This window comes from Salvia miltiorrhiza, chromosome 2 (assembly GCF_028751815.1).
Source record: "Salvia miltiorrhiza cultivar Shanhuang (shh) chromosome 2, IMPLAD_Smil_shh, whole genome shotgun sequence".
NCBI classification, from domain to species: Eukaryota; Viridiplantae; Streptophyta; class Magnoliopsida; order Lamiales; family Lamiaceae; genus Salvia; species Salvia miltiorrhiza.
This window is the reverse complement of record NC_080388.1, coordinates 67,434,087-67,506,175: the sequence shown is the minus strand read 5'-3', so window position 1 is coordinate 67,506,175 and position 72,089 is coordinate 67,434,087. Positions and strand designations below refer to the sequence as shown.

The following is a 72,089-nucleotide window of genomic DNA, read 5'->3' as shown; positions in this document are numbered from 1 at the left end:
TATCCAACCGGACTATTGAGACAAGTTGGACTTGAAGTTTGTCGGGCTGGATTGACCGGGCTGTTTAGCTCATTGGTCCAACTTGAAAGATTAATTGGGTTGGATTGACCAGGTTGCTTGGCTTGCTGAGCCAGCCTGGAGTGCTGATTGGATACGGGTCATGTTGACGAATTTTGCCCACTACATAGGCTATCAAGTAAGCCCATTGCGAATGCTCTTATGAAGTATGCATGATCTATTTGTCTTTCTTTTTTAACTGGTAATTTTAAAAGATTATGTGACCGTAAATTCAAACTTGAAATCAAACATTAACCATATTATTATTAATTAATCAACACGCGCGAGAATGTGTACAATATGATATATATAACTCCAATTAATGTTCCAAATAATCACCTACAATCCAATTGTGATTTGTGATGCCCCGGCCCATATATACAAATATACAAGACAACACCTACGCTAATACGATTTCAGTGCATATGGAGTATAAAAGATTAGGGGAATGGATCCCCTGCTGTGCACAGCATGGTGCTGTGCACAAAAACAAGAAGAAAATAAATACATAACTTAAAAAAAATACAAAAAAGAAAAATACTAATTACCCATACATAACTTAAAAAAAATACAAAAAAGAAAAATACTAATTACCCATTTACCTTGTTTTTGTGCACAGCACCATGCAGGGGATCCGTTCCCAAAAGATTAGATGGTCCGGTTTCAAATTCCATGTCCTCCCTAATAATAATAATAATAATAATAAACATCACATCACATCATCTGAAAATTGCTCATATTATTTCTTGTAGAAATTGTTTGACATTGCTCATATTATTTCTTGTAGAAATTGTTTGACGTGAAGTGGTGAGGATATCATATGAAGGCTTAATTAATGAAAATACTTACTTGATAGTGGATATATATATTCGAATTCCAATTAATTGATTGAAATTTGAAATTGATCTACTTGCATACGAACATCAGCAGAAATGAAATAGGCATAGCGTAGTACAGTGTTATGAAGAGATATGGAATCTTAAGTCGAGGTTGATACACTAGAGCTCTCCCGCCTGAAATGCAGCAAAACGTACAAGGCCCCCACGCTCTCTCCTCCAATACAATTCCTCTCTCCACATCATTAAATTTCAGACACACAAAATCTTCAGCTTATTTGTAATAATCATCAGAAAACACACATTCATCATAATTTCACATAACGATGCAAATGCAAATTAAGTTTTTATACATATAGATAGTGGTGGCAAATAACAAAACCCTAAATAACCAAAACCAACTAAAAACACAACACATCGATTTTATTAATTACTAATACTCCACCAAACCACCGTCGTCGATCTTCAAATCAAGCTCCAAGCTAACCGCCCTTCCGCCACCGTCATCCGCCGGATCCCGGCCAAACAGGTTCGCGGCGGATGTCACAACCGAACACTTTCGCGCCGTTCCTCCACCTGAGACCCTCTTCCTTTTCCTCCTTTCGGACGACGATGAATTCGACGAACTCGAAGACGGCGGCGGCAAGACGGAAGGAATGTGGAAATTGGTCCTCGCTTTGGAGCCTCTCAGCCTCCTGGCCGCCGCGTCGTAGGCCCGAGCCGCGTCCTCCGCCGTGTCGAATGTGCCGAGCCAGTGGCGGCACCGCCCTATGCGGTCGCGTATCTCAGCCGACCACCGCCCCCACGGCCGCTTCCTGACGCCCCTGTAGCTCTTCTGCACCGCGCTATCAACAACCGGTTTTTCTCCGGTTTCATCTGCGGCGCCGAAGAGGACGCGTTCGCCGACAACGGCGGCGATCCCTTCGAGAGCGGGAGGGTTTTGGCGGAAATACAAGTGAAGCATCTCAGCCTTTTCTTTCTCTACTTTAGGAAACAAAGAGTCGTTTCTCAACATTTCCCCAAGACTGCTGCTGTGCTGCGGGTTTTATCCACTATTTAAATACTTACTACTACTATTTTTTTTGGGCATTCGAAAACTTCTTTTCGGAAATCTACAATTTTTATACTCCTAGTTTTACTATTATCATTAAATAAATGCACTGAAAGATCTCCGCTACGGTACTCCAAATGGGGTAACAACTGTATTCTATCGTACCCTACATATTTACTCATCCAAACAACTATTCTTACCTATTGTCATAAAAACAGATTAAATAAAATTTTGTTTCATTTTCGTTACTCTAAAACTATTTTTTCTTGAAATCCTATTCTAAATCTGGGGTAACACAGATTTTGAATTGTATTTTAGAATTTATTAGTGAAACCTAGGACTTTTGAAGTATACACGAGAGAGTGTGAGAAAAGACAAAATATACATAAGAAGTCATGAGATTCTTGAAATTCCCACAATTAAATGCCAGTGGAAGACCCCCCTCAAACCAAAAAAAAAAAAGTCAATGGGAGACGCTTGTTTATAATGTTAGCTAGTTTATATTTTTAAACAAAAATGTGTAAAACACAAATATATTCGCGTTTTGATCTTACAGCTAACAATTTTTATAATTGACCCTAAAAAAAACAATGTTTATAATTGTAAGATGCAAAAAAATTATATACTCCCTTCCTACATAAATAATTATTCTTAGAGACGGCCTCATGCGCATGCGAGCGTCACTGTGAGAACCACCACAAATTATTATTAATTAATTCATTAATAATTAATAAAATATTATTTAATTAAGTTAAATTAAAACATAATTAATTTAAAATAAAAAATTAAGTGGTGTTGAGTTCATCAAAATAAAAAATTAAGGGGTGAGTTTTTTTATTAAGTGTACCATTTTCGTGGACGATAAAATTACAATCTTCGTGGACGAACATAGTATATAATCATACATAATTCATTGTATGATATACGATTGTGAAAAAAAATAGATTACTTTATTATATATCTTTTGATAATAATCTTACATCAAAAATTTATGATCCAAATTGAATTTTTCATACTATAGTAGATAAAATTATAACAAAAGGTCCAAACTATTAACACTGTAATAAAAATATTCGAACGACCAAATTATTGAGGTTGTAACAAAAGTGTCATTGGTTACTATATATTTTCATCGACAGAACACTAACGTGTATCTCCAGTATTTTATGATAAATAATTGCTTGAAAAAAAGCACTAGAATTTAAAAAATGATGCAATTCCATAATCTTACAAACCTTGCTCGTTGTTGATTTCATTTTAAGAAGTTGTTGTTAATTCGTCTAGGATAGCAGCTATAAATTGTAAATTTATGATGATTTTATCATTTTTGATTGGGTATTCGTTTATTTTTTATTAGGGTTCTCCATCAATTTCTTGCAATTGTTATTTATTAGATCTTTCTTAAATTTTCATTTGTTTAAATACAACGTTAACATTTAAGGAGAAGTTGTTATCTATGTTATTTTTGCTACAAAATCAATAATCTGAACTTTTTATTGATATTATCAATAAATTATACTACTTTCGTTTCAAAAAATTTGTCCTAATTTCTTTTTCGGGGCATCCCAAAAAAATTGCCCCAATTGATCTACTTACTTTTTATTTTTATACATGATTTCACCATCAACTTTTTAATACAATCCTTATCAAACACTATTTTTTTGTACATAAATTTACCATTAAATAACTTTTTATCAAATTTTATTGAAATTTGTGGCATTTTCGCGGGGGAAAATTTTTGAGGAATTGGGGAATTAATATTTTTGTTACAATTTAAAAATTAATATTATCATAACTGAAGGTGTTTTAAAACTGCACATATAATTTGAGTGTTTGATTGGTATTTATACTTATAAAAAGCACACAAGGATGTATTTGCCTCTTTTTTATCATTGCCGACAAAACTAGATCCCATTGATTTGAGGGGAATTTAGATTTAGTGGACATCCTATGTATTGTAAAGAAAATGATTATTTATTTTATGTATACATATAAAGATATATGATGCTTTCATTTCAAATATATAATATTAATTCTTTTTATATATATAACGTGTGTTAGTAAATAAAATATATTTAATATCAAATCAAAATATTTATTAGATTTAGAATAGAGAATGAGAGATATTCGGCCATCAAATTGGACAAGACCAAAATCCGTGATACGCATTTACTTACACAAAATTCCAATCCGTGCTTTGCTTGACAGACAGGGATATATTTATCACCCTTTTACAATCAATATCTCACTCCACCCGCTAAATTTCATTATTTTCACCATTTAAACCTCGCAATATTTTATATAATAAATTTATTTTTAATTAGACTTTTTATAAAATCAAATAAGATTTTTTAAGAATAAGAGTAAGTGAGACTTTGTTTAATAGTAACATATAAAACTTTATATGAAAAGATTTTTTGTATAATCAAATAAGACTTTATGAATAAAATTTATACTATAAATTAATAAAGCCTCCGTGGCACAATGGATTAAACCTTAGTCTTAAAGTTAGAGATTATGGCTATGGCATTGATCTCAATAGAGGCATTCATTAAATTTAGTTTTCTAAATAACATGTTCTTGCAACCCGACTCGGCGACCTGCAACGGCCCCAGCTTGAGTCTGTGCTGGTCTCATGCAAAATTAACATTGTTAAAATTAATGCATTAAAAGAAAAAAAGAATTTCACATTCTTTACTATTTGAATTTAGGTGATATATCATTTAATTTTTTAAATAACATGGGTTGCAACCCGACTCGGCTATCCGCAACGGCCCCAGCTTGCTCCTGTGTTGGTCTCATGCAAAATTAATGCACTCAACCAAACTAAAATTTTCACTCATTTCAAGATTCGAACTCAGGTGATGCATTCATCGTAGATTTTGATGATCGAATGATTGAAAATAATTATTTATAATGCACGAATAGCCGTAATTCAGTTAATATTGTAAAATGTTTATAGATTTATATTGACTTATTCTTTATTCCCATTTCACATAATTAATTAATTTGAATATATATATATATATATATATATATATATATATATATATAGGGTGTGGTTCTAGAGAGAACTACATTATTTGTGAAAACGGGAGAACCATCAAATCTAATGCATCCACTGTAAAAATTAATGCATTCGCTGTTAAAATTAATGCACTAAAAAAATTATAAAAAAATGCTCCCTTCAGGATTCGAACCCAGGATCTACATTCATCCAACAAGATGATGCATCCACCGTAGATCTTGATGATCGAATGGCTGAAAATGGTTCTCCGGTCTTCTTTTATTTATGGTTCTTTCTTGAACCTCTCACTATATATATATATATATATATATATATATATATAGGGTGTGGTTCTAGAGAGAACTACATTATTTGTGAGAACGGGAGAATCATCAAATCTAATGCATTCACTGTAAAAATTAATGCATCCGCTGTTAAAATTAATGCACTCAAAAAAAAAAATGCTCCCTTCAGGATTCGAACCCAGGATCTGCATTCATCCAACAAGATGATGCATCCACCGTAGATCTTGATGATCGAATGGCTGAAAATGGTTCTCCGGTCTTCTTTTATTTATGGTTCTTTCCTGAACCTCTCCCTATATATATATATATATATATATATATATATATATATATAATATGTAGTACCCAAGTCTTAGGTATTATGTTTAATATTCGATATTTTTATTTCGATTTTATCCTTGAGTTTATTTTGTCTTGGAAGGTTTTGGAAATCATCCGCCACGTGTCGCATTTTTAGCGTGCCACATGTACAAAAAATATGTGGTCCAAATTTGGTATTACATACTACCTACGAAAACCCAATCGTGTATATATATATATATATATATATATATATATAGTGGAAGGATCAAGTGTAAACTCTATCTTACGGTGAAAACTAGATCCTATGAACAAATACATAAAATACGTGAACAAGAGATAATCAAGTTATGAACAATTGTAATACATAAAATACATGAACAAAGATGGTTGAATCTTGTATTTACGTGAACATTTAATTGTTCACGATTTGACTATCTCTTGTTCACGTATTTTATGTGTTTGTTCATAGGATCTAGTTTTCACCGTAAGATAGAATTTACACTTGAACCAAACCATATATATATATATATATATATATATATATATATATATATATATATATATAGGGAAGAGTTCAATGGAGACCACTCCCCTATATAGAGAATGAAGACCAAATCAGAGCCATTGATCTCACCAAAATCAATGAATCAGATTCATCCGAATTCTTCAAGTTTAGGAAATCCCGTAAATTCCTCATTTTCCAATTCTGGGAACCAACGAACATTATTATGAACTTACGAACATAAGTATGTTTATTTGTATGCTCATTTGTTTTTATACGAACATATCGACGAACATTAGCATGTTCATTTGTTTTTTATACGAACACATCGACGAACATTAATATGTTCGTAAGTTCATAATAATGTTCGTTGGCTCCCAGAATTGGAAAATGAGGAATTTACGGGATTTTCTAAACTTGAAGAATTCGAATTAATCTGATTCATTGATTTTGGTGAGATCAATGGCTCTGATTTGGTCTCTATTCTCTATATATATAGTGGTCTCCATTGAAGCTGGAAGGCTAAAATAAGAACGTTTCTTAATATATAAATTAGGAACCATTTTCAGCCCTTAGATCATCAAGATCTACGGTTGATTCATCACCTTGTTGGATAAATTCATGGTCCTGAGTTTGAATCCCAAATGTAGCAAAAAAATATTTTTCGCAATTCATGCCTTTATACAGTTTATTCATGCGTGTTATACATAAAATTCATGCATTTTTGCTGGTTCGTAATTCTTAAAATAAGGGTGGTTTATTGAATATATATAGGGAGCGGTTATTCAATAAACCACTCTTATTTTAAGAATTGTGAACCAGAAAAAATGCATGAATTTTATGCATAACATACATGAATAAACTGTATAAAGGTACGAATTGCGAAAAATAATTTTTTACTACCTTTGGGATTCGAACTCAGGACCATGAATTTATCCAACAAGGTGATGAATCAACCGTAGATCTTGATGATCTAAGGGCTGAAAATAGTTCCTAATTTATATTTTAAGAAGCGTTCTTATTTTAGCCTTCCCCTATATATATATATATATATATAGAAGGTTAGTTTCTATGGAGAAGCAAAAAAAGTAGAGAATAGAGAAGTATTAAACATGTCATGAACATATTAGTAGAAAAATAGAGAAGCAGTTGAACATGTCATGAACTTTTGGGGGTTGGGGGGGGTTCGATGACTATTCATGTTCAACACAAATTCCCGTTGAACATGGCGCGAATCAATCTCAGCCCGAATGGCCCGAACCGAAAATAGCCCGAACCCGAGTGGGTTGGCCTGATCAATCGAACACTTTCTTAATAATTGATTTTTAAACTTTAATACTTTACTTTTTAATTCGATAATAACATTTTGATGCTTGTAGAATATGTTTTGATTTTTTCCAGCAGTTAATAACAAACATCTATGATATAAAAGTCAAAGAAAGATAGTCATTTATGTTAAATCTATATATAATTTTATCGGAAACAAAGTTAAAAGTTAGATATTATGTAAACTTACATTAAACTAACACTAATTTTTGTAGCTAAAATGAGGTGAAATGTCTTGATTTAAAAAATACGACATATTTTTATTACAAAAATATGATTATCTATAAGAAAAATTAAACATATAAAAAAAATAGTAAACTTGTGGATTCGAACGGGCTAGCCCGAATCGAGTGGGTTAGGGTTATGGTCGAAAAATTTTAATTCGAAATATAAAAAATTCGATTAGCCCGAATCGAAAATAACTCGAAATTAAATGGGCTGATCCAAAATCGAGTGGGCTGATCAGATTGATATTAGGCATCCCTAATGAAGAGTAACCATAGGCTCATAGCATTTACATTTTGTGAGTGGATTATCATTTAGTTTACTTTTTTCACAATAAAATATGGAGTATTTGAAAAGTAGAGCGTGGAAGATGGACAAGCACGTGTCGCTCTATCAACTCTAATCGGAATTTGATACGAAGTTAATTAAAAGCTTAGTAGGTCTGCAGCCGTTGGATTACGTGAGTTGTTCGACGCTAAACGTCACCGTTACGTCAATGAATATGATCACTCCGTTTAACCAGAGCCATGTTTGGGTGGTGTCGGGTGCACGGATGTAACCGCATGCTCCCACTCAAAATCCACCGTGTAACAACACGATGTTTCTGACAATCAAGATCATCAGTTTTTTGCATGCCAAAATCAAGGGTTGTGATCATCTATCAACCACCGTAGGAGTAGGCTTCAAATTCTCGTCAAATTGCGATCGTAGACTAATACAAAAGATTGATAGTAATTTTTTGGGGTGAAGTGAAAGGGACCTTTGATGGCAACCTTTGCTTGCAATTTTAGTTGTTTGGGAACACAAATTTACTAATCTTATTATTATTATTTTTTTTTATTGTAAATCGATTAATTTCTACATTGGTTTTGTTTCAGTACATGCATCCTTAAATATTTTTGTATTGTATTGTAGATAATCTCCACGTAAAAGTTATATCGTCAAGTACTTCCTCCGTCCCACGAATCTTGACACATTTGATTTCGGCATGAGAATTAAGAAGTTGTAGATGAAAGAGTTACACCCGGCGCACCAATTAGATTGGTCATTTTTATTTATATGTAAATTCAATCTCATTGGAATTTATATTAATAAAGGCATTTACTTATCTAATGTATTTGTTTTTAATAACTTATGCGATTTAGATGAAGTCCTTAGACCATAAAGAGTTACTCCCTCCGTCCCAATAAAAGTGGCCACATTTCCTTTTTTGGTGTCCCATTAAAAGTGGCTACTTTCTAAAAATGGCAAAAGTTTACTTTAATTAAGTCAACAATTACTCACTAATTTGGTCAACAATTGTAGGCCACTTTCTAAAAATGTCAAAATTACTCACTAATTTGGTCAACAATTGTAGGCCACTTTCTAAAAATTACTCACTAATTTTGGTGGGTCACACTCAATTAAAACATAACAATCATCTTCTTAATCTCCGTGCCCAAAAAAAAGTGGCCACTTTTATTGGGACGGAGGGAGTATAAGATATGATCACGCATATGATGGTGATTATGAAATATGTCTTTAAAGCTTTGGTCTTAAAATAGTTCCGAGTGAAATAACTATTCAAGAAAAGGATATTGAATTGTTGGAATTAGCTCGCACATATGATACACACTCATAAGATGAGAATGTTGCGTTTCATCAACATTAACGTAGTTGACGTAAGTGTATATATGTGGGTGCTTGTTGGAGAACAAGTACACCGAACTGACCCGATAGAAATTCTTATATGGAATTTGTTTTATCGAAATAAGAATTACTATATTATGATAGTATACGATTAGTCCTTTGACTTGAGACACCATAGTAATCTTGTATTAGTTCTATTTCATTTTGATATATTTTCTGATTGCTAGTCAATCACTAAAGATTTTATGTTGGATGAAATATGAACTTATATGGAGATTAATGAGTGGTCAATAAAGAATCTATTACTTGTGAGACAAGAGAATTTCCTATAGTTTTCATTGTTCATAACTTGAAGACCTTGGCCAGGGCATAATGAATTATGATTCATTAAATAGTTATTGAATTCAATTGAAAATATGATTATTGGATTATATTGAGTTTTCGATTTAATTCCATACTCAATATCCAATTGGGAAATTAGATGATAGAAGGACTGTACGTGTATGACGATTCATAATCAAAATAGGTTTACTCGCTATTTCACACAGTGCTAGATGACCATGCTACTTGCTAGATGTTCCCATAGTTTATAGGTTCTTGAAATTAAATAGTTAATTTCAAGTGAATTAATTTATCAGATAAATTAACTAAGTTGTAATGTGTTACAAACCTATTACTGGTGCTGGTTGTGAACCTAAGAGGGTCACACACAAATTAGTGTAACGTGTCAGATTGAATTGATTTAAATAGTTAAATCCAATTAATTAATTCGATTAATTAAATTGAGACTTGTTCTAAATTAATGAGTTAATTTAGATATTCAATTAAATTAGTTTTATTGAATATAATCAGATTAACAAGTCTGATTCTATATTAAATTAATTGGATTAGTTTAGTTAGAGATAAAGTTAATTAGATTAATTTCAAATCTAATAAAAATCAGATTATATATATATATATGGATATATATAGCTGTATCCGGATATAAGATATCCGGGTATTCTCCAGATTGGAGAAAAAGGAACGCCGCGTCTATTGAGTAGACGTAACTGTAGAAATATATTAATTCTGTAATTAAGGCAGTTAATTATAGGGTTAATTGGATCGTTTCTCTACAGAGTTAAAAAAACGATTCTACAGATTTCTTTTTCTCTCGTTTTTTTGGCTGCTCGCTCTCTCTCTGATTTTCTCTACAACACAAGTGCTTAGTTCTGCTAGCGAAGAACTAATCGCTCGACACGAACACTAAGTGTGGACTTGATAGAGGGGATACGCTTGGATCCCTGCGAGCAACCGATTGCTTCCATTCCCGACATCAACCGGAGAGCGAAAAGGTATGAGATTCTATTCTCGCTCGTTCATCATATTAACGTGAAGTCGTTAATGCCGTTGGAATGAAATAATAGTTATTTCATTTGTAATTTCGAAAAAAAATTATTTCCGCTGCGTTTTTCGACCCGATCCCAACAGTAGATTAATGTTTTAAGTGTGTAGTTAATAAAGTATAAAAGTGATAAAATATGAGAGATAAAGTAATAAAAGTGATAAAGTATGAGAGAGAATGTAATAATTATTACCTTATTTGGAAATGTGTCAAGATTCGTGGGACGACCTAAAAAGAATACTTGTCAAGATTCGTGGGACGAAGGGAGTAGTATTATTTAAGACAAGAATTTGGTCAAAAATTAATGTATGCATATGTATAAAAGAAGCATGATTCTTAATTTTATAGGAAGAAAAGGTTTTATCAATTCCCCTCGTATCTCTAGTCTAATCCAACAGGAAAATTATATTTCAATCAAATTTATCAACATTAAGAAATATACATTTGGTCTACGTAATATTTCTTATAAAAAGAAACACAATATTGAGTTTTAGAGTATACCTGAGCCTAGCTCAAAAGCTCTAGAAGCTCAAATTTTTAAAAGTTTGCTGAAAATGAGATTGTGTATTCATGCACAAGCTAGCTAGTGTAATACCCCGTTCCTTTTTGCTAAGTTTAGAATAATTTTTTTTAAAACTTAGATATTAAGTTGATTCACGCCGGATATAAAGAAAAAGAATTTATTTTTAATTCCAACAAAAATGATTTACAAAAATATTTGTAAATTTAATTATTGAATTTATATGCATTCCATATTTATTTAATTTAGCATTCAAGTATTTTTCACGAGATAATTTTTTTTTACGAGATATTTATTTAGCGAATACTGAGCGATTATTACAGTTTTCATAATACAACCCGGAAGATATTTTTTTTATCTACACCTACCCACCATTTCCACCCACTCTCCCCACTCACACTTTCCACTCTCCCCACTCACACTTCACACCATACTTTGCCCCCCACCAAAATAAACTTTAGCCATAATACTCATTCCCTTCCACCCACCATTTCAGACTTGTCTGCAAAGCCATTTCCTCTTGGCAATTCCCACCATTTCAGACTCTCTCTTTGGCGTACAGAATCCAGCACACAAGTAAGATTTCTAAATCAGTTTCTTTACATTCTTCCCTATGAATAAGAGCCTTCATTTAAATGGTATTCATATCTATGAACCTTCTTTTCCAGCAAACAAACAGGATCAACACTCACTGAAATTTCTTACAAGGTAGCCATTTGATTTCTTTTACCTCTGCTCATAAATCGAACTTCAAGCTGCAAGCTTGTTCAAAGCTATATACAATTTGATATATACTCAGCAACGCATTTCAAGCATTTCATTAAAATGACATTCATAATCATAAGCATACAATCTATATATATATATATATATATATATATATTCATACATGAGAGCATGATTTATAAAAGAAGAAGTAGATGAGGACGACTTTTTGAAGCTTGGTTTCTCCATGTCTCAGTTCTTGCTTCTAGCTTGTTGAGTGAGTGTTGTGTTTCTTGCTGAGTCGAGTCAAGGAGAGGGTTGTGTAGAGTCGAGAGGTAGAGGGAGGCTAGGGCTCGGCGGCGGCTTCGCCGTTGTTGTCCGGCCGAGGATGGAGCATGAGAGATGAGGGCGGTAGCTGGTCGGGGTAGAGGTTAGGGCTCCGGCGGGCGGCTCCGGCTGCTGCTCGTCGGCGGGAGTCACAGAGAGAGTTCCGAGGGTGATAAGAGGGCGGCGATGGTGGCGGCATGAAGCTGCTGCCGTCGGCCAAAGTTCAGCGGAGGGAGGTAGAGTCGGCGGACGGCGGCTGCGTGCTACCTCCGTCCATGTGCTTGGGCGTGTGTAGAAAGTCGAGGGTGGCGCGGCCTACTGCTGCTGCACCTCCGGCGAGTTCAGTGGTGGCGGTTTTCGCCCAAGAAAGAAGAGTGGGGTGGGCGGATCTTTCAACCGAGATGTAGTGGTTACCGCCGCTTGCTCCGGCAGCTCCAGCAACCGTGAGTTCAAGCAGTCGAGAGAGAGAAGCCGAGGGAGGTGGCGGCGTTGTCGTTGTCACCCAGGAGAGAGAGAGAGGTCAGAGAGAAAGCTGGTGGCGGCAGCTCGTCGCTGCTGCGTCTCCGGCGAGCGTCCGGCGCGAGGTGGCAGGGAGCCGAGAGAGGGAGAGGAGAGGTTGATGTTGTGTGTGTGAGTGTGTTTCTGTGTTATGCGTGTGTGTGTGTGAGAGCCGAGGATGGCGCGGCATCTCGCCGCTGCTCCTCCGGCGAGCGTCCGCGGCGGACAAGATCGTCCGAGAGAGAGAGAGAGAGAATAGAGAGGGAGAGAGTGAATTGGGATGGGGGCGCAGCGTGAAGATTAGGAAGGTGGAGAAATGGGATGTTGGGCTTTAGGTTTGGGTTAGGGGTTGGGCCGATTTATTTTGAGTGTTGGGCCAAGTGTTGGGCCGAATTTTGTTTTATTTTATTTATCAGTTGGGCTGGTTTTTATTAAATCTGTTGGGCCTTTATTAATCTATTTAATTGGGCTGTGCAGTTTTCTTTATTTAAAATGGACTACACTATTTAATTAATTAGACTTATTAAGTTTGATTAATTATTTTAATTTGCATAATAATATTATATTATTATTATGTGCATATTTAAGAAAATTTCTTATTATATGCTAAGCATGATAAGATTTGCATTATATTTTGCAATAAGAATATTTATGATTTAATTGGTTTTATTTATAATTCCAATTATTAAAAAAGATGAGTAAGAATATTGTTGGTGTTCTTAACTCAAGAGAAATATTTTCAATTATTTATTCATTAAATTTTGAAAACCCGGATAAGTGAATCATAGAATATTAAGCACTACACCATGACTTAAGATTAGAATTCAAGGAGACCTATTGAGAATAGATTTCTTGTAGGCTTTGAGCATCAGGAGGATTAGCACTGCTATTCCGATTCAGAAATAAAGTTAAACGACAGGCTTTGCCTAGACAGGTGGGCTTATTTTTCAAATGTATGATTTAGCTATTGAGCTTAAATATTCGTGTAATATAAACTGTTTATCCAATAAAATATTTTTGTGCACTCTACCATGTTTAAGGCTCGTACAGTTAATCAATTGAGGTTCTCTTATGACCTAACACGTTGTTTGAGAATTGTGTACACTTGTTAGCTGACTCGGTGGGTTGATCTCCATCGGGCACTAACCAGAGGCGTTATAAGGGTGCTCGACGGGATGTGTTCCGGAGCATAGAAATGATAGGCCTGTCTGGATTAATTTCCGAGGTTTATTATACTTGGCTGGGTTACGCCCTCAGTTCAAGTCAGCGGGAGACAGAGATCCGTCGGTGGCTAGAGGTCCGGGATCACAGCGAGTAACAGAATGGAGTGTGCAAACGCGCGCAAAATAATTAAGTATATATATATGAAAATGTTTTAACATGCATAGAAGTTATTTCTCTTTAAAACCTTCTATGTCATGTCAGTAAGATTGGATAAACTGTTCTTCAGATTATGAAATGCTTTAAAAGTTGCAGCCCACTAAGTACATTAGTACTTAGCCCAAAATTACTTTCAAATGTTTTCAGGTTAATGGCTGGTGATGACGGGGCAGAGCTGAGGCTAGGGTTCAACTCCGTATTTTGTCTTCCGCTATTGCACTAGCTTTTATTTGTCTTTTGTTTCTCCAACTTAAGACTTTTATGTTAAATTCTGAATTATGTTTTTATCGAGCTTAAACTCTCAACTTCTAGCTCTATGTTATTTAACGTTGGTTATCGGAAGCATGAAACCGAACTTGTGATCCTAAGGCTTGAATGTTGTTGATTGATTAGTATCATTTGATTTCTATCTTTCTTCATTCAAAGGGCATTGCCCAACATTTTTATTCTATTATCTGAATTTCACAAGGTTCTTCCCTTGTTCATTTATATGATTTTAGTCGTACCCCAGTTATAGTTTATTCCTTCAAGAATTGGGGTGTGACAGAATGGTATCAGAGCATGAGTTTTCTTTCATGTTTCTGATAACCATAAGTTTTTAAATATCGAGTCTAGAATAGTACCTCTAGACTTCTAAGAAAATTTTTGAACCTCAGCTCGCCGTCACACTGCCGCAAGAAAAAGGTACGATTTAAAAGTTTCAAAGTTATTAAATGTTTTAGAATTTTCAAGAAGTGCGCGCTTCAGTAAATGATGCTATGTGAATTGCTTAATGCTTTCCATATGCTATAAGTTATGAATTGCTAATTGCTTTCATATTGTTATTTTGAGTCTCCGACTCATATAACCAGCTAAGTATCGTGTTTGGGACAACCCGAGCCCTTAACGATAAGATAAGTCAGTATCGTGTTTGGGACAACCCGAGCCCTTAACGATAAAATGAAGTAAAGTCGTGTTTAGGACTATCGAGCTTTTCACGAATACCAGATGTATGGTCGAGTTAGATTCTTTGAATCTTTCCGGCAATAGAAAAGTTTCATGTGACATTAAATGTCCACATGTTTCAGGTTTCAAAGAGAATGAACGAATAAGAAAGTTATGTTATTGTTTTAGGTTCACTGCCTATACGATCAGAATAATAAGAACTCTTACAACTGTTTGAGTACCACCCAAGAATGTCTTGGGAATGTTAGTCGTGATAGCCCCGCTTGATCGATTTAAGTAAGGACTGGTAAGATAGAAACGTTTAACATAGATATGTTATAACGTAGAAGCAATGAGATAAGATTAAGGATTCACTTGAGTATTCCACCCAGATAGATCAGTTTCCCCATAGAGTTAGCCTTTCATAGGGTTACACTATAGAAGTAATATACCTTAAGTATATCTATGTATGTATATATGTATGCATGCATGCAGAATAAGTCTCACTTTTGTGTTATTTTCGTTCGTAAATCAGAATGGAAGACGCACCAAGAAGACGCGGTAGGGGACGAGGACGTGGTCGTGGTCGTGGACGCGGCAGGGGATTCATCCCTGAAGAGCCAATCCAACAAGTAGCACCAAATCGTACTGCTGAAGAGAAGTTTCGCAAGGAAAAACCTCCAACATTTGACGGGCTGGGCGATCCAACAGACGCCGAAAAGTGGGTTAGGGCCATAGAGCGTATCTTTAACTACATCCGTTGCGATGACGAAGACAAAGTAACTTGTGCAACCTACCAACTGGTGGACGAAGCCGACTTCTGGTGGGAATCGGTGAGGCGCACAATGACTGAGGAACAGTGGGAAAATTTCACTTGGGAAGATTTCAAGACTGAATTATATGAGAAATACATACCGGGATGCTATAGACAGAAGAAGCAGAATGAGTTCTGGAATCTGAAGCAGAGGGCTGGGACAGTTACTGAGTACGATAGAGCCTTCAATCAGCTATCAAGATATGCTCCGACGCTGGTGGACACTGATGAGAAGCGTGCAGAAAAATTCAGGAATGGACTGCGCCACGAGATATCAATCTCCCTAGCAAGCCAGGGAGGTCTCACCTACGCACAAACTTTGAGCAGGGCTCTCACCATTGAGTCATTGCTACCAAAGGAAAAAGGGAAAGCTCCGGGACAGTCTGGATTCGTACCACCTCAAGATGGTGGTAAAGGAAAAAGAAAGTGGAACGAAGGAACTGGAGGAAACCTCGGGAATGGAAATGGAAAGAAGCCGTGGGTTGCTAACCAAAATCAGAATCAACGTCAGAATCAACAGCCGCAAGCAATGGGACGACCACTCTGCCCAAAGTGTCAGCGACCTCATTCAGGGGAATGCCTGAAAGGAATGAATATATGCTATAGATGTGGGGAAACTGGGCACTATGCTTCAGTATGTCCGAAGAAGAACGGAGGAGCACCTCAACAGCAAAACCCCAGAAATCAACAGCGACAAAATCAGGGCCCTGGAGGACAACGGGGACAGCCACAGAATGCTAGGGCCTATGCCCTTAACCAAAAACAAGCAGCGGGAAACCAAGGAAACTTGGCAGGTATGATTAATGTTTTTGAAGTGCCGATTATAGCTTTGTTTGATACTGGAGCGTCCCACTCTTTCATTTCACATGCTGCTTGTAAGAGATTAGAATTGACTCCACAATTGGCTGAGACAACTTTAGAAGTTAGCACCCCCGGTGGTGGAAGATTGGCTGCTAAGGACATTATCTCGAACTTAGAGCTGAACATAGGTGCTGAAACGTTTAAGGCAGATTTGTATGTCATCACTATGATAGAGTTTGACATAATCCTAGGGATGGACTGGCTTACTCAAGTCGGTGCCACGATACTGTGTAGCGAGAGGAAGATCTCTTTCCAATCCGCTGGAAAGGAGAAGGCAAGTTTTCATGGCATAAGAATGGGAGGAAAAGTACCAGTAATTTCTGCAATGAAGGCCACCAAGATAATAAGGAAGGGAGAATGTCAGGCTTTCCTAGTCAGTTTGACAGGAGAATGTGAGGCAGAGAAAACGATCGAAGAAGTTCCAGTGGTACGAGATTTCAAAGACGTTTTTCCCGAAGAATTGCCCGGTATGCCACCGAACAGACAACTAGAATTCACGATTGATCTAGAACCCGGGGCAGCGCCAGTGTCGAAGGCACCATACAGGATGGCTCCGCCGGAGTTACAAGAATTGAAAGTGCAACTACAAGAACTGTTGGATCTAGGTTTCATACAACCTAGCGTATCACCGTGGGGAGCACCGGTCTTGTTCGTCAAGAAGAAAGATGGTTCACTAAGGATGTGTATCGACTATAGAGAATTGAACAAGCTCACGATAAAGAATAGATATCCTCTTCCAAGGATAGACGACCTGTTTGATCAGTTGAAAGGAGCCGGTGTGTTTTCCAAGATTGATCTAAGATCTGGTTACCATCAACTCAAGATGAAAAGAGAAGACATTCCAAAGACAGCATTTCGAACGCGTTACGGACATTACGAGTTCACAGTGATGCCCTTTGGATTAACGAATGCCCCAGCCGTTTTCATGGATTTGATGAACCGAGTGTTCCATCAATATCTCGATAGTTTTGTCTTAGTGTTTATTGACGACATTCTCATCTACTCTAAGACTGAAGAACAACACGAAGAGCACTTGCGCATCGTACTCGAAACCCTGCGTAATGAGAAATTGTTTGCTAAATTCAGCAAATGCGAGTTTTGGTTGAGAGAAGTGATGTTTCTCGGTCACATCGTGTCGACTGAAGGAATCAAAGTAGACCCCGCCAAGGTTGAAGCAGTCAAGGAATGGAAGACACCATCAAATACCAATGAGATCAGAAGTTTCCTCGGTCTAGCAGGATACTACAGAAGATTCATCGAAGGATTCTCGAAATTGGCTAGGCCAATGACTCAGCTTTTGAAAAAGGGGACTAAATACGTTTGGTCTGAAGCGTGCGAACAAAGTTTTAAGGAGCTTAAGACTAGGCTGACTACTGCACCAGTGTTAGCAATACCAGAAGAGAATGAAGAATTCGTGGTGTATACTGATGCCTCGAAACTAGGATTGGGTTGCGTGTTGATGCAAAATCAGAAAGTGATAGCATACGCGTCTCGTCAATTGAAGCCCCATGAGCTGAAGTACCCGACTCATGATTTAGAACTAGCAGCCGTCGTGCACGCGCTGAAGATTTGGAGACACTATCTCTATGGAGTTAAGTGTGAAATCTTTACAGATCATAAGAGTTTGAAATACTTCTTCGAGCAAAAGGATTTGAACATGAGACAACGAAGATGGCTCGAATTAGTAAAGGATTATGATTGCACCATCAGTTATCATCCAGGAAAAGCGAATGTAGTAGCTGATGCCCTTAGTCGAAAGACAAAGGCTAAGCTAGGGTATTTCATCACCCAGCAGAAGGAACTGATTCGTGAATTCGCCTCACTCAGTTTGGAAATTGTTCATCCTCCAGACACAGTATCGGGTTGTGTTGCTGCATTGATAGCTAAACCTGATTTGAGGGAAAGAATTATGCAAGCACAAAGAGAAGATTGGTTCTTGGAGAAGATGCGTCTAGCTGCAAGAACGAATGAAACGAAAGGATTCACTGAAGCAAAGGATAATGCACTTATGGTTGGTGAAAGATTGTGTGTGCCACACAAAGAAGAATTAAAGAATGAGATTATGAGCGAGGCTCATGATACTCCTTACACTGCACATCCAGGCAGCACAAAGATGTACCAAGATTTGAAGAAAATTTTCTGGTGGAAAGGAATGAAAAGAGATGTAGCGTTGTTTGTAGAGCGATGTCTCGCTTGTCAACAAGTGAAGGCCGTGCATCAGAGGCCGTATGGAATGCTGCAACCACTACCTATCCCTGAATGGAAGTGGGAGCACATTAACATGGACTTCGTAGTGAGCCTACCGAGGTCAGCACGTGGAAACACTGCTATTTGGGTCATAGTGGACCGATTATCAAAGTCAGCGCACTTTCTGCCAATTCAAATGACTTTTGGATTGGAGAAACTTGCAAAGTTATATGTCAGAGAGATAGTACGCCTTCATGGTGTACCTGTATCTATCACATCAGATCGTGACACCAGATTCACATCGCGTTTCTGGAAAAGTTTACAAGAAGCAATGGGCACTCAGCTAAATTTCAGCACAGCGTACCACCCTCAGACTGACGGGCAGTCAGAAAGAACGATTCAGATCCTAGAAGATATGCTGCGAACGATTGTCACAGACAAAGGTGGAAGTTGGGAGGATTTGTTACCTCTTGTAGAATTTGCTTATAACAACAGTTATCAAGCAACAATTGGAATGGCTCCATATGAGGCTTTGTATGGCCGAAAATGTCGATCGCCACTTTACTGGGATGAAGTGGGCGAGAGAAAGTTGTTAGGTCCTGAACTGGTCCAACAGATGGTTGAGAAGGTCGACCACATCAAGCAAAGAATCAAAGAAGCTCAAGATAGACAAAAGTCTTACGCCGATAAACGCCGATCGGAGTTAGAATTCAATGTTGGGGATCGAGTTTTCCTCAAAGTTTCTCCCTCAAAGGGAGTTATACGTTTCGGAAAGAGGGGCAAGTTACGACCCCGTTTTATAGGACCTTTTGAGATCCTAGATAAGATAGGCCCTGTAGCCTATAGGTTGGCATTGCCACCCAGTATTGGAGACGTGCACAATGTGTTTCATGTCTCTCAGTTAAGAAAGTATGTGTTTGATCCAAAACACGTGATTAAGCATGATGAAGTGGTCCTAGCTCATGACTTAAGTTATGAAGAGAAACCAGTCCAGATACTTGATCGCAAGGTTCAAGTTTTACGTAACAAGAACATCGTTCTTGTTAAAGTGAAGTGGAACCATCACGGGATGGAAGAGGCCACATGGGAACTTGAAGATTCAATGAAAGTCAAGTATCCCCAGCTAGATTACTAAGGTATGTAATTTCGGGGACGAAATTTTTTTTAAGGAGGGAGGGATGTAATACCCCGTTCCTTTTTGCTAAGTTTAGAATAATTTTTTTTAAAACTTAGATATTAAGTTGATTCACGCCGGATATAAAGAAAAAGAATTTATTTTTAATTCCAACAAAAATGATTTACAAAAATATTTGTAAATTTAATTATTGAATTTATATGCATTCCATATTTATTTAATTTAGCATTCAAGTATTTTTCACGAGATAATTTTTTTTTACGAGATATTTATTTAGCGAATACTGAGCGATTATTACAGTTTTCATAATACAACCCGGAAGATATTTTTTTTATCTACACCTACCCACCATTTCCACCCACTCTCCCCACTCACACTTTCCACTCTCCCCACTCACACTTCACACCATACTTTGCCCCCCACCAAAATAAACTTTAGCCATAATACTCATTCCCTTCCACCCACCATTTCAGACTTGTCTGCAAAGCCATTTCCTCTTGGCAATTCCCACCATTTCAGACTCTCTCTTTGGCGTACAGAATCCAGCACACAAGTAAGATTTCTAAATCAGTTTCTTTACATTCTTCCCTATGAATAAGAGCCTTCATTTAAATGGTATTCATATCTATGAACCTTCTTTTCCAGCAAACAAACAGGATCAACACTCACTGAAATTTCTTACAAGGTAGCCATTTGATTTCTTTTACCTCTGCTCATAAATCGAACTTCAAGCTGCAAGCTTGTTCAAAGCTATATACAATTTGATATATACTCAGCAACGCATTTCAAGCATTTCATTAAAATGACATTCATAATCATAAGCATACAATCTATATATATATATATATATATATATATATATATATATTCATACATGAGAGCATGATTTATAAAAGAAGAAGTAGATGAGGACGACTTTTTGAAGCTTGGTTTCTCCATGTCTCAGTTCTTGCTTCTAGCTTGTTGAGTGAGTGTTGTGTTTCTTGCTGAGTCGAGTCAAGGAGAGGGTTGTGTAGAGTCGAGAGGTAGAGGGAGGCTAGGGCTCGGCGGCGGCTTCGCCGTTGTTGTCCGGCCGAGGATGGAGCATGAGAGATGAGGGCGGTAGCTGGTCGGGGTAGAGGTTAGGGCTCCGGCGGGCGGCTCCGGCTGCTGCTCGTCGGCGGGAGTCACAGAGAGAGTTCCGAGGGTGATAAGAGGGCGGCGATGGTGGCGGCATGAAGCTGCTGCCGTCGGCCAAAGTTCAGCGGAGGGAGGTAGAGTCGGCGGACGGCGGCTGCGTGCTACCTCCGTCCATGTGCTTGGGCGTGTGTAGAAAGTCGAGGGTGGCGCGGCCTACTGCTGCTGCACCTCCGGCGAGTTCAGTGGTGGCGGTTTTCGCCCAAGAAAGAAGAGTGGGGTGGGCGGATCTTTCAACCGAGATGTAGTGGTTACCGCCGCTTGCTCCGGCAGCTCCAGCAACCGTGAGTTCAAGCAGTCGAGAGAGAGAAGCCGAGGGAGGTGGCGGCGTTGTCGTTGTCACCCAGGAGAGAGAGAGAGGTCAGAGAGAAAGCTGGTGGCGGCAGCTCGTCGCTGCTGCGTCTCCGGCGAGCGTCCGGCGCGAGGTGGCAGGGAGCCGAGAGAGGGAGAGGAGAGGTTGATGTTGTGTGTGTGAGTGTGTTTCTGTGTTATGCGTGTGTGTGTGTGAGAGCCGAGGATGGCGCGGCATCTCGCCGCTGCTCCTCCGGCGAGCGTCCGCGGCGGACAAGATCGTCCGAGAGAGAGAGAGAGAGAATAGAGAGGGAGAGAGTGAATTGGGATGGGGGCGCAGCGTGAAGATTAGGAAGGTGGAGAAATGGGATGTTGGGCTTTAGGTTTGGGTTAGGGGTTGGGCCGATTTATTTTGAGTGTTGGGCCAAGTGTTGGGCCGAATTTTGTTTTATTTTATTTATCAGTTGGGCTGGTTTTTATTAAATCTGTTGGGCCTTTATTAATCTATTTAATTGGGCTGTGCAGTTTTCTTTATTTAAAATGGACTACACTATTTAATTAATTAGACTTATTAAGTTTGATTAATTATTTTAATTTGCATAATAATATTATATTATTATTATGTGCATATTTAAGAAAATTTCTTATTATATGCTAAGCATGATAAGATTTGCATTATATTTTGCAATAAGAATATTTATGATTTAATTGGTTTTATTTATAATTCCAATTATTAAAAAAGATGAGTAAGAATATTGTTGGTGTTCTTAACTCAAGAGAAATATTTTCAATTATTTATTCATTAAATTTTGAAAACCCGGATAAGTGAATCATAGAATATTAAGCACTACACCATGACTTAAGATTAGAATTCAAGGAGACCTATTGAGAATAGATTTCTTGTAGGCTTTGAGCATCAGGAGGATTAGCACTGCTATTCCGATTCAGAAATAAAGTTAAACGACAGGCTTTGCCTAGACAGGTGGGCTTATTTTTCAAATGTATGATTTAGCTATTGAGCTTAAATATTCGTGTAATATAAACTGTTTATCCAATAAAATATTTTTGTGCACTCTACCATGTTTAAGGCTCGTACAGTTAATCAATTGAGGTTCTCTTATGACCTAACACGTTGTTTGAGAATTGTGTACACTTGTTAGCTGACTCGGTGGGTTGATCTCCATCGGGCACTAACCAGAGGCGTTATAAGGGTGCTCGACGGGATGTGTTCCGGAGCATAGAAATGATAGGCCTGTCTGGATTAATTTCCGAGGTTTATTATACTTGGCTGGGTTACGCCCTCAGTTCAAGTCAGCGGGAGACAGAGATCCGTCGGTGGCTAGAGGTCCGGGATCACAGCGAGTAACAGAATGGAGTGTGCAAACGCGCGCAAAATAATTAAGTATATATATATGAAAATGTTTTAACATGCATAGAAGTTATTTCTCTTTAAAACCTTCTATGTCATGTCAGTAAGATTGGATAAACTGTTCTTCAGATTATGAAATGCTTTAAAAGTTGCAGCCTACTAAGTACATTAGTACTTAGCCCAAAATTACTTTCAAATGTTTTCAGGTTAATGGCTGGTGATGACGGGGCAGAGCTGAGGCTAGGGTTCAACTCCGTATTTTGTCTTCCGCTATTGCACTAGCTTTTATTTGTCTTTTGTTTCTCCAACTTAAGACTTTTATGTTAAATTCTGAATTATGTTTTTATCGAGCTTAAACTCTCAACTTCTAGCTCTATGTTATTTAACGTTGGTTATCGGAAGCATGAAACCGAACTTGTGATCCTAAGGCTTGAATGTTGTTGATTGATTAGTATCATTTGATTTCTATCTTTCTTCATTCAAAGGGCATTGCCCAACATTTTTATTCTATTATCTGAATTTCACAAGGTTCTTCCCTTGTTCATTTATATGATTTTAGTCGTACCCCAGTTATAGTTTATTCCTTCAAGAATTGGGGTGTGACAGCTAGTGTTTTTGAAGGAGTACGGAGATTAAAATGAATGAAGTGTTGTGAGTAAAATAAGAGTTTCACTTTAAATAGAGAATAAAAGGTTATATAATAAGAAGGTGAATGGTGTGAATTTTAATACTATAGGGACATTTACTTTGCATATTGATAAGATGTATGATCGAGTATTTTTATCCTCAAGAGTAGGATAAGAATCAAACAAAACTAATTTAAATGATAATCAAGGGCCTTGGGACCTAAATTTTCAATCCATCAAAATAAATATGAGATCAATGTTATTATTCTTATCTATCAAGGTTAATTATCCAAATATCCGCTCCCTAGCAAAATTTTTTGTAAATGAACCGAAAAAAACATTGTAGCAATTTTTTTTATAAGACGGCAGGAATAGTAATTTTGTGAACATGAAAGTGATGCATATTTATTTTATTTATCGAGTTTGAAATGGATGCAACTTTTGTCGTTGGGCTTAGATTTGCTATTATAATAAGTTTGCTAAAGGATAATATATTTTACGTTTTTTTTTTTTATTAATTTACTGGGGCGAATCTATGTAGGGGCTCCACTGGGCTCCAATCCAGTACAAACCCAAAATTTTGCCTATATATATATTAAATATATTTAGGCTAATATGTACATAATTCAATTTTAACCTAGTCCAATTTTCAGAAAAAAATAAAATAAAAAATATTTGAACAAAAAAATAAAAATTAATTTATTCTTGCAGAAGATAGATTATTTTTTTTAAAAAAAATATATAGATGTAATTTTTTATATTCTTTCAACTATAATGGTACAATTTGCAGGAGTAGCGTTAGTATATGTTATTGAATCAATAGAAAAAGAATAATTATTTATTATAGTCGGTGGTCGAATTTTAATCATAAATCCATTAAAATTCTACTTACGCATAAAAATTAATTGTACAAACTGCCCGAAAATTTTGGCTCGGAGGCGGCACCGTTTATTATCGTCAAGTTCAGAGCACTCCCAGCAGAAATCCCAAAATTATGCTCCTATATTCCTCCCTAAAGCTTCCCTATTTAATTTTAGGATCTCGATTTTATAAATGCATACACCAGATCTCCTATTTTCTACATAAAAACAATAATTATGTGTGGGTCCTACTAATTATAAGCTTAAAATAAATTTAGGGTGGGTGTAAATTTAAAATTGAATTTAGGTAGGTGTAAAAATTTTTGTGGGCCCCATCCAATTTAGGGGATCTGCTGGATGCATTTTTTATATCATTTTCAATTGTTTTAGCCTAAATTTAGAGTTAGTGATGTATTTAGGTGATCTGCTGGGAGTGAGTGCTCTCAGCGCCCCCCCGACTTAATTGTTTATAGATTGAAATCTGCTCCGTTTAATTAAATGTGTCATTCGAGATTATATTTTACGTATTATTATTAAACAAATATACAAGAATACTCAAGAATATCCTTCTGGTGGAGAATAGAGTATATGGTCGAAGATGGAATATGAATGCAAATAATGATGCGCTATTTCATAGATTGCTATGGTCTTCTTCTTCTTCTTCTCAAGCCAGAAGAACATCAATCCAGCATTAATATAAAATTACACCAATAATAAAGTTATGTAAAGTTATAACTCATAACTAAACCAACAACAACATATATAAAATAACTGATGAAAGATCCGTCTGCTCTTATAAACATAAAATTCGCAGCAACCAAATATGGTACCAAACGAAATACCAAAGCAAAAACGTGAACACACGAGATGGTAACCCAGTTCGGTGATAGAACACCTACGTCTGGGGGGCCTCGCAGGGGCGGATCCACCATGGAACATGGGGGTGCAGTTGCATCCCCAAAAAAAAAAAAATTTTTTTACTAGTATTAATATTCATATATAAATTATTTTAGATTTAGTTTTTGCACCCCCAATTAAAAGTTTTAATCCAAAATAAAAGAGAAATTCAGTTTTTAAAATCCTAAATTCCATTGACCCAACTAAAAAGAGAGCTCACTGTCTCTTTCTTTTTCATTCTTTTGATCAAGCCCATCATTTAATCAATCAATTACCTCAATTCTTAATTAAACAAAAAAGTTGAAAGTATACATTTTGCATTTGAAATGCAAAGTTATTACTATTATATTTGTATTTTAGTAAAAAAAAATGTCTAAAATGTATCGAAGGCCTCAAAAAAAAAATCTCGGGGGCTACCGCCCCCGAACCCCCGTAGAAGTTCAACTCCCTCAAAAAAATCCTAGCTCCACTAGTGTTTATAAGATTATTTTTTGCATCCCCAATTTAAAAATCCTGGATCCGCCACTGGGGCCTCGCCCAGGGAAAACGATTCACTATGTGAGGTTAAATTACAGCAGGACTTACACAAAGACTCAATCTTTCTAACGCCTCTAAAATTTCCCAAAACCCCGACACACGATAAACCGTTGAAAGCTAGATAACACTAACTCTCTAAGTATGAGCCCCGACGAACACACTTAATCCCTTACAACCAATAATTCACAAAACAGATAAAACTGACTCGCTTTGCTCAACACAGAGAATAAACGCAAAGCTAGTGAAAAACAAGAACATAAACACGAAAGTAAGATGTTCTCTCAAAGCAAGGTGCGGCGCTCATGAACTGCTCGATAGAATGCACAAAAAGGGTTCACCCTTCTTCAAGGTTGAAGACGACTTATATAGTTGTTGCAATCAAGAATCCTCGCTTGAACCAACTCTTTAATACCCTGAGAAGTCGAACATTATATCACAAGAGTGTCCAACACGGAACAAACACTCTAAAGAGTCCAAGTATATCCATAAACCTTGATCAAAAAATCTGCCCAGTCGTGGTACCTCATCTGGTATCACAGATGGTCATACATACCACAAACATATAAATGACAACAAAAACAAATAGAGTCTCCAACTCTAACAACTGAGATAAACAGATGGAAAGACTCTCATTTGTGAGAGATCTTGAGTTCAATTTTATCTATGTACTATACAGTTTTTTCACCTTTATGTAGGTATTGGTCCCGTCTGCATGCAATTTAACGATTATCTTTCCATCTTTTTATAATTCTAAAAAAAACATAAGTCGAACCTTGAAGGTCGGGCGTCATTAAACCGTATGGTTAATAATATGATTAATTGTTTTGCATATATCTTTAAATTCTTCTTCTCAAATTCACATATTTTATGTACATTATTTGTAATTTTCTATTAATTTAATTTTCCGACGAAATTGAAGATGGCTTAAAAATATTTGGATGATTTGAAAGATAGAAAACAACGTTGTTAGTTGCATATAAAACTATGTCATTTTGTATGTGGGACGATGTCAAAGCTAGCAATTTCAGCAACTAAGTTAGCTTGAATTTAGTCGAAAAATATCATTATGAAAAAATTACAAATAAAAGAAAATCTGTATATTCAAGAACAAAATTTAAAAGTGATGCTAAATAGTCACATTGTGGTTGCTCACAAACTAGTTAATTAGGAAAAAAATTAATTTATTTTTTTAAATAAAAAGAATTTAGTTATTTTATTATATTGTTCACATTGTAGTTACTTTTTGTGATTTTTGTAAAATAAAATAAAATAAAATAAAAAAATTACAAAGTAAACAATACGCTAAAATAACTAAATTATTTTTTATTTAAATAAAAAATTAAATGAATAAATATATATATATAAGTCCTACTTAAAAGAAAATTTAAAAGTCATGGGCAAAATCAAAATAGACAAAAATTGATATATTTTGAACCAATTAACACTCAATAATATGTGTTCTCGGCCAAGATGATTGACACAAACTTTCGAAGAAATGCAATTAACCTTCAACGATTTACACATTGTATCAATTTAATTACATCAAATCCCGAAAACGTACAAATGAGAAAGAAAAGGTAAAGATGTTGTGAACCACAACTACAAGTTAACTCACTCCGATCCAAAATTCCAAACACAAAATCCACAATCTTTTCTATGGCAATGCAAATTAAAATGTTTGCTTGTTTTGGGCACATTCCCAATGAGGCAACGAAAATTGGATTGAGCCAAATTTTGAATATTCCAACAACAGCTCACAAGGAACAAAAAGGAATGTCGGTCTACGTAGACACCTGCCTACAAATTAACTGATTAAAATTCTTTGAGAATTGTATAAAAATATGAAAGTTGATTTCCCAAGAGAAACAGTCTTTGGACTGGGAGATTTTATGCTTGTTCTGTTATGTTAATGTTATGGTGGGTTGCGAAACTTTCGGGCGTCGACAACTACAAAATCCCAAACATGGAATAATAGTAAATGAACTACACACTCACACACTCATCTATAGACTATTAAGTGACTCAAATCCCAACCAATTTTGCTAAATTTCATCGTCAATGTTATTGATAGTTATTTAGATTGATTATTAAACATGTCCATCTTGTTTGTTTTTTGTAAAATTGATTTTGTTGAATCTAAATTTCGTTGTTGTGGCTTAGTTATTTCAATAAACTTTCAGCAATGTACCAATTTCCAGTATGTTAGCAAAATAGATATGCAAAAGTTAGTACTCCATTAATAATATTATCTTAAATTAAAAATAACTAAGCTCAAAATTATTTTGCGTGGAAATTACGAGGAAATATGTAGGTAAACAAGATACATGAATATTTTGCATGTATAAATTGTATAACTACAAACCGGCCACGCATTTTCTGTCTGGAATACACTTGGCTACCAAAACAAAAAGGCAAAGCATATGCTAGCTTAAAGATAGAGGTATTCCGTCCCCAAGGGAATACTAAGCGGTGCGAGCTCCTGTCTACGAACAATGAGGTCCAGGGTTCATACCCCACCGCTCCCCCTTCCCCTTCCCCAAAGTCAAAAAAAAAAAAGAAAAAGATAAAGAGGTATTCCAAGCGAAAATATATGTAGACATTTATCTACATGATTTGTTTGGAATTAGGCTTCGAGAATAATGTCCTCTACACTAGTACCATCTATTTATGCTATAGTTTTAACTCTAAGCTGTGAATTCAAAAAAATGAGCCATGAAACTCAAAAAAAAAAACTCAGGACTCAAATAATTGAGTAATGCGCCTCCTAAGTCTAACTAACACACATGAAAGTGTGACGGCTCAATGCTAACTAACTCCCTATACATTTATATATGCCTCCTTGAAGAATCAAAAACCTCAGTTATCCTTTCTTGTATGAGTAGAAGCGAGTGGGGGCTGTGACTGGAAAAAATCGAATCTCTGTGCGGGTCCAATAGAGCGTCTGGTGGCACTAGGAGATTCTGACAAGAGTGGTTCATATACAGAAGTGCGGTTCTTTGGTTGTGTTATAGAGAGAGGGGCAAGATCTTTGTCCAAGGAGGATCTTGACTGAGGCTCTATGATTCCCAATGACAGGATCGGCCCTCCCAAACGCTCCGCCTGCTGGAGTATGTTGATTTTGCTCGATCTATATGTGTATCTCAAGTACTTCAGTGCCAGAACAGGCCCCATTCCTGTTGCTACAATAAGCTGAAATAGCAATTCGAATTCGGCATCTGGTTAGAACATACGCCAAGTAAAGTAATGGAAGCACTAATCAAGCTCATCTTATGAGGTTGCATGCATACAAAAGTAATGTGCAGAGAGAGAATGTTGGGGCAATCGGACAAAATGATATCATTGACAATTGAACATTAGCATGCCATAGTATGTGCGATAGAGTTCAGACGAGTGTGGCATTGTAGTCTATATTATTAAGAGCAGTAAAGGGATAATAGAAAGATAAGAAGACTCACAATCATTGTAATCCAGTAAGATGGCTGCTTGCACAAGCGAAACATTATTGTGTACATCCCTGTTGCTGGGATGGCACTAACAATCCAGTTGATGACATAAAAACCAACAAGATTGCCCCATATTGCCAAGTGTTGCAAAATCGTGAAAGAACTGTAAACACCAAAGGAAAGTTATGTCAATCAAACTCAAATATAGTCAGTGTCAGTTAGCATGATGGTACAATACAAAGTATACAGCTAAACTAGTAATTAACAACCGATTTGCAAAAGAAGTAAGCTACTCACTTGGTCTCCAATGCAACGACAAATGCCTGCAACCAAATGCATCCAGACAGTGCAACCATTGCTACCTCCTCCATCTCACTTTTCTCAAAAGCATAGGAATGTATGGTGATGACGAAAACAACAATTGCCTAAAGAATCATAGAGTACTATCAAGTACCTTATTAAGGAAAGATGAAACTTCTGCATACTAATACATAGCCGATAAACAGATATTTTTCATAAGAAAGTTGTTGGACCGACAATACTCATCATTTGCTCTGACGCATATTTCTAGAATGAAGTGTCATACTTATAGTTGCAAGCTTCATGCAGGATATAGCCACAGTTATTTTAGATCTCATATTTCTATTTAAGCTTCATGCAAAATGCCACCTAATTCTTTCTTGGAGTACTTAATCTCCCAATTTTTACACAAATTAATTTATTTTGTGGTGCAGCTTGTATCAAAAAGAGAGGACTAAAGCCATATTATCAACTTTGTTTGACCTCCATCATGTATGTGTGCATGTGTGTGTTCTCTCTTGTTTGATCAGTAAAAGCAGTTTTTTTAATTAAAAATCACCAATAAATACTCTGTACATCAGAAGATAAGTCCTCCATTCACTTGCAAACTTGTCAAAGCATGTTTCATATAAGAAAAAGAAGAGGAAAAGTGATCAAATTCAAAAGACACTCACATGGAAAAGAGACCGTCCAAACCATCCAGCAAATGTGCTTGGGTTAAGAAGTCTGTTTCATTTTAGTTCAGTCAGCCAAAGTACAAGAAGCAAGGAAAGAATAGAAAGTTCATGAACGAGTTTACTGAAGATGCAATCTCTTGGAAACAAGTGAAATAGATTTTATGAGAGTACGGAAGCGAACCTTCCTGCTTGGCAGTAAAATAGTATCTGGGGATGTTGCATTACAGTTCTTTCACTAAGATCTTTGTCGAGAACACTGACCAGAACCGGAACACTAGTGTAAAACACATTATAAGCCATCAAGCTCACCGAGTTGAAAAGACTGGTTCCCGAGACGCCTGAAATGAAAGAGGAACTGGAAGATTGTACTGTTAGCACACAAGGAAATTATACACTCATTTGCACCTCAATACAATAGCACTAATACAGAAATTGAATGAGAATGGGCATCAGCAAGTTAAAGAACTTACAAAATCTGGATAAAACATATCAGTAATGACTTATAGAAGGAATATTGGGAAAGAAACGCCGTGCGGTTGTATGAATAGCGTCCATGCACAAGTATCAGTCTTTTCAAAAATCTGAATTCTGCAAAGGAAAGAATTTGAGGATATAACAAATTTTATTAAGAACATATATTAATTACTGTGAGTCCACAAATATAAATTTCTGAAGTAATACTTGCATGCAAGTACGGAATCATAACTTCAGGTTCGGGTTCAAGCAAAAGCATAAATGATTCTTAAAGGAAAGAGCACTTAATTTTCAGAGAATGATGATTTGAAAATATTTCAACAGTACAAAACATGAGTACATTTCAGAAGCATGACCCAGATTACGAACAAAACATAAAGTATAACCACACTGTACAGCTATATCATTTTAAATTCAAAACCAAATCAGATAAAGCAACTCATTGATTATTATCTTCTTTTTAATTATCTCACAAACATACATGGATGCCTCAGTGCACTATATGTTTTTGCAGAAAGTCAAAACAAAAGGGGCAAAAAGATCCACCTAGCTCTCATCAGCAAATACAATCTTGTTTCACTAAATCATCTTCGGGATATGTTAACTCTACCCATCAAACAATAAAGCCCTGTCAAAGTGATTATTTTTTATGTAGCGAAATGGTCGATTCCATTTCTTCGAATCGAAAAGAAGAGTTATAAGAGGTTTGTCAAAGAAGAAAGGCTTTTTATTTTCCGTTTTTGAATCATTTATTTTGAATCTTGAATTTTCCTGATTCTCGATGATGTCCATTAGATGGGTCTATTTTTAGAGCAGCACGTGAACAAAGATCTTACTTCCAATGCTATAATCAGCTGCCCTGGCTGCCTGCAGTCCCTCTCTTCCACTTATGCCGACCCCTATGTCAGCTTGTTGAATCATCCTCACATCATTTCCACCATCCCCAATGGCCAGAGTTCTGTAGTCACATAACTTCAAAAGTTCTACAAGCTGAAAAGAAAATGAAAATATAAAGTTCCAGCGACATTTTACTAGAAGAAACGACAGCAAACAAGATTAATGACAGTCAAATGGTTCTTCCAGTTAGGAAGACAAACTAATTATAGAGAAAATGTTTATACAGAATTTCAGAATATATATATATATATAGATATCTATATATATAGGATTAGGTTATAGTGAGAATGACTATTTTCGTGAGAAATGAGAATAACAAATAAGTCAATATAAATCTACGAATACGCTATTTGTAATGCACGAATACCGTATTCCGTATTCAGTTAATATGGTGAAATTTTCGCTCCCTCCAGGATTTGAACCCGGGTTTGAATGATTATTCATGTATTACAAGCGACTTATTCATGTATTACAGGCGGCTTATTCATAATTTTATATTGTCTTATTTGTAGATTTATACTGGATTGTTTGTTATTTTCCTTTTACGCGGTAAATCTGACGTTCCAGATTCATTCTCATTTCTCACCACATTTGGCCATTCTCTCTCTCTCTATATATATCCATATATATATATATATATATATATATATATATAGGGAGAGGATCATGTGCGAACTGATGAACAACGATGTTCATGTGCGAACCAATGAACAAATACATAATATACATGAACAAAAACGCATGAACAACGATGTTCATATGGAGAACCATGACCAAATACATAAAATACATGAACATGACTTACTGTCATGAACATCGTTGTTCATGTCCAAATAAAGGGCTGTGATTGGTTCCCCATTCTCACAAAAAGATGTAATTCTCACTTGATCCCATCCCTATATATATATATATAGGGGCGATCTAGTGAGAACCGCATACGGAAAACCATGAACAAATACATAAAATACATGAACAAAAGACAGTAAGACATGAACATCTTCGTTCATGTGTTTTTTATTTATGAACAAATACATAAAATACATGAATAAAAGACAGTAAGAGATGAACATCTTTGTTCATGCGTTTTTTATTTATGAACAAATACATAAAATACATGAACAAAAGACACATGAACATCTTTGTTCATGTGTCTTTTGTTCATGTATTTTACGTATTTGTGGTTCTCCATTCTCATAAAAAGATGCATTCTCACAGGATCCTAACGATTTTACCCCAGTGTCAAATAATTATACATATGGGGAGATGATCAAATAAAAAATTCTACCCCTGTGTCAAGTGTCAACTGAAAACCAATTTGTACCGTTGATTTTTGTATGATCTACGATTGTAATAAAAAGAAGCAGTAATGTACTTCCTCCGTCCCACAATTTAGTATCCATATTTCCATTTTAGTCAGTCCCCCAATTTGGTATGCCTTTCTATAATTAGCTTGGAAGCACCGGTACGAATACGATACGAGACGAGTATGAAAATACGTCAATATCCCAAAAATCACAATACGAATACGTTAAAAATACATTTTAGTTTTTTTAATTTTTTTATAAATAAATTAGTATATATATCATAGAAACTCATTCATAACCAAATAGAGCAAATAACTACTAAATTCTTAAAACTTAGAAGTTAGTTCACAAATCCAAATAAAACACACAAATATTACTAAATAAAGTCTAGTTCCAATTCACAAATAATCTGCCACCCACCTCCAATAAATAACAAAATTAAACTCTCTAGTCTCTACACAAAATTAGCCTAATTAGGCAATCTGCCACCCACCCCAATATCAATATACCCACCACCAATATACCCCCATAGTAATAAACAATCAATTATTAATTAACCCACTCACCCTACCTCACACAAATCAAAGATTCAATCCCAAAAAATACCCACTGCTGTCTTACGTTAAATACCCACAAAAATTAGATAATCTTAGCAATTCCAAACGTATCACGAATTGGTCCTAAAGCGGCGGCGCCGCGGCGGTCCACAACAGTTGCGGTCACGACGGCAGTCCAGAAGGCAGCGGCGGTCCAGACCGGTGGCGGAGAACGGCGCTGCCTTGTCTTCTTGCGCAGGGTGGGTGAAGGTTTACGAGAGAAATGAGAGTGGGTCTGTCTAATTCGTAAGTGGCACAGGGGTTAGGGTTTTCTCTCTCTTTTTTTTTTTTTTTTAAAATCTGGTCAGACGTATTTTTTAGTCAAAAAACGTCTCGGGAACGTATTAAATACGTATTTCCCAACCCTAAAAGTAAGTTAAAAAAAATATGAAAAAAACGTATTAAATACGTCTTTTAGGCGTATTTTTAACGTCTTGGTATTTTTTGGTATTAATACCAGGATGCTTCACCCAGAAACGTACCGGTGCTTCCTAGATAATTAGTAAAAGTACTCTACACAACCCCTATAAAATGTGGGCCCCCTTATCCCACATTTAACACTCTCATAAAGGTGAGACTCTTATTCCACTCACAACACACTCAACCATTTTATTAAAACCTGTCATTTTCAAATGGATACTAAATTGTGGGATGGGGGGAGTAATATATAAAAAGCATTAACATGAATAGGCTGTGTAATATATAAAATGAACTAACATTAAAAAAAAAAAACCATTAATGTAAGAAAAATGTATACACAAAGAAGCATGGTTAATAGTTTCTATGGGGAAAAAAGTGTTATGGGATTTGGCAAATGGACACAAAACATCACATTTTCTTTCTAGGGGTTTGGCAAATGGATGCAAAACATCACATTTTTGTATAGTCATGAAAGATAAGTGGCATGACGATAGACACCAACGTTTGCAATTGATAGCGAGAGCATATAAGTTACAATAAATTTGGGAAGATGATGATTCCAGAATAATTATTAGCAATAAAGAATTAGTTACAGCTTGGCGAAGCATAGCTTTCCATGGTATTTCAAAACTTCCATGTCATAAAAAATCTAAGAAATAATTAAAGCTTGAAATTATGACATTCTTTTTTTAATATCATTTTTTGAGAGAAGGAAGGCGAGACTCTTATTCAAGCAATGTCATCCACTACAATATCCCTTAGCCAACTAGAGAAATCACCGGGCCAATACATTGGCCGCACTAGCAGATCTAGGAATTTAATCATGACCGGGCGAGATTTCATCGAAATTTTATGACCGGGCGGATCTATATAATTTTTTTTTGAAAATCATACACACATACACATATATATATATATAGGTAATAAAAATAAAAATAAAAATTGACCGGACGGCGGCTGAGGGTGCCTGGCCTCTAGAACCGCCCCTGATTGGCCACGGACAGGACCTAGCAAAGGCTAGACTATGAGTAGCTCTATTAGCTGATCTACAAGAGTTGATTATACTTGGTTTTTAATTTATGCATATAGGTGAGTGTATTATTAATTTATTATCCACCAGATATTAGCTACAAGAGTTGAGTCACACACACCTGTGCCTTCTGGGATGGAGTAACACGACAACAAATAGCTGTCCTTGACAAAATTGCAAGTTCTGTGAATGGTTTGCGATAATGCTTGAGGGCAATTTCAAGAGCCCAGCCATCAACAACAAAAGCTACATCCTGCCACAACAAAATATTTCTCATAACATCTCGATCCCAGACATAAAAGTAACAAGTGCAGATATGGGCTCTTTGCTCCCCACATTTCTTTCGTTAAAAGAACTTGGAATCTTTACTGGGTACAAAAATGTATAAGATGCGGATACAGTTGGATCATTATAGTAACACTTATTTACAGTGCCATGCTGCTATCAGTCACAAATATCCTTCTCAGAATCACAGCTACTAGAACTCAACTGAAGATGATAACTTTACGGGTTTTTTTTTTGAGGGGGATAACTTTACGGTTTTAATTGTACCACTTTGAGGATATAGTGAAATAAAATCAATTATAGTTCACTTGGTACCAGGACACACTAAGTTCCAAAGCAGCAACATCTCCTGAATTCACTCCATATGACTAATAGAAAATAAACTCGAAAAGAGACCAGAAGTAAAATAAATATGGAGAATTTTAGGATGCTTTTCTACCCAGATATTATAAGATTTTCAGCCAAGCCTTAGAAAAGCTTATAATTCTATTTATTAAAATTCAACTACATATTCTCAATTCTCACTATGCAAATAATACAACAGCCACCACCAGTCATTTTATCATTTTATGATAGGTGGACCAGGATTCCAGGATCAGATTCGCTAACACTAAAATGGAAAAATCATACCTTGGGTTCAGACTCTGTGATTCTCGTAGTTAGCAAAACCCTCTCCAAGCTCCTACATACTTCATCCTCAGTTTTCCCATCGATAATCAAAAGCTGACCTTTAGGCTCTGTTAATGATGCACAAAAGTAGTTCGAAATACGAAAAATTATTAGCATAAACAAAAGGTGCTAAAGATATGGAAGTATCAGGTGCAGAAGGTCCGGAAACAGGGCGAGACAATAAGGGGGCGTTTACTTTATATGATTGATAAGATGCATGATTGAGTATTTTTATCCTCAAGAGTAGGATTTCTCAAATCTCACCCTTGCAATGGGATATGAATCAAGAAAAACTAGCTTAAATGATAGAAATAATCAAGGGCCTTGGGATTTCCCAAAGTTTCAATGCATTAAAGTAAACAAGGGATTAGCCTTACTATTTTTATCTATCAAGGCTAATCCTCAAAAGTAAACGCCCCCTGAATGAATCATTAAGATAGTGTGAAAACTTGGATATGAAGCATCAGGTTCAAAAGGCCCACATTTTCCGAGAACAATAGATGCTAGTTAAGAGAACACAGTTGAAGAACCATTTGGTGCTTGTTACTCACAACCAGAAGAAGTTTAACCAGGCATGATTCACTAAATTCACACCATCAGAAATGCTATCTTCTTCACTGTTCTCCGATTAATGCATGCAGAATTCAAACATTATCCCTTAATAATTTCCAATCAGTAAAATTTACAGGAATTTAAGCATTAGTGACATGTTGCTTTGGTTATAACTCATGGTTCATCATTGAAAGAGGGACAAGAATTCCTAAAATCTCCACTTCAGAAGTCAAACAGGAGAAACAAAAGGAGCAAAACAAGAAGGCTCAATTGCTTTCTAAAGGGTGTCGAAAGTTACTGTGAACAACAAATCCAAAAAGTTATCCAACAACTCTGGGGTAGAAATTGGAGAAATCAATGGGATAAAAAGTTCTTCCTACTCTATTTTTAACAAAGCAAGTTGCTTCTTGTTAAGCATACAGAAACAGGCATGAAGTGCATTTCAGGAGAAAAGCTAATTTTTGATAACCTAGCCGAAATGGTAAGCCTTGAAATCAAGAATAAATAAGTCAGAAGTAAAAGTAGTAAACAAAGAAATGTGTTTGTTAGGTATTGGCGATCTGTAAGTACTAGGAAAGAGTTACTGATACAATTTATGCAGAATGAATTTTTGTGCCAAAGATTGGACATTGAGATCATTGTTATACGAGTTTGCTCGAGTTCTCTTTGCATATATGAACAATAACAAGAATAAATCAATGGCGAATTGGGGAGGAAATAGAAATTCTACAGATAGCCGATAAATCTCTAGTAAAATCAATGTTTATAGTATCCAATAAGTAGATATTCTGGAAAGTAATTATGTTTTTCTTTCATCTCTTACATATTTCTAGAAGGTCTCCAATTTTAACAATTTCTGCAATAAATCTTTAAGAATATCCCTGAATTTTTTGTCCAAACTTCAGAGAGTTGTCTTTGCATAACTCACAAGATCCATCTGTTGAACTGTTCATAATAAACCATTATTACACCAGAAAGATTTGAAGATCTGAAAAAGGATAACCTGGGGACACAAAATTGCAAGAAAGAGCAATTTGTATAGCTGTGTTCATCTTGTCCCCAGTCAGCATCCAAAAATTTATTCCAGCCTTCCTAAGAGTTTCAATTGTCTCTGGCACACCATCCTGTATCGTTACCAAAGTAGGAGAAGTACAGGTAAAACATTTTGTTAAACAAATTACATAGGCTTGTGACAAATGGAAAAACTAATATGATCATCAAACTGTAAGGGGTATTTCATGAGCAGACATTGTCACCTGTAGACGATCCTCTATGGCAGCTACACCAAGAATCTCAAAATCATGCTCTAATCTTTGGCAGACTTCAGCTACTCTCCACTGCAAAATAGAGTAGGTAGTGTAAGTATAATTTATGTGGCATTCGAGCAGACAACTGACCTAATGCTGAATGTTGGAAATCCCAGAGCAAATTGGAATCCAAGCAAAAGAAAAGGAAAATCGAAAGTAGTGTCTTGTTTTACCTCTCTATCAACCAGAGTACTATTAGCCTCTTTAAACATTGAGGCCCATTCGTTATATTCATCCTCCTCTAATTTGCGCCAAGCAAGGCACAATGTTCTCAGACCCATTTGAGCATACTGTTCTACAGCTTCGGCAAAAGTCCTAACCTGTTGCCCTGACACAATCTATATGTCAGATATTACAATAAGATTCCGTCCTACTGAAACAAAGATAAATTAAATACGGACAATGCCAAAAGCTAAGATGTTCTCTGGAGAAAGACAATCAAATTGGAGGATACAGATCAAATGCAACCAACATATTGTGCAGACATGCCAGAAGCTTATAGAACGATAGCAGAGAGAACCAAAAATCAATTAAATTTGAGACCCATATGGAGGATAATAGTAGTTTTGAAAAGATGATTTATGCATCTTGCTTTTTAAGTTAGCATGAACCATAAAAATTAGATCATAGTGTGCCAAGGAACAAAAAATTAAATGATGGATTTAGAGAAAATTAAGAAACAGAGATCAATTGGACATGAATGTACTCAGTTCATGTTGAAGGAAACATGCTTTTTATGACTCAATTATTTTTATATGCACGTAACCTTTTTCAGCAGCCAAATTGGGCATAGTCAATAAGGTCTAGAACCAAGAAGCTAGAGCAGAAGACACAACTCAGAGTTATTCAATACAGACTCATACATTGGGTCTCGACCAGGTTCCTATAGCCAAAGCCATCTAGACACAGGTATGGCCATTTTACATGAATATAAGACCAAGTGGCCTTGAGACAATATTTATCCAACGACCAACATCCCCCACTCCCCCCCCCCCCAAAAAAAAAAAAATCAAGCCTTGTTTAACATAGTGAATACTAGAATAGACTACACAACCATATGCCACATGTTAACAGATCAATGAATCAGTTATAAGTTGCAATGTTATTAGAAATAAAAAGTTCCAAGGAAATTTCAGCAATAGACTCTTCTTTACATCTGCAAAATGTACAAAATCTCAAAGTCTTTGGACCACAAGCTGCAGCCGATGATAAAAAATGCTTCAAGGTATTCAAATGAAATCATTATTAAATGCTTTTGAGATGAAGCAGTTATTTTCTGTCATTTACCATTTATATGCCACTTTTTTGGTTTGTATGACATTTTAAGTTCTGTTCTTGGTATCAGGTTCTATCAAGAGGATCAATATAGTCAGCATGATTATATAATAGGGAGAAGATAGACATTTTAAACTATTGTGAAAAGATAGATAGTCTAAACTTTGTTATGTAAAACAATGGGAAACTAAGCACTGGTGCTTATAAGATGTTTATGGATGGTCACTGGTTTTCCTAGCAGATATAAATTCTAAGAATAATTTCAGAGCTACAAAGGGCAGGAATTCATAGACCAAGCAACACAAAGTTTGCCGCTGCAATACTTTAGTCCATAAAACAGAAATAGTACCCATGGAAATAAAAATGAGATTACCAGAATAGGTAAGAGGAAGAATAGTTTCATCTGCTCCTTTTGACAAGAGGAAAATTTCCCCACTTTGGCAGTCCCTAACCACCACTGACATTCTTTTCCTGTCAGATGTGAACTCCAAAGTGTCTAGCACTTCATATCGGATTGGAGATGCATTGAAGTTAATATCTGTAGTCAGGAAAGCTTATAAGCATCTAATGCACAGATTAAGTTTATGCAATTTTGACAGCTGTAGAACTTCAATCAAGTTGAGTTTTGGTAAAAAAAAAACAAACATGAATTACAAGATGTCAAATTATATAATTTATTCATAAAAAATGATTCTGCCCCCAATAATCATTTACAGATTGCACATCAGAAGTGGAATAAGGCGCCTTTCCTGAGCTCAAAGTTATCTAAATGAGAAGTGTTCAAAATGTTACATAATTTTGTTTTCTAAAGATTAAGTGCTCACGATGACTAAATTATTGTATGATACATAATAGACATATATCTGTGTATGTGCGTGTGTCTACATGTTTGCTGCAGATGATATTGTCATATTGGAGGCCAGGCAGCAGGCCCTCCAAGCCCATCACCCATCCATCCCCTGATATCATCTAAGCTTACCAAGAATATTCCCGTTTTTATTCTCAAAAACCATTCGCAAACGAGCAGCAGCACATACAAGGGCTTCTTCATCTTGTGATAGTGCCTTGTATGATATTGTCCCGCTTTTGCTGTACAGAGTCACAGAACAATTAGGCCAGAGATCACTAGAGGAGAAAATAATTCTTTATAACCAGATAAAAAAGAACTAGTAATTCTTGTTTGTGTATGTATCATTCCAGCAAGCATTAAAATATAAATTGCTATAGTTACCTTCGTACAGGAATTACAGTATTGCATATTGCCATAACTTTGAGAAATTGAATGACATCAGCAGATCCAGTGGATACAGCATTAAGCAGCTGTGCATCTGTATAACACCAGGAATCAGCCAATTATGATTTTCGCTTAAGCCGACACTATGGCATCATGAATATCTCTTACATTTTTGTTATGGAAACTAATCCTATAGTCAGATACTAAATCTGGATGCACTTTATGATGGCGTCTCAAGACTCATCCATCTATTTTAGTAATTTTATTCCTACCTTAAGATAATGTTTTCGAAATGAAGCACTAGCAGACAGAAACCTAGGCCCACTCACTTATGAGATTAAAGCCTCGTAAACTCGAAAATATTCAGTCTGCCTCAGCTAAAATTGTTTTAAACACGATTAGTGCATGTGGAGATTTACAGCTAACAGATCACCACCTAACTACAAAATTTTTACAGCTATAATTAGTGCATGAGCAGATTTACAAGACCAACCTGTCAAGGCATCTCCATTCTCATTCCCATAGAATCTTCCACTTATGCAGCATCTTTTGAAGATCATTTTATTTTCAGTAAGAGTTCCTGTCTTATCTGTCAATATATACTCAACTTGTCCCAAGTCCTCACTGATTGCTGTGCTGCCAACAATAAGAAAAATAATAAGTAAACAAGAATTGCAAGTATATTCAGGCAACAGTAATTATGAGTGCATTCTGAGTTTCTTACTTGGTTGCATTGGACCGAATCCCTGTTTCTGGATCAACCATCTGGTCATCCCAATCAATAAATTTGGCATACAAGCTTTTAACTAGATCTAAGGAAACCTGCAACAAAGACCATTTGACAGTCCTCATATATGTTCAGATAGACATGCAAGACATGTTGAAATCCACATAATGAAATAAATTTATTCTTTATAGTTTCTTTTAAGTATACTTTCATTAGCTTTAGACATAAGAATCCCTAAGGAAAAAGTTCAACTGCAAGACGTCAGAATCCAATTGAAAGACATGAAAATAAGATGACTAGAAAACTCGAAAGCAAGCATCCCTAAGGAAAAAGTTCAACTGCACGACATCAGAACTCAATCAAAGACATGAAAATAAGATGACTACTAAACTCGAAAGCTTACCTTTATCGATATAGGAATCATGATAGAGCAAAGTAGTTCAAATCGAAGCGGGATAACCAGAAGCTCATACCAAGGACCTTCTTTTGGATATCGAACATACCATAGCTACAAGGGATGGATCAAAATGTTTACATTAGATGCTAAAAAGAACAAGGAACATGAAAGGTGTAGCATGTTAGCAATGTATATAACAGATCTAAGCACCCTAAAACATATTACTCTCATAGTTACATAGGTTAACAAAGATTGCCATTATCTTTCATCTCAAGAAGTACTTGACCAAAACTTCGCCAACAAAAATAAGTTCTATAAAATTTGCTTCCACAAAGTCGTTCTTGTACGATACCCATAAAGTTCACATTCTCTTGCATATTGACTAATAAATTAAACATATGATCGAGAACGGAATTTAATAAGCTATTTTAAAGAGGTAGACCTTCCTTCCTTCTGTGTCTTTCCAAACATTCCCAGCTATGCCCAGAACAATGACGACAACTATCTGGAAAACGAATATTGCTCCAGTCAATTTGTCAATCATGGCATCTACAGCTGTAAGCTTTGGTTCAGGTATACCCCTACACATGCCCAGCTTAGTTTGATTGCCTGTAATTAGAAATAGATGGAGAGTTGGACCAGAAATTACTTTGATCTCTCACTAAAAAAGAAGCAAAATACCGTTTGCAAAAATAAAATGTACAGCCGAGAACTTAATAACTATGACACTGGAACATACCATACTAATGAAAGTTCAAGTATGTGCCCAGATAAGAACGATGAAAACAAAGAAGAAGTGAATTGTACATCTAAAAAATGTGTATTTAGTTAGAAGTATGCAGAAGCCCCCTTCTTCCCACTGACAGAGATGTTTAAATCTTATGTACAATGGATCAAAAGCATGTCATAATCACCTTTTAACATATGGGGCCAGTCAACCCCACTAGACCCAAAGAACCCACTATATTTGCATGTCTGTTCGGGCATCATAGTTATTTATCTTTAGTATTTGATGGACTTGATAAAATTTAAAAACAAAGAAAGACAAGTTAGAGCCAAAAATATAACTCAAGTAAACAAAAATTTATATAAAATTGCTTCCTGAATTGTAAAATATATATCCTTGTAAACATGTTTATGTCATAATAAAGAAGAAAGGCTCTAAAAGATCAATGAAAACTGCTCAATGGCTACACTAATGAATCTTTGAGCTCTGCCCCTGATCATCACCAGATATGAATGGTAGAAATCCTCTAGTTCCATTAACTCACTAACCAGTGGCTACTTCAACTAAGTTTTATCAGTTCCAATGATGCCACCAGAAAGATGCCTTTTCTAATATTTGTCATCAATACAGAAATGGCTATAGGTTCAGATGCCTGAAGGTTTACAAACTTACCTGTGTATACAGCAACTCCACATGCCCACTCTGTGTTCCTTAAGTAGCATGATTGAAGAAGTGTATTTTTAATTGTCAAGGGGAAAACATCATTATCGAGAAATGGAGGAAACAGTCGCATGTTTGCATCAAACCTCCTAATATCTTTATCTGGACTGGGACACTCAATTACACCCTGGCAAGTGAACAAGAATTAAATGATGTGCATAATATGGTAAATTAATAATACAAAACATGCAATGTCTTGCCTTTATTTTGTGCAATAAGTCAACATCTATTCCCATGCAAGCAGAAGGTATTGACCGTGTCTTTAGGTCAGTTTCACCATCTAGTGCTGCTGTCTAGAAAAAAGAAAACATCATTATCATCTACACATCAGGTGAACATACATTCAGATAGATTTTTCCCCCAAATCATAGAAGCAAGATAGTAAGGATGATCTAAAAAAGGCCTTGAGGCTACTAATTCATTTGCCTTATCAGTTTACAAGGACACCACACATAAAGGTAATTTTAGAAGAAAGCCCAGTGATAAGATCCAAATTGCTATGGAGATTGGAGTGCAAGAAGAAAACCAAGAAAAAAGAAGAAGAAAAAGAGAAAGATAGAAAGAAAGAAACTAGAAGGAGAAATGATTAAATGGTCTGGGATAAGGATAAAATCAAGACAAAAACAGCCTAAGGCATTACATTCAGTTTTTGGCTGCAGAAAAACCATTTGATAAATCAATCCATATAGGGATTCTTTACAGTTGATCTCATTCAAACAGGGATAAGGCATCTATTTTTGACTTGTTTATTTTTTATCCTCACACATCTCTGTGTCTTTCTGTCAAACTGGAACAAAAGCTGAGGCAAAAGACCACTCGACTTAACATTACTAATTTAGTTATGTCACAGACACCCCATTTCCACATTTGTGCACATCTAAATACTAACCCAATGCATAGTTTAATTTCTTTAAAAAGTTAACCATCACAGTTAATAACTATAAAAACATGGTGTTGCAATACCCAGAACATATGGTTCCAGAAACACTGCACCAAATAGATATGAATGAGTTTTTTGTAAGTTCAACAACAATCCTATGGTACAGATTAAATTCTGGACGAGATAATATGTTAAGTGAAATGTTTTTATTGAAATACTAGAAGATACAGAGCTAATCAAATAGCAAGTACGACTGTACGAGTCTGAGAGTGTGTGTGGTTTCTGTCAGAGTGATGAACATCAGCATTTATTAATAACTTAGGACAATCAAGCCAAACACCTCATAATAAACAAATGAATCTAAACAGGTGGCGGGGTAGGAGGGTGAGAAAATTTACCTCCACATAGCAAAACCCTTGTGGATCAGCTGTGCCAAGTAACACAAGATCACAAGGAACTTCATCATTTTCACGGAGCCAAACTATGTTTCCGATACAAATATTTTGGGCTTGAATCTAAGGAAACAAAAATTAAAATGGCCCGAAATGAGAAAACCGAAGGGATAAAGACAGAAAATGAAAATACAATCATATAAGTCGTTTCTCTGAAATATAATTTACAGTAACAGTGACCTCTAAAAAAATATGTAATTTATATGTTTGCGAAGACCTCTTGGACACATGATATAATTTGACTGCAAGCAGTTTCTACAAGCAATTACATAATAAAAAAACTAAACATTTTTATGCCAACATGTCCACATGACTAGTAAATGTAGTATTATGGGAAGACCAGGGCACCCTTAAATGTTTCCTAACGCCCTTTTATGTATATGCATAATGTCAAACTGGTAATCTCCCTATATATTACATATACTTTTAGTGAGATAAGTAGCTGATAAACGAAAAGGACGCTGTAATGAAAAACATGTAAGGAAATAGAACAAAGCATACAGTAAAAGATTGAGAATCCCCCCACCCAGCTGTTCCCTCTTTCCTGATAATTGGGGAGGTAGAAAAAGACTTTCAAAGGTAAATCCATATTTTGGTGATCTAGAATGAGCGCCCATCTGACTCAATTCATAACAGATGCTAATTGAACTGTAACATAATATAGAAGAACAAAAAAGCAAATCAGAGGGCAGTTTACGTACAAGCTTTCTGATTCCGTGCCTCACAATCCAAACTTCTTTTTCATTTGCTTTCTTATCTGAGAGATATCTATTATAATCATCCCATGCTTCTTTACTTGCAGAGACTGCAAATATGAATATAAGAGGACCCCAAGTACTAGCAGGATTGACAGGAGTAATGAGTGACCAGAGTTGAAGGCAAGCAATCAACAAAAAGTATTGATTCATAAAACGGCTGCAAACAAAAGATAAAGCTCACATTAAGTAAAAGGACATGGATGAAAGGATATAAAATTTAATACACATGCTGCCAATAGAGACAATTGCATATTGAGTCCAGAAATTGGTTTCAGTTGGTCAGGGTTTACTGATTATAGCCAACAAAACATCACAGGGAAAAAAAAGCAAAAGCAAATGACTGAAAATTGAACATGATTTGTTAGTCAAAACTATAAATGGCAGGTGAAGAATGTGAAATTATGTATCACCGTGATCCAGTAAAACAAATGCTGCAGTGAAGCGAAAGAGAAGTATAGTTCATAGCAGTGACGGAAGTACTACATAACCGGCTAAGAGTTGTGTTCATGTTTAAAAAGATTGGTTTGATCTCCAAACTAAAGACCAATATCAGATAAAGCTTAACTCAGTAGTATACATGATTTTTATAGAGGCGAAGTAAATGCTAACCTGAATTGTTCCCATAGATTTTTGGGGAGAAAATTCCATATAGTATACTTTCTATTTGATATACGATTGTCACAGTAGAGATCTTGTGCTAGATTGTCATCATTTATGTATACATATCGCTTCATGATCACCTAATTGCATGTGTCAAAGTAACACAGGCTCACAGCAACGCAAACATGACCGCGGGGACACTCAGTATGCAACAATTTCCCTATGAATTTCAGAAATTTGTGCACCCTGCAATATGTTTGAACTTTAATTAGTACTAGCATTAAAAAATTCTACTAAATATAGGACACATATGGATGAGACTAAATCAGCACAAACAACTAAGAAACTAAAAAAAACGACGGAATAGTGCTAAAGAGAAAGTTGAAAGGAGATCCAGATAAGTCCTCCCAAAACGATTGAATGATCATGACATGGACAGAGGAGGATCAATGAACATGAGTAGTCTAAAATTCACTAATTTTAGACGCCTAACTGTGGACAAAAATAACATGTTTTGTCTGAGTGCAATCGAGCCGAGTCAGAGCAGTTACATGCCCGCACATTGGAAAATTCTTAAAACTCGCAATCTGCTCGAGCTAGACACAAATTAAACGAATTTAGACGAGCGCATTCACTATAATAAAAGAACAAAAGAAAGATTAAATATACCAATGGTTGAGCAAGACCCCGATCGTTTAAACAATAAAAACAAAGACGCTCGATGAAACCATGAGAGTGAAATCTGAGATCAGCTGGTGCTGGTGCCTTGAAAGAGATTGTGAGTAGGAAAATGACAAAGCATTCGTTGTTTCTACTTAATCAACGCGGCGGGGAAGAGGGTGTCCCGATGAAAGGGGATCACCGGTGGCTCTATACTAGCACATAATCAAGCAATTGAATGATATAGGGTTCTTACCTTTTTCCAACTGTATTAAGAAAGTAAAAACTCTATCCAGCTCTGATTGCTCTCCTCTTTTCTGCTGTTGGAGATATCAATAGCAGCGGACGAAGAGGAATTCATTCGTCTCAAAGAAAGGGAAGAAGATGATGATGATCCAGATGTTGAATATTTTGCATTACATTTTTTGTGTGAAAATGGAATATACCAACTTCTAAAAAAATATACTCATTAATTACAAATTTAAAATTTAAAATATATACTGAAACATGGAAAAATGGTCAAATATTTTAAGAACATCAAGTAGGTTTTCCTAAAAAAAAAAAAAGAACATCAAGTAGGTTCCTAAAGTATTTTGGAGTACTAGATATAATTGGTTTGTAACGTACATAAGATAGAATTATAGTAGGAACTAAATTTTGCATAGTTGATCAAAGTTTTTAGCTAAATTTTGTTAAAAACTTTCTGTTTTTTTATATGATTCTTTTTTTTTTCCATGTTCATTCTTTTTTTTTTTTCTAATCTGATTTATTTTTATCAATTAGATAAATTTTATCAAAAATTTCCTTTGTAATTATGGATCAAGAACACAAATAAGGTTTTCCTTGTATTCTTTATTGATTTATTTTATTCTAGTGTGACGCCTAGTTATAGAATAATAAAATAATTTATGTTTGAAATCAGTTGTCTCTGATAGACCTGGTCTGCTATTTGCCTATTCGGTACAAACACGAATAAGTGATTTCACATTTGATTGGATTATATGCGTAGAAATGGTATTCCATTAAGGGGACATTTACTTTGAAGGATTAGTCTTGATAAATAAAAATAATAAGATAAATCCTTTTTTTATTTTATTGAATTGAAACTTTGAAATATCACAATGCCATTGATTATTTTTATCATTTAAACTAGTTTTGTTTAATTTTATCTCACCTAAAAGGTGGGATTGGAGTAATCTTACTCTTGAAGATAAAAATACTCAACCATCAATTTTATCAATTATGCAAAGTAAACGCCTCCTAAGTCCTAACTGAAGAAAAGTATGCCTTTTTGGCTTTCTCCTACCTGAGAGCCAATATCTATAAATTTAGGGATGATTCCGCAGTGAAGCTCATCCAATTTGGAACAGAATTCTACAAGGTATTACATGGGGAGGATTTATGAAAATTTTGCATAAAACCACTAGAGTGAAAACAACCTTAACTAAAATGAAGGAAAATATTTTATGCCTGATTTAGATAACAATCATCCAAATTTGGAGTTGTCGAGTTTGCAAGAAAAACTAGATGTAAAAAATACTAGGTAAAATAGCACTCAGAAAATATCCTAAAGATAAAGAAAAGACTAAAACTAAACTAATACATCCATGAGAGGTCCTGCTTAAAAGAAACCGAATCCGCAGCTCCTTGAACGCCTCTCTGAGATATCTGAGGACAATCATCCACTGCCAAAACCTTCAACTTACCCGACCCGACTAGCGGCCTCAATCCGTCATCGCTTACCCCGAGGCATTTGCTGAGCTTCAAGACTAGCAGCTGAGGAAACTGTGCTGCAAGCTGCAGCCCCTCATCAGTAATCTCCTGGCACCTCGACAGCTCCACCGTTTCAAGATGCTCTGCTCTACAAAGAGCTTGCATCCCCACGTCGTCAAACGAGTACACATGATCCAGAGCAAGCTCCCTCATTGGGCACTTGAGCACCAACCTTAGGATCCCCTGCAGAGTGAATGAGGAAATGGAAGGGAAGTCGCCATCAGAGAAAGACAATCTCATGGACTCCAGGCGCGTGCAGTTCTGAGCCAATGCTACTAGGCATTCGTCTGTTAGCTTTATGGGATTGTTCATCAGGAAAGGGAATGAGAAATCTGATGGCACTCGGAGTGAGATGGACCGGAGGTTGCTGCCTGAGCTGCGGGCCAACCCTATAACGTCCGAATCTCTCACCCCGACACACATGTCCAAGTGAATCTTTTCCAAGTTCCGGCATTTCCCCAAGACGCAGGCAAGACCTCTCCCAGGGCTGATGACACCGTTCACCAATCTGAGTTCGGTCATCCTGTCACATGGAACAGACTGCTTCTGCCACTGGTCCACTGCTAGCCGGTCATAAACTTTCATGTAACGATAGTTAGCATCCACCTCAAATTGCAGCCGTTTCAATCTTTGCCAACTTTGCCCTAGTTTAATGAGATCACCTTCTCCGATAGCCCTGCAATTCTTGATGCAAAGATCTTCAAGCGTTTCAAGCTTACCAAGATACTCCAGCCATTCCATTCTGGTAATATTGAGACAACGAATAAGGTGCAGCAACGCGAGCTTTTTACATCCCACCACCACCGACAGTATCCCACATCCACTTATTCTTGGAGTGAAGATCAACTTCAAGGAGGAGAGATGAGAGCAGGAAGCCAAGTGACTCACACCAGCATCAGTGATAAAAGTGCAATAACTTAAGGTAAGATCAGCGAGAAGAGGACAGCTTATGGAGAGATTATAAAGACCTTGATCATCCAACTGTTTCCCTAACTTGGACATCCAACCCGAGTAAGAGATCTCAACTTTCTCCAAGTTCTGAAACCTGTTGCAGAGAGAGACCAATGCCTCATTGGCAGGACGCAAGCCACAGCCAACACGGATAGATTTCCGTTGCACATTGTCCAATTCGTGGAGGCGTTTACAAGTTAGAGATACAGCACTTTTATCTGCAGTAGTGTCTATCCTCTCCAATATGTCCCAAGCTACCAGGTCTGGCAAATTATCCATGGATACTGGATTTCTAGGCTATCATCTCAAGGGCGATTATCACCTGTCATGATGCAAAAACTAACTTATACTATAAGCCAAGCTTACACGATGGCGAAAATAAACAAAAAGAAAAAGAAAAAAGAAGATAAATCTAGGAGGGCAAACACAAAACTGATATATTATGAAAGAGAAACAACTTAGGAAACTTATGATTTTAAGCTACCATTCACTAAATCGACCTTTTAAATTTATTGATATAACTAGAGTAATACATCAAGCATAATTCTGCCTCTGTAGATAAATCACATGCTGCAAACATATGATAAACTAAAGCAAATTGAATTCATCTTCGCGGCAGAAAACTCACATATCATGAAAATGCAAATGTAAGATGATGAGCAGGATACTATCGAGAGAGAGAGAGATTCTGACAAACTGGAGCTAAACGGATTGCAATCTTTTCCCATCCAAACTCAGATTAGACAAATAAAGATGAAATCAATCATTCATTAATCTATGTGAATGATAAAATCAAACAAATATATTAGGAATGACGAGAAATCCACCAACCAGATACTAGCAATAATAATCACGAAGATCTGTACCACCTTGCCAAAGAACCGACTTTGGAAGCAAAGAATTCACAGTTGTGAAGGTTGTCGAGATCAATTGGAAATCAAGTTCTCCGCAGCAATATATCAAAATCTAGAAGAAGGAAAAAACGGTGAAAAAAAAGAGTCGAATTTAGCAGATAAGGATCAGAGTAACGTAACGCGAGCGAAAATAGCGAAATAGGGAGAGAAACAAAGGCGACGACATACGTTTCTGTTTTTCCTTTTTGGGGTTTTGACAAATAAATCCACCAACTATTTTGAAGCTGTGATTTTAATAGTAGTATATAATTTTTGAAAATGTGATACTCCTCCGTCCATCATTTCTTGATCCATTTCGTAGCGACACCAATTTTAAAAAATAAGTGAAGTTAGTACTAAAAATAAAATGAATCAAAAATTGATGGACGAACTAAAATGGATCAAAAATTAGTGGACGGATTAAATATATCTTTTTTTAATTTTTGTAATTTTATAGTATTTTTAATCTTTTTTTAATTGTCACAGTATCATTGAGAACATACAATTTTATATGTTCTTTATTGTGATCTTCTCCATAATAATTTTGATATATCATTCAGATTTATTTGGGATAATTTGATTCGGCTCTCATGTAAAAAAATTTAAAACACGAAATTACAAAAAATAAAAAAATTGTGATTTTATTGGTCAAATATTAAAATCACATTCAAATTATAATTTCGGACTATTTCGTTAGTATTTTATTTAACAAAACCTATTTTTTTAAGACGTGACGTAGACATTTAAGTAGGACCCATTGCAATAATCATAAATAGATATAGATATTATTGAAAATGAGTGGTAGATATTTTTGGTGACCCACAAAAAGGTCTGAAAAGTGCACCATTGTACACGGTTTAAATCCTTCGATTTTGTTACGTCGCCTTTCAATCATATTTGTCCTTCCATTTTACAGCTTCATTTTGTCATTCTAATATTTGCTCTGCCATTTTACCAGAACCAGAAATAAATCAAATACTATAACTCGTAAGTTACTAAGTTATTTTAAGCTGGTTCGAATTTATTTAGTGAAGCTCTATAAAAACAAATCAAGGTTGAACATAGTACATTAGGCTTTGTTAGCATGCTCACAAGTGATTTATCTAGTACATTTAAAATTAATAACAAGACACTGATATTCTATACTATGATTAAGACTCGTTTGGTTGTTTGATACAAGTGATTATATTGAAATGGCTAAGATGACAAATCATTATGATTAAATATAATGTATAGCAGCCACCCTTTTGGAAGAATACAAATGTCCTGAATTGAGACATAATACAACATTACCTGTTACCTTTTGAAAATTGAAGACCACACTCATAAACAGTGCCTCTTATTGAATACCATTCCATCATTAGAGGTCCAACTAAGAAGACTTTGCTACAAAGAAATGCTTTGATGGTGGCGGACGGTATACTTAGATCTCCGTCCAAGGGTTCTCCGGCCAGATAGCTTCTCATACGGCAGTCGCGACTTTACTATCTATCGACTTCATCACTTGTTCGCCCATCTCCTTGCAGCCCACTAGTTTCTGAAATCATAGATGCAGTTCAAATACAGTATCATATAAACTTAGTGAAACCATTATAAAGTTTGAAAATACTTGTAAACAAACAGGAAAGATTAATTTCTCAATTTTCACTTGGCTAAATTCTGCATTTCAATCCATCAGAGAAAGAAAACAAGACAACTTTTCTAGAATTCACACCAAAATATCTCAAAATAGTAATTATTCTATATGTATCGCAGCAGCAGTAATGCAAAACCAGAGGCAATAAAGAACACAGAGATTAGTAAAAAAAACAAAAACAAAACTGAACTCCATCAAAGAGCTGTACCTGTCCAGCTGAGTATATATCCCCTGTACGAAATCCTCTGTCTAGAGTGTCAAAGACAGCAGCCTCAATCCTACGGGCAGCGTTCTCCTCTCCAAGACCGTACCTTAAAAGCATGGCTGCACTGAGCACTGTTGCCAACGGATTTGCTTTGTCCTGAAAATTTACTGTTATCATAATAACAAAACAAAGAAAAGGTACTATAGTCTTAGGACAGCAGCAGTGAACCAACCTGCCCAGCGATATCAGGAGCAGAACCATGTATTGGTTCGAATAAGCCAGGTCCCTACGAATCCAGTTTACTAATGTTAAAGACTATAAAAGAAAGGAAACACAGTTTGCTTTTACTAGTAAGTTAGTAACATTAGTAATTTAAAAATGTGGGAAGAGAAATTTTCTCATACCGATTCACCTAGACTTGCAGACGGGAGCATCCCTATACTACCAGTAATCATTGATGCTTCATCGGATAAAATATCGCCAAATATGTTATTTGTAACAATAGTGTCAAACTGCAATAACAATGGAGGATTGTATTAAGGTTTATTCATGTCTTCTGATAACTGACACAGGGAAATCCAGAGAGTTGAACCTGCTTTGGGTTTCGAACAAGCTGCATGGCTGCATTGTCAACATACATATGTGAGAGTTCAACATCAGGGTATTCTGAGGCAAGGGCTGTGACTCTTTTTCTCCATAGCATGGAAGCCTGGCCATAAAAAAATCACAGTGAAGCACATTGAATATGTTAGGATATACTTATTTGACTTGGATATAAATGAAGCACAGTTTCATGTAAACTAGTAGCGTTAGTGAGGAGCAGGAACACAAAGCATGTGAATGCGCAACATATTAAGCTGCCAACTGACCGAGAAGGATATCAAAGACCTAATAAAGTTTTGCTCCGGGTGGTATCCGTGGATGATTATACTCCACCAGTTTTCTCATTTATATATAAATTCTAATAGAAATTTCAAGTCTGAGAATCCCTTACAAAAAATAAATTAAACATTAAGCACAGCTGATATAAAAGAATAGTGGAGATAAGTTTTTTGGTATTGTCAGTAAATCCAAATCAAACGTATTCACTACTTTAGGAACTATGGAGTAAATCTTCCAGATCTAAATCTGCCGAGTGTAGTTAGTTCTGATGGCTGGTGCACAGGACTAAAAATGGCAATAATGTTTATTAATCTATAAGTTTAGACGTCCATACTATAATCTGACTAACACAAGTGACAAGAAAAACAATGAAATGTCTAAGGCGTTATCTGATTTGCACTCTAGCACAAACAACATCCTTGCACACCAAAGCTTCTTTTTCCTTTTTAATTAAATGTCACCCTTCTTTCTTAAAAGAGCAATAACTAGACTTCATGAAATTGGTTACGAGATCAGTTTCAAGTCCATCATGTTCAATATCCGTTTCAACATCATGTTCAATATCCGTTTCAATTCCATAAGGTTATGTATGTGCCTCTGGAATTTATGAAGTGTCCGTCACATCTGCGCTGATTTAATTTTATTCAGAGAGATCTCTTTCATATTTGTAAACCTATGGGAATGAAATTGGCCCAACTCTGACATATGAAACAAAAGGTTAAGGCACAAATCACAAACAGCAAAATTGAAATGGATCATAAAATAAATTATAACAGGCAGTGGTGAGAAATTGTCAGCTCAATGAAGTCAGGACTCCAGACACTAATGCTTCTTTGACTAAGAGGGTGTTTAGCTAAGCTTATTTTAGAGAGGGTGTTTCATCTTCAGGCATTAGGGTTCATCTTCGGGAAACGGCGCCGCGCTCGCGCTCCCGAATTCCTGAAAACATTTTGTCTTGAATTTACAAGCAATTAACCCTTGAAAAAATAAGTTGGGGTGAGTATCTTATTTTTTGAAGAGCTTATAAGCTCTTAGAGCTTATTTTTACAGCTTATAAGCTATGTAAGAGCTTATTTTACCACACACTTCTCAAGTGCTTATAAGCTCAGCCAAACAACCTCTAAGTGCACCAGCCAAACAACTTTCTTAAGGTTCTGCTTTTTCATTAGTATCCACCGAAATGGATTATCAAATATGTATGTAAAATCAGCAGGATTAACAAGTTTTTCATACCACAGAGATCAACTAGTGTATCCCAAAAAAAATAATGCCCTAATCACAAGTTTAAAACACTTTCACACAATTTGCTTTAGTGTATCTCAAAAAATTTAGAGCTGAAGGTTAAACTAATTCTCCATGGATGGATGTCAATTAATTTTCCCCTTAGACTCATGCTATATATCAAGACCAGCTCCAGTCTCCCAATCCCTACAACTACTAAAATAAAGAATAAAGGACGTGGAATATTAAATCACAAAATGTCAATTACCTCCAGAACATTAGCTTTATCAACAGAACAAAGTTTTCCACTACGTTTTCGAGCAGTTTCAAATGCAACCCGAGCAATGCGATCAATCTGAAAAAGGACACCCACATAACAGGAATATACTAATATATTCTGAATAAGAAAAGAACAACTCAACGAAAATCACACAACATTCTAAAGTATTCATTGAGATAAGTAGTAGTTTCAGAAATCGAAAATTAATGGGACCAATAGAAAAAGTATTTATTAAGTACAAGATATACAGCCTATGTTTCACCGTTCACGTTAACTATTTGAACTAAGGTTCGGTGGAAAACTACCTCATGAGCACTATACACCTCAGTGTTGAATCCAATTTCTTCACCATTTTCATTTGTGCTAAAACCCCTTGGCTTGCCAAAATAAATGCCTAATCAAATGCAGTTACCATGAAAATAACTGCACAGTCAAAATGATATCAAAGAAATATTTCGAATTCAAGTAGTTTTAAGACCAGTGGACAACTAACCTCCAGTAAGTTCCCTTACCACCATCAAATCCACGCCCTCAGCAACATCTTTCTTCAAAGTTGAAGCATCCACTAACTGATACGCATGCATAGTAGACCGTTAAAATAAATATAATAGCACCCCAATACAGAGAAAAATTAAATGTAGTAATAATTAGGCATAGACTTTTATTAAATAAATGTCTGATTAGATTGATTACAAATCAAGGAATCATGGAGATCCATTTTTCGCCATACGCCAAAAAGATGAACTGATCATCAGAATGTAAAACATCATTTCTAAATTTAATAGGTATGGATCACAAACACATGAGCATTGCTTATCCTATAAATGCTATTGAAACAATGGGGAGGACAAACATAACTGCAAGATCAATTCAGCATACCAACAATGATACACGAATAAGCTAGTTTGTCACAGTCCACCACCTTAGGGAACTGATATAGAGGACACAAACGGAAACAGGGAACACTTAGCTGTAGCACATATCTGGTAATGTAGATTTTCTACAAATACACAATGCCAAAATATAGACCTAATTCCTTAACATCCCTCATTAAAGAGGAAAGAACCACTTGCATCTCTTTTCAAGTCTTCAGCTTCTCTTTCAACTTAGTTTAAACTCAAGTCAATTTTTGTATGGAACTCCAACGTTCTGAAGTTATTCGTACCTAGAAAAGGTATCAAGTCAAGCAGTCACACCAGATGCATAATAGAGAGCTTTCTTAGGAAAATACTGGCGATCCCACAACAAGGATATGGTTGCCATTTGAACCACCAACAGTGCAATATAATTTCTGCATCTAAAATACGGATCAGAGATCTGGTCTTTGAAAGAGGGACAGACAACACTGGAGTATTTTTTTAAACAATATAAGAATATTTTATGGTAAGAGCACTCACTGCCTGCCACAACTAAGATGACTTGAACATGCTCAGCCCAACAAGATCAGAACCCTATTTAACTTTTTATGGCAAATATAATACAGGCCCAACTATACGTCAGCTACTCACTCTATAGGTAACTTTGACAAGGTGAATATTAATGAAAAAGCAGAGCCTTAAGAAAGTTGAATGCTACACACACACAAGGTAACCAGACATACGCAGATAAATCACAAAAAGCTCTAGCACTTTTTGTTACTTCCACTATAGAGAAAAATGATCTAAACTTGCTATATTGATGCAATGCCCAAGAAAATTGTTGCAGGATATCCATTTTCTTGCTTCCAATTGAATGTGTGGTTTGATTTATTTTTCATTTTCTTTTTCCAGCCCAAAATTACAACTTACATATGCACTGACTGATCAATAATAAGACAGCAGAAAAACCATAACCTTGAACTTTCCGCAGAAATGATGGCCAATGACAACGTTCAGTGCACAGCACATAATTCAATTTAGGAGAGAATAGAGACCCAATACTTGAACTCGACCAAATACATCCTACATCCATCTCTAACCTAGTCTGTGTAGCCATAAATATTAATTCATCCATAAACTACCATAAACCTAAACTTTATTCAGGATAGTAAAGTAAAAGCAACAATCTCAGCTCAAACATTTTACCTGGGGCAGAACGGTAGCTGGCCTCAAATTTGCAAAAACCTTAAGACCTGCCCGAAGCTGAAGCAGCCCAGTCTCCGGCTTCAAATGATTCTCATTGTTATCCCACTTATACCTTCACAAAATTAAGTAATTCTAACAAATATCCGAAACTCAAAACCGTCTTAATTTCTCATCTTAACTAAAAAAAATATTTACCCTCCAATAGCTCCAAGAAGAACAGCATGAGAATCCTTTGCAGTTGAAAGGGTCTCTTCCGGCAAGGGCACTCCGGTCAAATCCAAGGCGGCACCGCCCACCGGAACCTCCTTGAACTTGAACTGAAATCCTGTCATTAAGTTGTTCTCATCATTAAATTAATTTGAGAGAGGGAGATAGAACACATTTCAACTGAATTGGGTTGCAATGGTGTTTTGACCTTCAAGGGAAGCGACCAGTTGGAGGGCGCTCTTAGCAACAGAGATGACTTCGGGGCCAATACCGTCGCCGGAGAGGAGGGTGATGTTGTAGCTCTTGGATGGCGCGGCAGCGGAGCAACGGACAGTGGAGAATTTAGGGACGCGTTTGGAAGCAGGTTTTGAGTGATAAAGGAGAGGAGAGAAGGGTTTGCAGTGGAGTTGCAGAGAAGCCGCCATGAGTAGGTGAGATTTGCTGCAGTCAGCAGCACTACACTAGTTGAAATCTTATTTATTACCGTTCGATGAGGAGCGCCGGCGACGGCGGATTGCTGATTATTTCATAAGCCCAATAATAAAATCACATTCCCAATTTAACTCAACTCCAAATTTGAGCCCAACTAAAAATATAAAGGCCCATAACATAATCTCTCTCTCTCCCTCTCTAGCACACTTCTCTTCTCTTTCCTCTCTTAAATCCGACCGATGCTCGCCGTCCGCCGCCATCTCACCATTCTTGCAGCAGGTTGACCGCCGCCCACTTTCTCTCAACCCTCGAACAGCAGCAACCCCCAACTCGACCAACTCAATTCGATTTAGATTCCCAACAGGCAAAACAATTTTATTTTCTTCTATTTTACATCAGTAGCATTACACAACAGATTTATGCTTCCTTCAATCATCTCCAAATTCCACCATTTTCGCTCACACCGCTCTATTCTTCTCTCGAAGCTTCAAATTCTCCTCTTGTATCATACTTCTCCGCACTCAAATGTTCAATTTCCTCCCAGAGCGACCTCGCACCCCTCTCAAAACCACCACCCCACACCCAGCTTCCTAGTCAACCCGGCTCCGACCCACTTCGAAAAATCGAATTTTGAACCGGAAACGGTTGTCGAAACTCTCAATTCGTACGCCAATGACTGGAAGCTCGCGTTAGAGTTTTACAATTGGGTCGAAACCGAGTGTGGGTTTCAACACACAGCTCACACACTTAATCGGATTGTCGACATTCTCGGTAAGTTTTTCGAGTACGAAATCGCCTGGAATCTTATTGAAAGAAAGCGGATAAACGGATGTTGTTTGCCTGATCACACGACTTTTAGGGTGTTGTTCAAGCGTTATGTTTCGGCCCACCTTGTTAAAGAAGCAATCGATGCTTTTGTTAGATCGAATGATTATAATTTGAGGGATGAAATTTCATTTTCGAATCTGATTGACGCTCTGTGCGAGTACAAGCATGTGATAGAAGCTGAAGAACTATGCTTCAAGAAAAGCTGGGGCGACCAATTTGGGCAGGATTTGCTCTGTTTCAATGTGGAAAACACAAAAATTTATAACATTATCCTACGCGGCTGGTTTAAAATGCAGTGGTGGAAGAAGTGTAGGGAGTTCTGGGAGGAGATGGATAAGAGGGGTGTAGAGAAAGACATGTATTCGTACTCGATATATATGGACATCCAAAACAAGAGTGGGAAGCCATGGAAAGCCGTGAAGCTGTACAAGGAGATGAGGAAGAAGGGCATTCAACTGGACGTGGTGGCCTACAACACAGTGATTCGTGCTATGGGAATCTCGGAAGGGGTGGATGTGGCAGTGAGGCTCTACAAAGAGATGATCGAGTTAGGCTGTGCCCCAAATGTTGTAACTTTCAACACAATTCTAAAGCTGTTGTGTGAGAATGGGAGGTATAGAGAAGCACATAGGGTGCTCAATCTCATGACTAGGAAGGGCTGTGAGCCGAATATAGTTACATATCACTGCTTCTTCACTTGCCTTGAAAAGCCTCGTGAGATCTTAAGGTATTTCGATAGGATGTTGGAAAGCGGGGTTCAAGCAAGGATGGATACATATGTGATGCTGATGAGGAAGTTTGGGAGATGGGGGTTCCTTCGTCCTGTTTTGATGCTGTGGGATAAGATGGCAGAGCATGGGCTGAGCCCGGATGAGTTTGCTTATAATGCTCTCATTGATGTTTTGCTGCAGAAGGGTTTGGTTGATATGGCGCGAAAATATGATGAAGAGATGTTTCACAAAGGGCTTTCACCTAAGCCAAGGGCTGAATTGCAGCCAAAAATGGATGATCAAGGATCCGGCAATGCCTAACTTTTTAATCCCGTTTGAGTGAATGGGCAATGAGTTGCCGATTTTCTCTGTTTCTTCTTCACTTTTAAATGGAGTATTTTAAATATCATTTCTTTTCGTTGCCTTACTTCTAAAACAATAACTTTCGATGGAGAATTAAAATATATTGCTACTTTATGATAATTTGGATTAAATATGTATATTGTAAATCTGGATCTTCAGAACCAACTTTTTTCAATATTGAATAATTAAAAATTTGTGTAATTTTTGTTCATTATGACTTTTTATATTAGTATATTTTTCATAGTTACAATAGGGTGAAAAAAAATTATAACTTTTTATATATTTGTACTCGTTACAAATTTGATTTGTTGAGAATCAAGACCGAAAACTCTCGAGCAAAGAATCACACAAAAGTAAACACAAACCAGCTAATTAAACAAGATTTACGTGGTTTAGCAAAATTGCCTATATCCACGGCGAAGTGATTGCTTTCAATAGATTCAAAACCAGAAAATTGGCTATGGTGATTGCTTTCAATAGATTCAAAACCAGAAAATTGGCTATGGTGATTACACTGTGAAGATGAATGAACAAGAGTATCTCTCTAGATCTTTCCTCTCGTGTTTAAACTCTTCCTATACAAGTAAATCACTCTCACAACTTTCAACAACCTATACAAACTGATGAGGAGTAATATATGCGGAACAGAGGAATGACGTTACCAAGGGAATCACGGAGAACAGCAAGATGGTTTTCGCCAGAGGAATCACAATCGCCAGAGGAATCATACTCGCCAGAGGAATTATATTCGCCAGAGTAATCACCTTTATCATAGGAGCCACTTTCGCCAGAGAGGCCGCTCTCGCCAGAGGAATGGCCTTCACCAGAGACGCGGGGAAATCTCCCGCGTGAAGGCAATTTTACGATTATGCCCCCTCGACCACGCAAGGCGCATGCTCCAGTGCTGGTTTTACTATTTTACCCCCTATATGTAATCTATAAATATCAGCATACATGCTCCTTTGTAACTTACGCTATCTTTTATTCTCAATACAACAACAGTTTTTCTCTCGTTCTAGCATTCCGATTACTTCCTTTGTCTTCTCCGATCAATTGAAACTAGGTATAACTCCCGATCCATTCACAATTCACCGATTAGTTAGATACCCACCCTCTTATGTTTCACCACAAACTAACTTGAGCAGTATTAATAAGAGAAAGTAATATGCTGAGTTTATGCCTTCTACCAGTCGCGTGAGGGGAAAGTCAAGCCGTTATAACAAATTCAGTATTTGCTAATAAATCCCCAAACTAATTGTAAATGGCTCTCAGCTCTCATGCACACGTGGAATACTCACCAAAATTAACATGATTAAAAAGTGACTTATTATGTGTGTTATCTTTATGGTAATATATGCCGTATGCTAAAGGGTTAATTGTAGTTTATGGCCCGAACTTTTGAGCCATTTGTAAATATGGCCCAAACTTTAAAAAATACAAAAAATAGCCTGAACTTTGAATCCATTTGTAAAAATGGCCCGAACTTTAAAACTAACAGAAAAATGGTATGAAGTTTGTAATCATTTGTAAAAATGGCCTGAACTTTAGAGTCATTTGTAAAAATGACATGAACTTTAAAAAATACAAAAAATGACATGAACTTTGAAGTCATTTGTAAATACCCAAATTTATGTAATGAGTTTCCCTCAAAAAAAAAATTAATGAGTCTCAAATTATGGAAGGAAGCATAAGATATGAGTCATATGACACTATTTTACTTGAATAATAATGGAAATGGACAAGCATGTAAATACATGAATTCAAACATTTCGAAATTTTCTTCGCCATTAATGGTCCAAAAATATATGGCGTTGAATTCTTATTTTTCTATACATTGGCCCAAAACAAATCCAATATTTGTGGTTATAAACATAAAACATACTACTATTACTATCATCTACTCCCTCCGTCCCACGAATCTTGACACGTTTTTCTTTTTGGGCCGTCCCACGAATCTTAACACGCTTCCATTTTGAGTAATAATTATTACATTCTCTCTCCTACTATATCACTTTTATTACCTTCTCTCTCATACTTTATCACTTTTATATTTTATTAACTACACACTTAAAATACTAATCTACAACTCCTTAATTCCCGTGCCGAATCCAAACGTGTCAAGATTCGTGGGACGGAAGGAGTACTATTATTTCTCTTAATCGCCATCGCCGAGACCGTCATCTATCATTATATGATTATATCTATATCGAAACATTCACAAAAGATACTTTCAGCCTAATTTACTTTACACAAATGATTAATATGAAAAATATAATTTTCCGATTGCATATTTTAATGGATTAATATCTTGCCCAATTCAATTAGTTTGATGAAATAAAGTAACATTAAGTCCTTAATTGGTCAAACATATATTTACTAAATTATAAATGTATTTTTGAAGATTTAAGTAAAATCCAATCATTGTGTTGATAAATACAACGAATCCCAGTTAATTTAATTAGTTGTTTTTGTATCAACTCCATAAATAAATTAAGAAAAGGAACTGTTGATTGTCAATTGATTAGTTCTTACTATTTATTCTGGTATAATTTAATTGAGATTCAATATTTGAAATTCTTTATTTAATTAGATTGGCGGAACTTCGCGAGAACTAATATTTACACCACATAATGCACCTAAGCTTATCTTTTGTGGGGGAGTACTTGATTTATCGAAATAGAAAGCTTATCAGCAACTTTTGACTTGTACGCCAAATCATTCGCTTCGAACTACTTTTCAAAAGAAGAATCAGAACGTGAAAGTAATGGTGTGGACGATATGGCCCATTTCACCAAAAAATGTCATTTACCAACCATTCATATTCCAACCATAATTAAACAAGCTATGATTAATCAAAATTGCACATGCCAAAACCACGTTTCCACTTCACTTTGTTTCAGTTTTAAACAATGGCTTCTTTTCTTCTTCTTCTTCTTTTTTTTTTTAGAATTACGTAAGATTTATAAGAGGCATTTATTATATAATTAAATAAAATTATCCGCTACACCACACAAAGGTGAGAAAACTACATTGCACGCAGGCGGAATCAATACCCCACACAAAGATGAAAAAATTATGCCACATATAGATGAGATTGAACCCAAGATCTCTCACAAAGGAGAGTCTTTTTTAGTGTATATTATGTAAACTCTTTGAGCTTATGATCTTTAGCATCAAGAACACCCACTCTATTATAATATTTACATATTTTTTTAAAAAAAAAAAAAATATTTACATATTATCTAATATTGTTAGGTCCCGGAGGGTCTCTGAACAGGTGTATGGGGATACACATGTAGGATTATTCTTCGCGAAAACAGATTTATGAAGAGAGAATTTAACTTAACAGTTTTCAAAAGAATAGAGGCTAGTAAATTTGATATTATGACAAGCGCAAGTAAAGTTTATTCATAATTAAATAAAAGCACACTTAAGTTTATATTAAATAAAATAAATCATATTTAAATAAAAGCACACTTAAGTTTATATTAAATAAAATAAATCAATCCTTTTGTTTTATTAAATATTCATGTAAGTATGTGCGTAGTCTAAGAAACAAAAGCGGACCCATAACAAATCGTCCCTTCTGTCAAAACTGAAAAAAAAAAAAGGCTTTCAGAGAATAAATTAAACATAAAGATGAATATATATTAATTTTATATAGAAAATATCACTAAAAATAAAATGTGAAGATTACATCTTTATGATTAGTTTGGTGGTTTTTGGATCATCATTTAAACCAAGAGCATAAAAATAAAGTGTGATGTAGTATTTTGATAATGAGTTAATTAAATTTTTTGATGGCCTCTAGAATATATATATATATATATATATATATATATATATATATATATATATATATATATATATATATATGGTCAGCTTCAATGGAGACCACTTCCCTATATAGAGACCAAATCAAAGTCATTGATCTCACCAAAATCAATGAATCAGATTAATCTGAATTCTTCAAGTTTAGGAAATCTCGTAAATTCCTCATTTTTCAATTCTGGGAACCAACGAACATTATTATGAACTTACGAACATACTAATATTCGTATAAAAACAAATGAGCATACTAATGTTCGTCGATATGTTCGTATAAAAACAAATGAACATACAAATAAACATACTTATGTTCGTAAGTTCATAATAATGTTCGTTGGTTCCCATAATTGGAAAATAAGGAATTTACGGGATTTCCTAAACTTGAAGAATTCAGATGAATCTGATTCATTGATTTTGGTGAGATCAATGACTCTGATTTGGTCTTCATTCTCTATATAAGGGATTCTCTATATAGGGGCAGATGGGATCCTCTGTCCAAGAATATTGTGTGTACCACCTGTACCACTCTTCATTTCTTTGTTTTATAAATTGTTTTTTATAAAAATTAAAATTATTATTATATTATAAACTCTAATTAGTATTTATCATTGAAAAATTAAAATTTAAAAAATTATATACCCTAACTTTGAATTAATGAACCCAAATAATCTATTATTAATTCAAATAAATATAAAAAAATAATTATAAACCCTAAATGGATGAGTGAACCCTTGTTAATTATCTATATATTATATAAAAGCATAATAAATTAAAATTGAATAAAAAATAATTTAAAAATATTAAGAAATGAAGAGTGGTACACATGGTACACACTATATTTTGAGACAGAGGATCCCATTTGATATAGGGGAGTGGTCTCTATTGAACTCTTTCATATATATATATATATATATATATATATATATATATATATATATATATATATATATATCAATTCTATATGTGGTTAGTGATCGCAACAATCCTCCATCCTTCATGAAATTTTTTTTACATTTTTTTCTTCTTATTTTTTTTAGAAATATCCATTTAATGATGTTAACGATCTGTTGGTTTCTATTAGTTGTTCGCCATTTACTTATTTTTTGGAATTATATATCCACGGCTATTATTTATAAGTTGATTTCCAAAATTGATCGTTATGATCCAACAACTTATACCATGATTTTGAATTTATCAATCTATTATTAGCTAATAATAAAAGTGAAAATTAAATGATAAAAAATAATTATATACCATAGATTGATGGAATAAATCGTAATTAATAATCACAAAATTAAACTAAAGCATATAAAGTTGAAATTGAAAAGAATACATATAAGAAATTAATAAAATTAAAAGTGGAAATGTGGAATACAAAATAGGATATAAAGTGTGGTACACTGAATCTCATTCCGAACTGAACTACCATTACTAATTACTAATTGAAATTACGTTGGGGTCGCGGAGGTGGAAACATATGTACTATGTTCTTTGCTCAACACAATTTATAGATTGATCCCCAAAATGGTTTACATACACACTATCATCAAGCTATGACCAGACGTTCCGGTTTGTATTTTACACTATCAATACAATACGTACATACTCCATGCATGTTTTTAATTAGGGTAATGGTGACTTTTACTCATTTACAAGGATAAATTTTAAAAAAATAAAATACCTGCTATTAAAAAAAACTATAAAAACTACCAATTTTAATTTCAAAAAGATAAAGTTGTCATTACTTAAATAGTAAACTAATTCGTTGAAATAACAAATTTTACTCGACATGCTCGACCAATATAATTCGGGTATTAATTAGTAGTAAGTGCACTAATGCTTGATCATTGTAATTCGAGTATATTGAACATTAGTATATTTATGGTAAATTGACATTGCGAGTCGGTGGTAAATACACGCCAATATATACTCGACAAGCTAGCTCAATCATTGTGAGTCGAGTAATCGAGCATCAGTAGTCGAATATTCTTAAAAAATGCACAAATATTTGATATTTGTCGATTAATTGCGAGTTGAGTATCAATACAAAATACCCTAATGCTCGATATAAGGTTTAAAGTCTAAAATGAATGTAATTTATATATTTTGTCTTTGAAAATGAAGATATATCACTTTGGCCCTTTTAATTATGCTTGTCAGTATAAAGATATAGTAGTAATTAGTTTGTCATATATATGAAGTGTAGCCTTGAAATTCAATAGGAAATACACACGTAGCCATTGACTCTACTGCTGACACGTAACTCCCTTTGATATAATCTACATCTTACCCTCGTTTAAGTGCTGTTTAATTTGAGGAACGTGAAACACATTTTACCAATGGGGTCCCAACAAATTGGAACTTTAATTGAATGATGATAAGATTTGAGTGAATCACAGCGTAGCTCCCTCTATAACTAACTACCCATTTTCATCTTCACTTCACACTTACACAAACCATCAAGCATGTTCCAACCGAGCATCCTAACAACCCTGGGCTCGAAATTCGACGAAACCCTATGGGTGGCAAAGATCCGAAAAACCCTGGACGAAGAACTGGAAGAAGAAATCGAAATAGCAGTGACGATCTTCGGCGTTCCAAAAGCCCTAATGATATGCGATCCGGCGTCGTACACGCCGCAGGAGGTGGCGATCGGGCCGTACCACCACCTCCGGCTGGAGCTGTACGACATGGAGCGGTACAAAGTGGCCGCCGCCAAGAGGATCCAGAGGGAGCTCCAGAACGTGAAGCTCCAAACCCTGGCGGACCACCTCATGAAGCACGACCTCCGCATCCGCGCCTGCTACCACCGCCCCGTCAACTTCGGCCCCGAGGCCCTCGCCTGGATGATGGCCGTCGACGTCTGCTTCATCTTCGAGTTCATCCGCTTCTGCGGCATCAAGCAGGGCAAGATTCTCGGCAAGATCCCCTCCGGTCTCTCCCACATCATCGATTCCTCCGGGAACAAGACGGCGCACAACTCCATCCTCAAAGATATCTTCATGCTCGAGAACCAAATCCCTCTGTTTGTCATGAGGATGCTGCTTGACCTGCAGTTCTCCTCCAAGGAAACCGCGGATAACACGCTCCACTCCATGATGACGGCGCTCAGCAATGATCTCTCGCCGTTCAAGCCCGCCGAGAAGGTGGACACGGCGGTCGTCAGGGACCACGCTCACTTGCTGGATTTTTTATACCACTTCATCGTGCCTAAAACCGATCTATCATTTCCGCCGCACGAAATCGAAGACGGCGAATTTGGCGGAGGGAAGGAGGAGAAGGAAGGGATGACGGCGGCGGAGGCGTTCGCGGAGCCGACTCACCTGCGGAAGTTGGCTAACATAGTATGGGCAATGGTGTCGAAGTTAGTACGAGGGCCGATTGCATTGATGAAGCGCGTGATGTTCTCCAAACCCATGAAAGTGTTGGTGAAACTGCCGTGGACGATTCTGAGCAAGATCCCCATCCTGAAAATGCTCAAGGAGCCAATCGAGAACGTGCTCCAGACCTTGCATAATGCAAAGAAGGAAGACGGAGGCGACGAGGAATCGGGGTCGAAGCAGAGCGACGACAAGCCTCCGCTGCTGGAGGAGATCGCGATCCCGTCGGTGACGCAGCTGGCGGAGGCCGGGGTGCAGTTCGTGGCGACGGAGGAAGGCATCTCGAGCATCAACTTCGACGAGAAAACCCTAACGTTCCACATCCCGGCGATCAACCTGGACGTGAACTCGGAGGTGGTGCTGAGGAACCTGGTGGCGTACGAGGCGTGCAGCGCGTCGGGGCCGCTGGTGCTGGCGCGGTACACGGAGCTGATGAACGGGATCATCGACACGGAGGTGGACGCGAGGTTCCTGTGCGGGAAGGGGATCATCGTGAACCATCTAAAGAGCGAGAAGGAGGTGGCGGAGATGTGGAACGGGATGAACAGGTCGGTGAGATTGACCAAAGTGCCCTCGCTTGACAAAGTGATAGCGGATGTGAACAAGTTCTATAGCCAGAGATGGAAGATTAAGATGGCCAAGTTCATGAAGGAGTATGTGTTTGGGTCGTGGAAGATTCTCACGTTTCTTGCAGCCATCGCGATGCTGTTTCTCTTGTTTATGCAGGCCTTTTGCCAGGTTTATTCATGCAGTCGCATTATTCCCATTGAAGCGCTCGAGCCCACTGTTACTGATCCTAACTAGGAAACTTGCTAGTGTTTCTTTCATCAATTATGTCCACAAATTTTATTCCTAGAATAGAAGAAGATTGAGTATATATATACGTATTCTGTTTTTCTTTTTATTTTCCATATGATAAAGGAGTAGTAATTTATTGTAATAAAAACACCGGTGTTTTATTATAAATTAAAATATGAAAGGTAGTGGTCGTGTAATTACAAACAACAGTATATGTTACATTGTTATATTATTAACCTACCTGACTATTAATATCAATATAGATCGAAGAATATTGCCTAGCTAGGATTTGTGTTTGGAGTTTATTGCATGTCCATCGACCTATATATATATATTATTGGACATCTGCCTCCAACATGTGTGCATAGGTCCATAGAGAGTTCAGCGTTGAAAAGTATGTGACATACCTGTTTAAGTCAGCGATTGGTTCTATAGTAAATAACAGCTAAATGTTAGATGGAATACAAAGTAATTTTTATTAAATTTATTATTTTAATAATATTTTTTATAAAAATAATTTTTATTAGTATAATATTAAATAAAAAAATTATACACTCTAATTGGAGGATTAAAACCCTAGTTAATAATCATAAAATTAAACTAAAGCATATAAGATTAAAATTGAATTAAAAATATGTAAGAAAAAAAAAATACTACTCTCACCATCCCAGCAAAAGTGCATTTATTTTGGGCACGAGATTTAAGAAGATAGTATTTAGCGAAAAGTGAAATGAAAAAGTAAAATGAAATTAAAAGAGATCCGAAAGTATATTTCGGAAAGGGAAACAAACTCAATTTCGAACGATCCGAAAAAAAATACGATTCAACTTCGTTTGAAGTGGAATACAAAGTAAGATACCAAGTAAACAAAATATACTACCTAAGTAGATTGAAAGAAGCTCCAAATCAACAAATAAATGCCAAAAATTAAAACGAGCCAAATTCAAATTACTATGCACTCACCATTCTCATAAATCGAACCTGGCCAAAAAAAATTCTTAAGATTTTGGAGGAGTACTCGAACTGAACTGGACTGGGCTACTCTGAGAAGGCCCAAGTTCACTTTCTCATGTCGATTTATTTAGGTGTAATTCGAATTGAAGTACATTATTTTGTAGTTGGATTATTAGTTAATTAGCACAAGTACGATTCGATTAACCAAGCTTTATCTGTAAATTGTAAGGTGACTCGAAGTCACACGTTCATCTCCTCTATTTGAGCTTTTTAAAATTTAATTTGGAATAAAAACTAACATTGTTAATTCGTTATCCCTTTGCGGAAGCCTTCTGCACTTTGTCTGATATTCGAGACACAAAAAGAATCACGCATCTAACGAGAATTGACTGGGTTTAAGTGTGTTGGTCGGAAGTTAGTTTTATCTAGCTTTCAACGATTTCTAGCTAGTATAGAGATTTTGGAAAATTATAGAGGCATCGAAGATCGAGTCTTGTATGAGTCCTGCAGTAATTTAATCTCATATAGTGAATCATTTTCCCTGGGCAGGGCCCCCCAGACGTAGGTGTTATATCACCGAACTGGGTTACCATTTCGTGTGTTTGTGTTTGTTTTTATACTTGCTTGCTGCTACGTTTTGATACTACTCTTGGTATTAACTTTGGTTACTGCGAATTGTTTATGTGTATTAAGGCAGACTGGTATTTCACTCATAATTGCTTATGCCTTATTTTTTTTACTGGAAAGAGAATTATGCAATCCATCTAGCTTGATTTTACAAGAATAATAGTCAGCGATCCATTTTGCAGTAAAATTAAATTAATTTTCTTTGTCTAACTTGATTTTACAAGAATATCGTAATAGTCAACGATCCATTTTTCGGTCAAATTAAATTAATTTTTCTTTATCTTTAGGCGTAAAGAAGAATTAATATTAGAATTAACTCTCCAAAACTCCAAGACAAAACGCAGAAGACATAAGTAGCTAATTAAATGAATTTCGATGGAGCATTTTTGCAGGACAATAGCTTTAAAATTATATATATATATATAGGGGCGCGCTCCAGTGAGACCCCCTATTTTTCGTGTAACATGAGTACAATGAATAAGACATATAATACTAATGAACAAAACGTATATATAATTAACAAGATGTATATACTGATGAAAAATAAAATTTTAAAAATTCGTAATGAATAAGACATATATACTGATGAACAGGGCCGTATATACTGATGAACAATGCAGTATATACTGATGAATAACAAAATTTAAAATATTCTGCTCCCTCCAGGATTCGAACCCTGCGAAAAAAAATCACCCTCCAAATATAATATCAGCCATAGGATTGATAAAATAAACGCACCAGATCGTGTCCTAGATCTCACTAAAATTAGGGGGTCTCATTGGAGCGGCCCCCTATATATATATATATATATATATATATATATATAGAGAGAGAGAGAGAAGGGTTCAACAGAGAAGCTAAATATTGTGGAGAATAGAGAATTCGCAAAATAAAAACGAACAGATCTATAGTTTTAATGAACAGATCAATGTACCGCATGAACAACAATTTGCCCCGGGTTCGAATCCTGCTGGTGGCGAGTTTTTCTATATTTTTATTAAATACGTCTGTTCATTACTTATGTTGATCTGTTCGTAAAATATATAGATTTGTTCGTTTTCTCGAAAAAGATAATTCTCTGTTGAACTCAACCATATATATATATATATATATATAGAGAGAGAGAAGGGCTAAAATAAGAGCATTTCTTAAGATATAAAATAAGAATCATTTTCAACCATTAGATCATCAAGATCTACGCCATTAGATCATCAAGATCTACGGTTGATTCGTAATCCTGTTGGATGGATTTATGGTCCTGAGTTCGAATCCCAAAGGTACCAAAAATTTATTTTTCACAATTCATACCTTTATACAGTGAATTCATACGTGTTCTACATAAAATTCATACATTAAAAATTGCTCTTATTTCTTATTTTAAGATGTGCTCTCATGATAGATATATATATAAATATAGGGAAGGGCTACAGTGAAAACACTTCTTAAAATATAAATATAAATGTTTTTTAATGTACGAATTTTATCCAACAGGGTTACGAATTCATCCAACATGGTTACGAATTGTGAAAAATAAATTTTTGCTACCTTTGGGATTCGAACCCAGGACCACGAATTCATCCAACAAGGTTACGAATCAACCGTAGATCTTGATGATCTAAGGGCTGAAAATTGTTTATATTTTATATTTTAAGAAGTGTTTTTATTTTAGCCCTCCCCTATATATATATATATATATATATATATATATATATATATATATATATATGGGCGCGCTCCAGTGAGACCCCCTATTTTTCGTGTAACATGAGTACAATGAATAAGACATATAATACTAATGAACAAAACGTATATCTAATGAACAAGATGTATATACTGATGAAAAATAAAATTTAAAAAATTCGTAATGAATAAGACATATATATTAATGAACAGGGCCGTATATACTGATGAACAATGCAGGACATACAGATGAATAACAAAATTTAAAATATTATGCTCCCTCCAGGATTCGAACCCTGCGAAAAAAAAATCACCCTCCAGATACAATATCAGCCATAGGATTGATAAAATAAACGCACCAGATCGTGCCCTAGATCTCACTAAAATTAGGGGGTCTCATTGGAGCGGCCCCCTATATATATATATATATATATATATATATATATATATATAGGGAGAAGATCCATAGATAATGATACAAATTTTGAGAATGAAGAATGCACATAATCCGTTGGATTTGAGAAATCTAACGGTGATTAGGAGTTGTTTTAATTAATGCGTAAATATTAATAAAGGCTAACAAGGTAATTATCTTTTTCTTATAACCGTCCCATTCATTATATCCATTGACCATATGGTCCATATCTCGTTAATTTCGAAAGTTAGATTCCACATCTTTAGTTGTGCTAATTTTTTAATATTTTTTCCTTTTATATTATATTAAACAATCTCTAATGAAAAATCACTACAAGAAAACTGGTCGAACACCGACGGAAATCACCGACGGACTATTTTCCGTCGGTAGATACCGACGGATCCCCGACGGACCGTCATCCGGCAACATCGCCGGAGCCGGCATCTATTTTCGATGAAAATACCGACGGACTACCGACGGAATCACTACCGACGGACAATATCCGTCGGTACATTCGGTATTTTCAATTTTAATAATTATTTTTATTTTTTACCGACGGAATATTCCAATAAATATTATTATTTGTATTTTTATTGTTTTTTTATTTATTTTAAATTATTTTTAAAATTAGTACCGACGGATAAAGTCCGTCGGTAAATTATTTTTTTATTTTTTATTATTTTTTTATTTTTTATTTATTTTAAATTATTTTAAATTAATTTTCTATATTATTATTATTTTTAAATTATTGAAAATATTTTAAAATTGATAGTTATTTTTAGCAATAATATTTTCTCTTTTTAATGAACGATAATATTAATTTTTTTATTATCTTAAATTCGATCATATATTTACCATCATTTTTTCGCCGGCACCACAAGTCTTAGATATCATCTCGACATATTCTAAGGTTATGAATAAATGATATTGTATATTGAAATAGAGTTTAAATGAATTAATAGGTGCTAGTTATATCAATAATACGCGTGTTCTCTACTGGCGACCACTCGAAAGAAACTTCAAGGTTAAGCGTGCTTGACTCAGAGCACTAGTAAGATGGGTGACCCACTGGGAAGTTGGCCAAATCGTATGCAATTAAGTTCAAAATACATTAGAACTACGAAATACTTGTAGAATACGAAGATAGGTTGATAAAAAAAAATTAAAAATTAAAATTTAAAAATAATTTACCGACGGAATTTTCCGTCGGTAATCCGTCGGTATACACCGACGGACAGAAAAAATTCGTCGGTAAATGATTTACCGACGAGCATTTTCACGACGGGTGAAATCCGTCGGTAATCCGTCGGTATCTCCATTTACCGACAGAATTTTGATTCTTACCGACGGAATATTCCGTCGGTGTTCGGCCAGATTCTGGTTGTGAATTAAGAGTATTCACTATTCCTCACCACCCGTTTGGTTACTTTCCATATGTTCTAAAAAAAAATTGGAAATTAAAATTGATTTATTTATTGTTAAATTTTTAATGTCTTCTATTAAAATGCTGCCGGTAGTGATATTTGTTAATAATTTTTTTTGTATTTTATAAATTATTCGTTAAATGCAGCAAAAGTATCATGCAAATGTAGACAGATTACTATCATAAATAAATTAAATATTTTATTTAGATGTTCGCTATTTTTTTATGCTTATTCGTATTTTTTTATGTTAAATATTTTATGTCAGTAAAAAAAATTGAATATTTTATTTAAATGTTTGTAATTTTATTATGATTGTTCGAAATATTCTATGTTAAATATTTCATATCATCAAGAAAAATTTGAATATTTTATTCAAATATTCATAATTTTTTACGATTGTTCAAAATATTTTATGTGAAATAT

General features: G+C 35.8%; 6 protein-coding genes and 2 long non-coding RNA genes across 13 annotated transcripts; 4 read left to right on the top strand and 4 right to left on the bottom strand.

Moving 5' to 3' along the window:
* Positions 1-1,185: 1,185 nt before the first annotated feature.
* On the bottom strand, positions 1,186-1,940 carry LOC131007590 (ethylene-responsive transcription factor ERF084). The gene has a single exon (XM_057934496.1). The coding sequence runs from the start codon at positions 1,906-1,908 to the stop codon at positions 1,327-1,329; it is 582 nt and encodes a 193-aa protein (XP_057790479.1). The 5' UTR covers positions 1,909-1,940; the 3' UTR covers positions 1,186-1,326.
* A 9,591-nt stretch (positions 1,941-11,531) lies between these two features.
* LOC131007589 (uncharacterized) lies at positions 11,532-14,423 on the top strand. The gene is made up of 4 exons (XR_009096175.1): positions 11,532-11,721; positions 11,814-11,853; positions 13,534-13,609; positions 14,203-14,423. It is a non-coding gene; the product is annotated as an uncharacterized LOC131007589 (long non-coding RNA).
* Positions 14,424-20,339: 5,916 nt separating this feature from the next.
* Positions 20,340-23,239, top strand: LOC131007588 (uncharacterized). The gene is made up of 4 exons (XR_009096174.1): positions 20,340-20,529; positions 20,622-20,661; positions 22,350-22,425; positions 23,019-23,239. It is a non-coding gene; the product is annotated as an uncharacterized LOC131007588 (long non-coding RNA).
* Positions 23,240-28,304: 5,065 nt separating this feature from the next.
* Positions 28,305-46,690, bottom strand: LOC131007586 (phospholipid-transporting ATPase 2). Of its 2 annotated transcripts, XM_057934494.1 has the most exons (25): positions 46,373-46,690; positions 45,466-45,702; positions 44,800-45,013; positions 44,045-44,161; positions 42,967-43,059; positions 42,719-42,893; positions 41,762-41,928; positions 41,326-41,430; positions 40,920-41,017; positions 40,689-40,831; positions 40,193-40,289; positions 39,941-40,050; positions 39,335-39,499; positions 37,860-38,014; positions 37,636-37,716; positions 37,383-37,503; positions 35,789-35,895; positions 34,995-35,126; positions 31,463-31,616; positions 30,623-30,740; positions 30,334-30,507; positions 30,150-30,201; positions 29,473-29,600; positions 29,188-29,338; positions 28,305-28,921 (listed from the first exon to the last, which is right to left on the bottom strand). In XM_057934494.1, the coding sequence occupies exons 2-25, from the start codon at positions 45,588-45,590 to the stop codon at positions 28,589-28,591; spliced, it is 3,315 nt and encodes a 1,104-aa protein (XP_057790477.1). In that variant the 5' UTR covers positions 45,591-45,702; positions 46,373-46,690; the 3' UTR covers positions 28,305-28,588. The 2 variants fall into 2 exon arrangements, with proteins under 2 accessions (XP_057790477.1, XP_057790478.1); XM_057934495.1 differs by lacking the exons at positions 44,800-45,013; positions 45,466-45,702; positions 46,373-46,690 and having other exon boundaries at positions 42,967-43,055; positions 44,045-44,144.
* Positions 46,691-47,561: 871 nt separating this feature from the next.
* On the bottom strand, positions 47,562-49,961 carry LOC131007585 (F-box/LRR-repeat protein 14). 5 transcript variants are annotated; one of them, XM_057934492.1, is made up of 2 exons: positions 49,469-49,961; positions 47,562-49,179 (listed from the first exon to the last, which is right to left on the bottom strand). In XM_057934492.1, the coding sequence occupies exon 2, from the start codon at positions 49,117-49,119 to the stop codon at positions 47,713-47,715; it is 1,407 nt and encodes a 468-aa protein (XP_057790475.1). In that variant the 5' UTR covers positions 49,120-49,179; positions 49,469-49,961; the 3' UTR covers positions 47,562-47,712. The 5 variants fall into 5 exon arrangements, with proteins under 5 accessions (XP_057790475.1, XP_057790474.1, XP_057790476.1 ...); XM_057934491.1 differs by having other exon boundaries at positions 47,562-49,162; XM_057934493.1 differs by having other exon boundaries at positions 49,672-49,961.
* Positions 49,962-50,851: 890 nt separating this feature from the next.
* On the bottom strand, positions 50,852-56,757 carry LOC131007584 (3-isopropylmalate dehydrogenase, chloroplastic). Its single transcript, XM_057934488.1, has 11 exons — positions 56,436-56,757; positions 56,216-56,345; positions 56,021-56,132; positions 54,451-54,526; positions 54,263-54,351; positions 53,946-54,032; positions 52,167-52,283; positions 51,979-52,086; positions 51,807-51,860; positions 51,578-51,730; positions 50,852-51,270 (listed from the first exon to the last, which is right to left on the bottom strand). The coding sequence occupies exons 1-11, from the start codon at positions 56,650-56,652 to the stop codon at positions 51,196-51,198; spliced, it is 1,218 nt and encodes a 405-aa protein (XP_057790471.1). The 5' UTR covers positions 56,653-56,757; the 3' UTR covers positions 50,852-51,195.
* A 321-nt stretch (positions 56,758-57,078) lies between these two features.
* On the top strand, positions 57,079-58,606 carry LOC131007583 (pentatricopeptide repeat-containing protein At1g80550, mitochondrial). Its single transcript, XM_057934486.1, has one exon. The coding sequence runs from the start codon at positions 57,079-57,081 to the stop codon at positions 58,516-58,518; it is 1,440 nt and encodes a 479-aa protein (XP_057790469.1). The 3' UTR covers positions 58,519-58,606.
* Positions 58,607-64,614: 6,008 nt separating this feature from the next.
* LOC131011163 (putative UPF0481 protein At3g02645) lies at positions 64,615-66,751 on the top strand. The gene has a single exon (XM_057938962.1). It carries the CDS (start codon positions 64,854-64,856, stop codon positions 66,570-66,572), a length of 1,719 nt encoding a protein of 572 aa, XP_057794945.1. The 5' UTR covers positions 64,615-64,853; the 3' UTR covers positions 66,573-66,751.
* The last annotated feature ends 5,338 nt before the right edge of the window (positions 66,752-72,089 follow it).

What these genes read in the sequence shown, in the direction of transcription:
- LOC131007590 (XM_057934496.1), bottom strand. Translation starts at nt 1,908, where the DNA reads ATGTTGAGAAACGACTCTTTGTTTCCTAAAGTAGAGAAAGAAAAGGCT.
- LOC131007586 (XM_057934494.1), bottom strand. Translation starts at nt 45,590, where the DNA reads ATGAAGCGATATGTATACATAAATGATGACAATCTAGCACAAGATCTC. An exon ending in GGCACGGAATCAGAAAGCTT is followed by an intron (nt 44,162 to 44,799) that starts GTACGTAAACTG and finishes TTGTTTCCTTAG; the next exon opens with ATTCAAGCCCAAAATATTTG. An exon ending in TCACAGAGTCTGAACCCAAG is followed by an intron (nt 35,127 to 35,788) that starts GTATGATTTTTC and finishes TTGTTGTGGCAG; the next exon opens with GATGTAGCTTTTGTTGTTGA.
- LOC131007585 (XM_057934492.1), bottom strand. Translation starts at nt 49,119, where the DNA reads ATGGATAATTTGCCAGACCTGGTAGCTTGGGACATATTGGAGAGGATA.
- LOC131007584 (XM_057934488.1), bottom strand. Translation starts at nt 56,652, where the DNA reads ATGGCGGCTTCTCTGCAACTCCACTGCAAACCCTTCTCTCCTCTCCTT. An exon ending in CAGCTACCGTTCTGCCCCAG is followed by an intron (nt 54,527 to 56,020) that starts GTAAAATGTTTG and finishes CATGCGTATCAG; the next exon opens with TTAGTGGATGCTTCAACTTT. An exon ending in ATATATACTCAGCTGGACAG is followed by an intron (nt 51,271 to 51,577) that starts GTACAGCTCTTT and finishes CTATGATTTCAG; the next exon opens with AAACTAGTGGGCTGCAAGGA.
- LOC131007583 (XM_057934486.1), top strand. Translation starts at nt 57,079, where the DNA reads ATGCTTCCTTCAATCATCTCCAAATTCCACCATTTTCGCTCACACCGC.
- LOC131011163 (XM_057938962.1), top strand. Translation starts at nt 64,854, where the DNA reads ATGTTCCAACCGAGCATCCTAACAACCCTGGGCTCGAAATTCGACGAA.